Genomic DNA, 72,089 nt, shown 5'->3' with positions numbered 1-72,089 from the left:
AAAGAAATCGGACAAGCAATAAGAAAGTTAGGAAAGAGTTCCATATGCACCCCCCACCAAAAATAACAAAAGATTGTTGAGACTTCCGGTTCGTTCACTTCAGATTTTTCTATCATTTTTTTTACTGTTGCTTACCTTAGTTGGGACTCGAACTCACCTCGTTTGATCTGCAGTCAAGAACTTTCCCGCTATGCTAGCGAGAAGCGCTGATACCGGAAAGGATATTTTTACGATTATCAGCCGATAGTTCGACTAGTCTTGACTCGCAGACCCTTTACTGACTAAATAAACCGATGTCTATGGACAATTACACGCACAAGATCTCGCTTGAAATTTGACGGAATAAAGCCATATTTTGGTATGTATTTCCACTTCCCCATCATATATGTTCGATATTAGGGCTAGATATATTATTCTGAACCTTCTCCATGTTTTTATTTTCAATTTTAGTGGGGGGTGCATATGGAACTCTTACCGAAAGTTATAGCTGCTTTAAAATTTAGATCACTAATACTATGTAGATTTCAAATTGGCAACTGGGTAAGTTAATTATGACAAGGGGCAAGGACAACTTTCCCATAGGCCATGTACTTTAATATCAGGGATTTGTGGTTTTCTCCTAAGTACCCATTCCCCCGGGGCAGTAATCTAAATATAATCCAGGTATTATATTGTTTTATGTCATCATGAAAGAAAAATATAATTTGAAATAAAACTTTTGGAAAAAATGACATTTTAGCCATAATATGTATTAGAGTACATAGAAGAGTAGTCCTTGCCTTACATCACTATGACATCCCATATGCGGCCAATTTGAAGTCTCCATGGGTATAGTGATTACCAATATTTACAACTTTTAAAAATTCATAACTTTCTTGTTGTTTGTCCAATATTGTTCAAACTTTCACCTATCAACTTGTCTGATTTTTCTTTTCCTTATAAAAACAAGTTTTTATTTGGGTTGGATTCCCCTTTAACTTTATAGGCTATACCGGTATAAAGTTTTAAAGCCTAATGTCATGAATGTCACTCACGTGCGAGGTTTATTATAGTTAGAAATCCACTGCCAAACACGTACGGTTGTTGGTGCGAGGTTTAGTAATGATGGTGGTCCCCAAGTCACCTTGGCCTCGCACCTAACGATTTGAGTTAAGATTTAACATGAATTTCTTTTTATTTCACAAAATCTTCAGTTAATAAAATGTTCCTTAATGAGTAGGTGTACCAAATATCTCATAAAAATTTGAAAGAAATATAGAATTTTCTTAGAAAAAACCTTGGGCAGTCATTATCAGATTGAAAAAAAATGGTACCCCATGTCTGCGCACCCATTCACTTTCCACATGATTCGGGTATTTTGATTAGAAAGGCTGCTTTTTGAGGCCGTCACATTAAATGCCCAAAATTCATTTTTTCCACCATTTTGAGTCGGATTTTTTAATGAATATCTGTCTATGTATTGCATGTGTAAAGTTTGTGTTCCTTGCATATCTTTTTTAATACTAGAATCGCGCAGATACGCGTGTGTGCAGACAAGGGGGACTGCGCAGACTTGGGGGAACTTGCCTTACTAATAAATGTTTCTAAATGTATTTGGGGGAAATGAGCCATTACCATGACAACAACAGGCCATTTGCAACATCAATATTTATGGTTAAATTCAAGCGTTATCAAGGCGATTCTTATCATTTGATTGGATCATACAGAACACATTAGTTGTGGGTCAAACATTACGCATGTAGATTAAGTGATTTTTATTTTATTTTCCACCAATATCTTTTTGCAACATGTTTTTTTTATCTAGTTATGGATTATTTGGTTGCCATGGTAATGGCCTAAAATGGTATTTATTATTTTTACATGGGTAACAACAGTCACATCCTTGATCAGCACCGATAAATGAGGGAAAGGGGGATTCAGATTCTACATTTTTGATCAAAATATTTATTTTTCTGGAGGAAAAGCCAATACTATGGCAACAGGAAGTATTATTAGGCGTATTTATTGCATTGGAAACTAAAAACTAAGATTGGGCATTTATATGATAAACAATATCTACATGTACCATTAATAAGTATAATTTATTTTTGAGAAATAATTTGTTCTCAAAGTCATCATTTATAGATTTTTTAACAAGCATAATTGTGTTCAGAACCCTCAAAATAGGGGGAATGGAACAAAAAAAAATCAAATTCTAAAGAATTTTTTGAAGACCAACTAGGAGCTGTGTACTAAAATGCGGCCTGGCAGGGCACAGTTGCCCTGTTTGGTAATGGCGGCCGGTTTACGTGCTCTAGCTTACGCTTTATCCAAATCTGTGTCAAACTGAAAGACAAAAACATAATCTTAAAAAAGTTGAAATTTCTAACAAATCTGAGAAGTACAATCAATGCTGCACTCAAAATCCTTGTCATTTTCACCAAAATTTGCAAGCTTGTCGAGGAAGGTGTACTTGCGCGGTGTAAACATTAAAATAGGGGTTCATGTGCTTGTTTAACTATCATTTTTCTAGGAGCAAGTGTGCTATTTAATACACAAAATTATGCTTTAGAAGTGGTGGGGGGATAAGTGAACATTTTATCAGGGAATGAATCAAAATAAAAAAATTTAGTCTAATATTTACCATAACAGGCTTTCATTATTATTTTTTCCTTCAGTAATTTTCCCTGCAAACCTTTCTCGGGAAGCCATGATGCCGTCATTGTCAACCCGAGCCATACCTTTTGTGTCTACATCAAATCACTGGAAAGGCATGTTGTTGGTAGGAAGCAAACAATCTATTCAGCTCCAGAAGAATTCCTCAATCCAGATGCCAAGATCATTCTCTCAACAGTCTTATAGGTCAAGGTTTACATCTAGCAGTCCTCGAAAGGGTTACCAAATCATATTATCTTTGGGGCTAATTGCTGGAGGAACCGTGACAGCTTACCACTACTTCACATCAGACAGAGTTAGGAATTCAAGGAAAGTCAAAGAGTCATTTGAAGTGAAAGGTCCGGTAGCATTGTGTCAAGAAGGAACCAGGAAAGTTGAAAGGGATGACAGCATTTTGGTGTCTTCAAGAAAGTTTGATGCAGCAATAAAGAGATCCAGGGATCTGCTGCAAAGAGCAAAGGTATTTCTGAAATGTATATTATGTAACATATTTTGATAGAGACTGTATGATGATTATATGAACATCAAAGACCACTTTATTTACCAGAATGAGGTACAGAGCAAGTAGAAATTGTAACTGAAGTAAAAGTGCACGTGGGTCATTCAGCTTCCTTAATAACATGCAAAGTAAATTCCAATTTGTATCTGTTTAGTTACTCAACTTCTAAAGATAGTGTAAGTCGCTTCTTGAAATTATCATATCATGTACATGTAGCATGTGTGACCCATTTCACAAACGTATGAGAAGTCAAGATTTTAGATAAAGTATAGATTAGTGCCCACCCCAACGCCCAACCTACTTTTCTGGCTCTGGTCAAGTGCATACATTGATTGAAAAAGAAGACATTAGAAATGAATGCATAATGTCAATAATCTTCACTGATGTATTTCATATGTCAATATTGGTTTATTTCATTGAAGGATGAAGTTGGTGCTCCAGGAATTGTAGCTGCAGTTTCTGTTGATGGCAAGCTGGTATGGAGTGAAGGTATGATACAGATAGAGCTTGGTGTTGTGAAAAAAAGAAAGCATAAGAAGAAATAAATAAAGCTCTACATGTTAATATCTCATTGTGAGCATGTATTTCAAACAATAAATGGGAACATCAAAGTGAATCCTAATTATGGGAAATATAAAATAATTTTGCATGTATTCTGATATCATTTATGTTTTGAAGATTACATAATGAGCTTTCAGTATGACTTTATCTTGCCTAGCTTATGTATATATTCATGCAAAATTCTTTAGAAATCGGAGCTACAGAATCTTCCTTATAATAGCTTAAAAGAATTACCAGAATTTAATTTCTCCCAGATGCCTTGGGAATGGCCTCAAAATGCCCCTGCAGCCTGGGATATTGTTGTGCCCTTTTAGATCCCTCCTATTTTTGTCATAATATGTCACTATTATTATAAAAATATCAAGTTTTAGGCCCACAGCTCTTGATTAAAGATGCCTTCAGTATATTTTTTCATCAGTCGTGTATCATATTCGATTTTTACTCAAATAGGAAGTACAGTTGTAGAGCTGATGTAAAAAATTTGGAAAGAAAAAGTGATTAATTGATATAATTTTGTTTTTACCTAAAGGTTTTGGATATGCTGATGTAGAGAACCGGACTCCATGCAAACCCAACAGCGTTTTCCGTATAGCAAGTATAAGCAAGTCGTTGGCAATGACAGCAGTTGCTCGTCTCATGGAAGAAGGAAAACTAGATCTAGATAAGCCTGTCCAAGAATATGTGCCCTCATTTCCAGAGAAGGAATGGGAGGGGGAAAAGGTACTCATTTGTGTTAAGAGCCATTCTTCATGGAATGACAAAGCTCAGTTACATTTTCTTGTCAAAAGTATTATGAGATGTGAAGCTTTTGCCCCCCCCAAAAAAAAAAAAAAATTACTACTGACCCATTAAGTTTCTGTTGTTGCTAATAAGCAACAGATAAATTCTTTTTGATTGAGCAAAATGATTTATCTACTTTGCAAAAATTCTTGACATTCTTTTTAAGGATGAACTTCCAGTTGATGGACTATTGATTATATTATATTATCCACTTTGCAAAATTCTTGATATCTCTTTTTAACTCTTTGCCCGCCACGTACACTATCCCCCCTGCGCCACATTAATTTTGGGGTGCCACATTCAGAGGGGGTTTGCGTGCACTGTCTTATTCAACTCGCAATAACTTTTTACTGGTTTGTCGTATTGAAAAAATTGTGTAGCAAAGTTTTAGAGAAATGAATACTCTTGCCAATGGTATCATTTTTGCTATGTATAAAATCATAGATTTTGATAATTTTAACTTTACATTCTGTTTCCAATTTTTCGTTTAGGAGGGTATAATACTTCCTAATGAAGGTTAAATTTCTAAGTTGGTCCATTGAAAAGATGTGTTCTTTAGCTTTCATTACATACCAAATCCATGTCTTTATGGTCATTATGAGCTAAGCAGTTTAGGATTGAAATGGGGCATTCAAAAAGAGTAAACTGACAATGAACTAAACTCTTCTATTGAAATTGACCCTGGCTACTTCTCAATAGACTTCCCGTCTATTGATACTTTGATCCCCTTATTGTTATAGGGAGGTGGCAATTTGTATCATTCTTTTATTACAAGGAAAGCAGTGCAAGCTATTGAAAGCTCATCGAAATATATCCTAAAGCAGTTAAAAAAACTCAATTTTACGCGAAAAATCTCTATGTAAACAACGTCGGCGAAAGCTATAACACGAAAACTAGATTCGTAAACAATGCAATACACGCGTCGCTATTGTATGTGTGTGCACATAATTACAATTAAATGCGTTCCGTATGCATTGTGTGCGAACTGTGACTTGAGTCGTCGTTGGCAGTCCGCTGTATGTGCCGCGAGTCGTCCGTGGCGGGCAAAGAGTTAAGGATGAACTTCCAGTTGATGGACTATTGGTTATATCTGGAGGTGTTAGCCAGGTTGTCTTGTAGTCAGTAAAATAAGCTAGGGTCAATAACTTGAATTTTACCCTAGTAATTATCTAAAATTTCAGTCATGAATACAAAAGCCTAGTGGCTGTTGAATATTTTTCTTCACTGATTCTTTTTTTAAATTGTGACTTCTGATGTTGCCCCTGGAGCTATGAATACCTGTCATGTAATATCATACCTGACTGCAGAATTGTCAAACATAACAATCCAGAATTGGTTTCAACATTTTCTTCCAGGTTTCCCTGACCACAAGACATATTGTGTCTCACTTGGGAGGTATCCGTCATTATGATAAATCATACATGAAAAAGAAGAAGACAAAAGCAAATGAAAAGAGTGAGGCTGATCAAAAGAAGCAAAACAACAAGTCTGCTGACAAGGGAGAGAAGTCAAATGAACAGGGAACAAATAACAAGTCTGAGGACAAGAAAAATGATGAGATCAGTACCATGCAAACAGAGTCCAAGCTGGATGAGATGAGGTCCAAGAAGGAATTCAAGACTGTAACTAGTGCTCTGGATGTATTTAAAGATGACCCTCTAGTGCACAAACCAGGTAAGGATGTACACCTTTGCTAAATTGCAGACATGATGGTAGAAGAGAAAATTGTTAGGTTGAGTAATTTGTACAGGTGCCTGTTTCTTGCTATTAATTCAACTGCCATGGTAATAGTGCTCAGCAGCCAATCAAAAGGAAGTTTTCTTTCCATGGTAGATGCCATAATGCCAAAGTTAACATAATTGTAAACCTTATGTTGTGAAGCATGCCCCAGATTGAGAACTGAATATGATATTATATTTAGCAGATTGTGTACTATGATACTACTTGAGTCCATTCAATATAAATGCAAGAAAGTTTATAGAAGTACACTTTCTTAGTTCATGCACATATTTTACAACTGTATTTTACCAGTATGCTTACCAGACACAGAATATATATTTCATTTTTTCTTTAAAAGTGGATATTAAAAATCGCTTGAATTTACACAATCCAGGTTTTCCTGTGAGCAAATAACGATGATAATATGCAACACTTATATAGCACACAATACAAAAATTTCTAAGCACTGCATATTATTACCCAAGCGTCAACATAGCTGCAAATAAGGTGCCTTTTAGAATCTTTTGATGTTGATGTCTGTCATGTATCAAGCATAAATAGAAAATAATTATTTGACTGCATTTGTACAATGTTACAGGAACAAAGTATCTGTACACTACCCATGGCTTCACATTGGTTGGTGCAGTAGTAGAAGGAGCATCTGGACAAGACTTTGTGACATACATGAGAACAATGTTACGTGAAATGGGTCTTACTAACACTGTCCCTGACAAACATATACCGATCATTTATAACAGAGCAAGGTAAGATAAGATTGAGAGTTAGAGTATTATTTTATCCTCTAACTTTCAAAATTATACCATATACCGCAGATGCAAACATAAGTTCTTATGCAAAAGACAGTTCACAACAACATGTTTACTTCCGGGGGGGGGGGGGGGGGTGATTATATTATGAACTACATGTATTCAAATGATAACCTTACTCTTTGTAATAGATTGCTCAAATAATAAATTACTTCCAAGCTATTTTCAATAATTTGATGCTCTCTCAGCTGCATTTTTTATGTTCCCAAGGTCCATTATCAGTCAAATTATTTTAAAATATTGTTTGATATATACTACCTGCATGTGCAGTTTTCCAGTCATGTTTCCTTAGTTAAAAGATCTTTGTTTTCAAAAATGTAATGTGATTTGCTCATTCATTTTTTCCCTTGCAAGTGGAAAGATACCCTAAGATTTGAGCTTCAATATGCATTCTACATTGCATTGTTGTTTATTTCAGAGGTTACCTGTACAACAAGCATGGCAGGCTAGAGAATTGCCCCTATGTTGATTTATCCTACAAGTGGGCTGGAGGGGGCTTTCTCTCTACTGTTCAGGACCTTATCAAGTTTGGCAACATAATGCTGTACAGCTATCAACAGCCAGCAGGTGGTACAGGTAGAAAAATATATCAATATATTTTAACACACCCCCTACTGAGGGTTTTCAATTGTGCATGTTTGTTATAAATATTTGCAGTGACCAGTTAGATGTATGGTAGGCTTTATATCCCCGTAGTGATACCTCAGTCATATTTGCTCTACGGCGGCCGTACGGTGAGTCAAAAACAGCCGTTTTATTAATTTTTTAATTTTTAATTCAAAACACCTATTAATAGCTGCTACAAAAATGTTAAAACGGCTGTTTTCGACTTGCCATACGGCTGCTGTAGAGCAAATGTGACCGAGGTATAAAGAAGTTCAACTATTATTAACACGCTCGAAATAAGCCATTATAAGGTATATTAAAAGAGGAGATTGTAGTGGCACTAACAACCAGAACATAGGGAATGAACTGAAAGGTTTGTTATAGATTAATGGCACTATCAAAATACTGTTCATCATCATCATCATCAACAACTGAGTTTGGTAGTCAGCAAAACTGTGGTTTTTAAGTGACCAGTAGAGAATTTAGTAGAAAATCGAACCTTCCACTCCTGTTCAACAGTTCAGCTTTGCCCACTCTTAAAAGCATTATATTTCAGGTAGCCATTTCATCATTATTGTGATAGATTATGTTAAATAGCGTTGATCAGCTTCAGACTTCTCTCATTCACTACCTGGCTAATACAGACAACCCTAGGATGACCAATATATGACCGTTATCCCCTATGAAAATACCCCTTGGGCAACTTCCCCATAGGATTTTTACCCTTCAGGATGATTACACCTTCCTCCACTAATTACCCCCTAGGACAAGCACCCTTTAGAATGTGACATGCTTTATAATGCCTTTTATATATTCTGTTATTGCAGATCAGAGTAATCTTTCTGGTTTCTTGAAGAAAGACACAGTGGAAAAGATCTGGGAGCCTGTTCCCATAGCCAAACCCAAACCCAGCAATGAGTACTGCTACGCCATGGGTTGGAGTGTCTTAGAGAAAAAACAAAAGCATGGATGCTGTCGTCCAACCCGGCATTATGTCACTCACAGTGGTGGAGCTATGGGTTTCTCCAGCATGCTAGTTGTAGCCCCAACCCCTGTATGTTATATTGGAACTGACAGTGCTACAGAAAATCAAAGGAAAGATTTAGACGGTATGAAGAATAATGAGTGTTTATCACAAAATCATCATTCTCATATTCCGAAAGGGATTGTGGTAGCATTGTATGCAAATTTGCTTGATGGTGGGCTAACAAAACATGCAGAAGGTATTGTAGAAGCATTTCAACAATGCGATGACAAGACATGATCTTTGTGCAATATTGTGAATTGTCTTTATAATTTCATATGTAGTCGAGTCATTCAGGAAAAATGTCACATTTTATCATCTCAAGCATCTTAAAAAGCCTGGAGCCTCACAAACTGGCATGGTTTCTATGAAATTCTGTGATGGAAATCTCATAGAAGGATGGCCATTACACAGATCCAGGCTTGATGGCCAGTGATGTTTTAGTATGAATAGGCAAAAGAGTGTATTCACATCCATAACATTAACCTCCATTATGAAGTCGTTTGTAATCTGCATTTGTATTTGGATCACAGAGTTACTGACTGCATACCAGCAATGATACAATGTACAGCTCAGGGGCCGCGGAACCAGGGGGATGGGGGCTGGGGGGTCTTCAGCCCTCTACCTTTTTCCAAAACCGTGTTCAAAAACGTAAAAATTACCATATGATTGTGATTTTTAGCATGGTCAGCCCCCCCACTTTTGGCTCAGCCCCCCACTTTGAAAACCATTCCGCTGCCCCTGCAGCTTGTATTATCTGTGATGTTGTGGAGCAATAGATGGTTGCAACATGATTTTGATGAATTGTAATGTTTAATGGATGAACCAGTTGTGGCCTTTGATTGGAGACAATATTATATGAAAGTCAAAAAGGGGCCTAAGCTTTCGATCCTAGCAGAATCTTCGTCGGAGGCAAAATGACAAACATATAAAGTGGAACAACCATAATATAGACCACAAACAAGCTACAGCAACACTAGAAACAAGGGGACAAAAGGGGCATTAGTGAGTAGAGAAGACCAATCAGGTTAGTGAAGGGGATGAAAGAAAAGGAGTAGGCATATTATATGCACGGTCATCATCATTCAGTTTTTAGCACAGGTATATCTGCTGATATATCATACAAATAATCAGCCACCAACACAGTATTGTGTGTATCAAAACTTGAACAAAATAAAAGTATTGTGATAAAAATTTAAAGCTTTCTTTAGCAAACAGATAAGGATTATGAAATGTAATTGAGCAAATAGAAATGCTGTCATGTTGTGAGCATATTTGTGTTTAATACTGTTGTTTTTTATGATATTGTAGAATGAATTTTTACTTGCAAATTGTTCTTGTAAAAGTAATTGCTCAAGCTTACTAGTAAAAGCATTTGCTCACTCATTTTTATGCATACGGAATCAAGCAAATGCCCAGCAAAAGCAATTGCTAATTATGCATCTGACCCATTGTCAGTTTAATGAGTAGGCCTACTAAGGGAAAGAAAGGAGAAAGAAAGAATGGATGAATGGGTCATTGACCTGCTGTAAAAGGGAAATAAAGGAGAAAGAAAGAATGGATGAATAGGTCATTGACCTGCTGTAAAAGGGAAAGAAAGGAGAAAGAATGAATGGATGAATGGGTCATTGACCTGCTGTTACATAAATGATACACTGCTCAGATGACAAAATAATGGCTCATTTGTGTATCTGGTATAATGCTTGTTGTTTTTAAGCATCCAGGCACATCAGGACTGCTTCTCCCGTCTTGAAGCACCACACGAACAGGTATTAAAATGTAGCCAGCAGTCAAAATGAAAAGAATCACACGTTTTTTGTTTGTCTTTTTTTTAATTCTTTGCCAACATGCACCAGTAAAGGATGGGTTGTTAAAAGAGAGAAGTCAAAACCTAACTGCACTCTGAATTACTTGTGAATTATACAAATATTAATGTATTTAATCATTACGCTTCACACTTACAGTGCTCAGTAATATGCCTCAGTCTTTAGTGTAAAGGCTGTTGATTAAGCAAGGACTTCATGTTGAGCACACACAAGGCACAGCTTGAAAATATTGTGGAAACTATTGATGAAATGCTCCCCAGGGAGTGTAAAAGGTGCATGCTTTGTAAGCAAGAACCCAATGGCCAGGGTAATCATTACAGCATGCCATGTATGAGAAATCAATCACATACTCTGCAGTATCATCCTTGCTGCTGTTTTGAAGAATATAACCACATCACTTCCTCTCATACACAACTATTGTACTAGTACATTTGTATAATCCTTTTTATGGGGTGGATGGTGATATTTTGTACATTGTCAAATACATTGTCAAAGGATATTTGCTGTTACCCTCATATATAATTTCCCATGGAAAGAGATTAGAGAAAATTCTGCCCCCTTCTATTTACCTGTGTGTAATACCCATTCTGAAATATATGCTTTCATAATAAGTTCTGCTAGTCAATCAATATTTAATGAAATTTCAATTGTATGATAAAAATATATGTTCATATGAATTAAGCAATATCAAAGTGGAATAGTAGTAGTATAACATTGTGCAAACGAAAATAAAAGTGAAAAAAACAATGAGGTTATGACTAGTTAAGAAATCCAGTGTGAAAAGCTCATACCTTGTGTTTTGTGTAGATTATTGTTGTATCATTTCCCAATTCCCATAGTACTTAACACGTTACCAGTTAGTGTTGGTTCTATATAAAGCTTGAAATAGAAAAAAAAGTGTGGAATTGATGTCTTTGGAATCAGTATAGTGAATTTGTATCTGCATGAAGTTCTTAATATTACTGATAAAATGAATACATGCACGTTATCTTGCAAAGTGTTGGACTTGATTTTTAAGAAATTTGAGGTATTTCAAATGCAAACAATAATGCAATTATGAAGAGATTTAATCTTTCTGATTTTTGTTTTTACTCTATTTTTGTCTCCTATATTGGTATATTTAGTGCTATTACAAAATAAATACAGGATTGTAATCGAGCGTTAAAATCTTATTCTTTCGAGTAAAGAGTTAAGTTCTCAAGTATTGATGCATTTTTTTTAAGTGTACACAATTTAAAGATAAAATATTTGTTCCATTATTGAAATACATTCATATATTAGTTTGTGTGTTTCTAACATTTTAACATAAAGTGGGTTTTTGTCTCACCTGCATAGCAGAGTAAGACTATAGGCGCCGCTTTTCCGACGGCGGCGTCAACACCAAATCTTAACCGAAGGTTAAGTTTTTTAAATGACAGCATAACTTAGAAAGTATATGGACCTAGTTCATGAAACTTGGCCATAAGGTTAATCAAGTATTACTGAATATCCTGCCTGAGTTTCATGTCACATGACTAAGGTCAAAGGTCATTTAGGGTCAATGAACTTAGACCATGTCGGGGGAATCAACATCAAAATCTTAACCTAAGGTTAAGTTTTTGAAATGTCATCATAACTTAGAAAATATATGGACCTAGTTCATGAAACTTGGACATAAGATTAATCAAGCATCACTGAACATCCTGCATGAGTTTCACGTCACATGACCAAGGTCAAAGGTCATTTAGGGTCAATGAACTTTGGCCGAATTGGGGGTATCTGTTTAATTACCATCATAACTTCGAAAGTTTATGGATCTGATTCATGAAACTTGGACATAATAGTAATCAAGTATCACTGAACATCCTGTGCAAGTTTCAGGTCACATGATTAAGGTCAAAGGTCATTTAGGGTCATTGAACTTTGGCAAAATTTGGGGTATTTGTTGAATTACCATCATAACTTTGAAAGTATATTGGTCTAGTTCATAAAACTTGGACATAAGAGTAATCAAGTATCACTGAACATCCTGTGCGCATTTCAGGTCACATGACCAAGGTCAAAGGTCAATGAACTTTGGCCATAATGGGTGTATCTGTTGAATTACCATCATAACTTTGAAAGTTTATGGATCTGACTCATGAAACTTGGACATAAGAGTAATCAAGTATCACTGAACATCATGTGCGAGTTTTAGGTCACATGTTCAAGGTCAAAGGTCATGTAAGGTCAATGAACTTTGGCCATGTTGGGGGTATTTGTTGAATTACCATCATATCTCTGTAAGTGTATTGGTCTAGTTCATAAAACGTGGACATAAGAGTAACCAAGTATCACTGAACAACTTGTGCGAGTTATAGTAGTTTTCAAAGTCAGCACTGCCGCTATACTGCCAGAGGCATTCCACTTGTTTAAACATATATTTTAAGTTGCAATGGGGCCTTTTTTATATTACCTCGTGGAAATCTATGTCATCAGATGCTGCCAATTTATTGTGAAAATATGGTAAATATGAAGAAATATTGAATATTCAATAATAAATTTTGATATAAATCTGATTATTTGCTCCTCACACTCTTGTGTCAAATGCTTATGGAATTAATTATTTTTAGGTATCTGATGGATGGATGTATGGGTTTGACGATAAATCTACGGAAGTCAATGTAAAACCACCCCCTTTCTGTTTTCCTCAGCCTAACCATTGCTTTATGGGCACAGTAAACCTTTACGGTCCTGACCTTATTAATATTTTTCCATAGTAAATTAAGATATTTAAGGTGACTACAAATTTTGAATGGACCATTTTTAAGGAGAAAAAAACCCACTCGGATGCAGGTTTGTTTTGCATTCATAGACTTGCGAAATTGGAAATGCAAAATGTTGACTTTTACCTCCTGGTATATGATTAAATGCTGATCATTCATCTTTTCCCCAGGTTCAACTCACACTTTTCACATTTAAAAATTCAGTAAGTTCAATAAATTTATTGCAAAAATAAAATCTGACATTTTTACTGAAAAATCCAACTCTTCTAGCTTTTCAAATTCACATTTTCTGGTTCTACTTCCATTATTTTCCTGGATGCTGTAATGTATGTACTGTGCAATACAATAGAAAGATATGTTATTTAGATGCCAACAGGCACATATTCTTTTTTGGGGAGGGGGGGGGGTTGGTCACTTATTGGTGACAGAAGTTCCCTCTTACGGGAGTAAAGACTTTTATTCTTAACAAAAATAAAAAATTACCCTGATTACATATACCACACACCCTATATTAAAAAAATGAGGGCCCTGCTAATCATGCTGGGTTAAAGGGGGATATGAACTACATGACTGTTGTCTCTCATTGTGATATAAATGGCTGGTCTTAAAATATACCCATTGAGATAACTATTATAGAAGATAAATAATTAGGTTACCTGCAGCCCCCCCCCCCCTCTCTCCCGGTTCCATGGTCTTTATGTTGGAAGCATTATAGATAGTAGTAATGAGTTTTTTTTTTTAATCTTTCAGGTAATTATCAAGTATTCATGTATTGAGCTTGTTAATGTGCATGGCGAAATTAATGGTGCAGTCACATTTCCCCTATGGCAGCCATACGGCGAGTCCAAACAGCCGTTTTACCATGTTTTGTACCAACTACAAATAAGCGGTTTGAATAAAAATCAATAAGGGCAGTTTCGACTTACCGTACGGCCACCATAGGGGAAATGTAACCATTGGTGGCAGAAGCTAAAAAATTTAGGGGGGGGGGTCCACCTGAAATTTTGGAATGGACACGGGTAAAAAATTTGACAAGCAAAAAAAAAAAGGTTATCACCCAAAATTTTAGGGGGGGACCACAAAAAAAATTTGACAAGCAAAAAAAAAGGGGGGTTATCAACAGAAATTTTAGGGGGACCGTCCCCTACCTCAAGTCCCCCCCCCCCCCCGCTTCCGCTGACTATGAATGTGACTGCAGCATAAAACGTTGAACTGGTACAAGAAAGGGTACAAGCCATAATTGAGCTAGGCGCCTGGATACCGGATAACGCTCGCTCATCAAAGGAGAAAGAAAAGTGGAATAGCGCCAGCTATAGTTAAAAGCAATATAATGTTTAATGAAAAATGATTTAGGATCTACAGTATCTGATATCATAATTTAATGTTATTCATCATCATTTGTGAGCATCTTCATCTTCTCCTCCTCCTTCTTCTTTTTATTCTTCTAGCTCCTTCTTCTTCTTCTTGGACTTTTGCTCCTCCTCTAGCCGGGCCTCTAGCTCATCTTCATCCCCCTTTTTATGACCTTAATTGTAACAGTTCTTATGTTTTTTTTTGTTTTATATATATTATATTTGCGATAGACTGAGTCATCTTCTTCTTCGAACTTCTCCTCCTGAGTCCTCCTTCATGTTTTTTTTTAATGACCTGCAGTTATTGTTTTAACATTTTCGTTCTTGCTCCCGGCTCATCCTCCTCCTCTTGTGATCTTGTATACAGTTATTATTTCACATATTCGTTCTTCTGTTGTTTTTTTTATGTTATATATATATATATATATATATATACATATCTTCTATTATATATAGAAGAAAAATTCTAACATATAGGCCTATTTCTTTTATATTTATTTTTACTGTTTTAAAATAAATTGTCTATCTTCTATTATTCATCTATCCCTATCCAAATTCTAATGCTCATCTTACGTACGTTAGACTATAGATCTTTAGACTGAGTAATCTTCCCGTGATTAAAAACAAGCATCACGTCATACCTTTTTTCAAAGCATGAAACAAAATGCAAACTCACACATAGTCTAATTCGAGGGCTCTATTTAAATTATGATCCCGTATATTTATACGAGCTATGTCTTGTGTGTACGTATTGGGAGCAACTGGGGTCTGAAATACAAGAATATCAAAATGGCGAATTATCTTGCTGTTCCTCCAAAAAATAGCTCCGAAGTGGAGCTGCAAAGACCTTTTCAGAACTTCATTAAGAATACTTATTCAGATGTGGAATTGGAGGACGTTAATTCCCAAATTAAAGAATTTTCAAAACAAAGGACCAACGCTGTGTGTAGGAAACTGGATAAACATGCAACTTCTCTGGATACGCTGGCAAAGTAAGACTCCTGAATTCAGTCCCACATGATTCAATTGATGTGGGCAAAACTAAACCGGACGTCAATCCCAGTGACTGAAGAAATACTTTTTTTTAGGGAGCCATCGTAAAAAAAAAATTCATTTACCAGAGCCATTTTCCGTTTTCCAGAATCATTTTTTTTAATGATTCGGCGCTTGGTTTCACATCATGCTGTTCACAATCATGACAATGTTTGTCCTGCTTGAAGTTGCTTTTAAATTGATTTAAATTTTAAATCAATTTTAATTGTTTATTTTAATTTTAATCTAATTTGCTATCCATTTTTTCTTCATTGACATTGTCATTTATTATTTAATGGGCCTTATCCTGAAATAAGTCACCTCTCTTCACGTGTGTGTGCGATCGTTGTGTACAAAGTCAGTGAGAGAGGAAAGAAGTCGCTGCCAATGACAAAATAAACGGCAGTGAATGGAGTGGTGACTTAACTATAATTCTGTTAGTTTAATGATTATTTAATTTATTGTTGTTCATTTGATGTTTATTGTTCGTGAATTACCTGGATGAGCTACTTCTAACTTAGAATTTTGTCCATCATATTGAATTTAGCATAATTAAGGAAGGATGAAGTTTAAATCAAATTTGAACAAAATTTGCTCTTACTAAGACTAAGAGTCTTAGACAGTAGAGGCGTACGGCTAGCCAGGCGTCTTCTAGAGAGTAAAAATCATTTACTAACGTAAGGTTACTCTCATACAAAGCCAGGGCTTCTACCTCATAGACCCACACAAAGGAAACCAAAACCTGTACTTCCCCAACGTTACGGACGCGAGCGTCGCGTAACGTTGGGGAAGTACAATAAGAAACAAGATGGCGGCGTAAACATCGGGCAAGTCCCTTCCATCTTTTCACAATATTTTTTCATTTTTTTGATGAATTCTTGTTTTAAAAATAACGAGAGCGTAGAAATATCGGAAATGAAGTTTTATCCCATGTACATGATTTAGAGCTAGATCTTTTAGAAGGAAAGTAGAAATCTCAGGGGTGAAAGTTTCAGGTTTTGGCTTCCTTTGTGTGGGTCTATGAGGTAGAAGCCCTGGCTTCGTATGAGAGTAACCTTACGTTAGTAAATGATTTTTACTCTCGAGAAGCCGCCTGGCTACGCACGGCCAATATGGGAGACTCTCTCCAATAGGGGAGACAATCTCCCACATTGGAGACTTGCTTTGCAAAAGGACAAAAGAAACAACACCAACAAAAACATGATTTTTTCCACCCAAAATTTTGTCTCGATGAGGTCAGAAGCCCATTTGTTTTGTGTGTGATTGACAACAAAAATCCTTATCAAAACAAAAGTAGACAATGAATGTTTAAAGTAGATCAGATGGTGAAAAGGGGTAATTTTTCATGAGGAATCTGCTTATCACATTTTTATTTGCCGCCAAGGTAATTCTTTTGCAGCAAATGTAAACAAAGGAAATTGATCTCCAAAACTGGAGACTGTCTCTGAAATTGGATACCCAAATTCTTTACAAAAGTCTCTGATATTGGAGATAATCTCCCACATTGGAGACAGTCTCAAATATTGGCCGTGCGCCTCTACTGTTAGACGAAACCTTTTCATAATTTTTAATTTCTTATTTGATAAATCAAAAACTCACTTTAAAATTATTTTATGAAATATTGAATGCACCCCAGCCTGAAACTTTAAAGCTAAAATTAATATTTCCACTTTTCATTATTTCACAAGCCACGCCAGCAGCCACTGAGTGCAACACAGTCAATCATCACTGCAACTGGCGCAACACACACCAAATACACCCAGGCACTCACTCACCACAATCTCTACTGAAAATCCTTATTTTACCCTTCAAATTGCGGGACCTGTATCATATTTCCAGAGCACTTTTGACTTCAGATTTAAGAAGCGGGGTCACCGAAAAATGCGCTAAATTGAAAAAAAATTGTGATTTTTTTAAGTTCGCGAACTTATTTTCTCGCAAATTCAGGATCGTATCTTTAGAATGAAAATAAAAAAACGAATTTTTCTGTATGTGCTGTGCAGCATTTTGATGAATAGTACCCCCTGGATATCAGAGTTTGAAAGTCCTCGATACACATTTTTCTGAAGTGCTGCGCCCGTGATTGAGTTTAAGTTCACTCAGTAACATGGCAGAAATCAACGATGCATGTGCCAGTAAAAACTGCAGCTGTGCTGGCCTGGCTGTCTGGCTACTATGAAGGCAGGGATGGGAGACTGGACGGGCGTGGATGAGAGCGATTTTCGTGTTGGGATTTACTCTGTACTTGGCAGTTTTAGGCAGTTGCGAGGGCGATCCCAAAGCAGATGAGAGCAAAATTGCTCACTGCTCCCATGTATTTTTAACACTGTAATGTGTAAAGTCAATGAGCTAAGTTCGTTGTCTAAATTCTTTGCACCCATTTTTCCTAAATTAAAGTGTCCGATAAACTTTTCCAAACTTATCCAAGCATACAAAAAAAGATAGTATCCTACTTTTTTAAAGGAAATTTCATGTTTCCATCAATTCTGAGACTAAAGATTTTAAAAAACTATGAAAAAGGCACTAACAATCAGAAGGGTGTCATGTTTCAAACTGTAATTTTGAGCATATTTTTGTAAGGCCCTCTTGATTTGAAGTCAAATTGTAGCACAGAAACTCTCTTTTCAAAGGGAAAGTCCACCCCAAACAAAAGTTGATTTGAATAAAAAGAGAAAAATCCAACAAGCATAACACTAAATTTTTTTATCAAAATCAGATATAAAATTAGAAAGTTACAAAATTTTAAAGTTTCACTTTACTTCACAAAACAGCTATAGGCCTATGCATATCCTGGTCAGTATGCAAATGAGGAGACTGATGATGTCATCCACTCACTATTTCTTTTGTATGAAATATGGAATGTTCTAATTTTCTCCTCATTGTCATCTGAAACAAAGATTAATTCCTCCCTGAAAATGTGGAATTAGCATTGTTTTAATACATGTATATGGTTCAGTCAGGTTGATCCTTATTGTCAAATCTGTAAAAATGAAATATTGTATCATTCAAACAAAAAACAAAAGAAATAGTGAGTGAGGGACATCATCAACTGTCTCATTAGTTGTGCATATTCTGTTTGGGAAAATAAGCAAAACTTTTAAATGACATAACTTTCTAATTTTACATCCAATTTCGATGAAATTTTCAGCGTTATGCTAGTTTGATTTTTCTCTATTCATCAAAACCAACATTTAGCTGGTGTGGACTTGACCTTTAATAAGAAAACAATGAAAAGAATTCAATGTATCTTTTGAACACAGTATACAAGTGATATAGTGGAAACTAAAAGTAAGGTGCTTAGGTCTCAGGCTATAACACTGCTCCTGCCTAATCTGAGCATGATTCATACCATCAAACTCCAATTATTAAACAATATACACTGTAATTATGAACAGTTGAATTAACTGTGACTGCAACTGATCTAATTAAAAACTGACACAGTACCTCTGATAAACTCTCACCCACAGAAGTGCACACTTGTGTATGCCTAGTATGGGAAGCCAAGAGGGCCATCGTCACTACAGCAGTTCTTAAAGCATGTGCGAACGGGCATGAGGCCGAGGCAGGTGACCACTGCTTCAACTATCTTGCATGTGAATGGATTTTGTTGACAGGGGTCTTTGTAAAAGTTTTTTTTTGCAGACTGCAAGTGTGTCAAAGTTATATTAACCTGACTAAACATTGATTACTTAAATAAATTTCTTTTTGAACCATTGGCATGAATAGTTTCTTTTGTAATATACCGAATTTATTCTGTTTACATCTTCTATGCAGGTATTATGACCAGCTTTGTGCAATCGATGCAAAACTTCCTATCATGCAAGGCCAGGTAAAGTTTAACAATTTTCAAAGGATGTCATTCTGTGTACTTATAAACAGAAATGTAGAGGTTTAGATTTCAATTAAGAGCGTATGTAGAAATCATGAAGTTCTCATTAAAAAAAAATGGAATATAAAACATCAAGACATATCATGTTGAAAATTTTCAAATATCTCATTTTCCAAATTTTAGTGGCTGAAGAATTAATGTTGTAGGCTATTTGTAAAATGCTTGTGTAAATTCATATCTCTCTATTTAATAGAAAGTAATCAGATAACTTAAAAATAAGCAAAATGAATCAAATTGTTCAACGTTTACAAAGTTGTTCATGATTTGTGTATAGACCAGTTTGTAGTTACTTCATGGACAATTTGGTCAAATGACCTTTCATTTCTTTCATTGTGATAGGCAGATTTCAAAGCAAGATATTACGTAAGCTTGCCTTACATAGCAGGATGAAGAAATTTAATAGACCAGGTGACTAGAATAGCACACCAATGAACTTTTTATGAAGTTATTTGTTGCATTCCTACTTTGAATGCATATCATAATGTTGCACAATGTACTTGGCAAACTGTGAAATACTAGTCGTTCGTGGACGCATTGTTGTTTTTTGTGAAAAATGAAAACCACAATTCAAAAGAATATATGAATAATCAAGACATCAAAGTTGGTGCTTATCTCATTAGATTTTAAACCACCATGTCACTTTAGTACAAATGACCTTCCTCTGATCATGCGTAGAATCTTTTGATCACGCGCAGAAAGGAACTACGAACTGGCTTATTTAATATATTTTTGTCCCTATCAAAGAAATACATGTACATGAAGTGAAAAAAAATGGGAGTATGCTACTTGTGTAATGCGGCCTTTACTTCTTAATATTGTCAAATGTAAAAATCTCTTTATACTGTCATCATTTTTAATAGGTTACTGTGAAATTTAGCTGGCAGGATGCCTTTGACAAAGGATCTATCTTGAGTGGAGCTAGGAAACAATGTAAGAATTTTTACTTTTTAGCCATTATTTTTGTATTTAATCTAGTTTCAAATTTTAGTACTATGGAATTGAGATGAGAAGTGATTGCTGAATGCACAATGGATTCAATGCAGTTCCATTTCCTAAAATAGTGAAAATAATCTCTCATTAGAGCAAAGGTCAAATGGAGTCATTGATGGCTGAATAACCATTTGAAGTTTTTACTACATTGGAGTTTTGGACCTAATCCATCTAGGACGATTCTTGTTATGTCAGCTGAAGTTTGGCTATAGCATAGTCTACTGATATTGTACTCTAACAATGACTGAGATGGCTTTGAAGTAGTATGAGAGTGAATGAAGAAACGTATTTTATTCTGAAATCACTTCATTGAAACAGTGTTTTGATGTAATATTTATTGACTACAGTATTACAATTGTTTTGATTACTTTTCTTGCTGTTCTAGCTGCACATACTGCTGCCTTTGAGAAGATGTGTGTTCTCTTCAATATTGCGGCAATGAACAGCCAGGTCGGAGCTTTGCAGAGTGTAGATGATGATGATAGTATAAAAAAGGCTGCAAAGCATTTCTCGGTATGTATGCTGAGTTTGCTTATTGCTTTATATCAAAAAGTATAACAACAAAGGAATGACTAACAGTTTGGCTTTCACTTTTCCACCCATTTGAAAGGATTTGCTAAACTTGCACTGCAGATTGGAGTGATAAAGAATTTAAAGATTACGTGAGACTGAGACATAAGTGCTAACTCCTCTGATTTTTCTTTAATACTGGTACCCAGGGATGCCAGTTTTGAAGACTTAAGTCTCAAAAGCATCAGATTAAATGACTTTTACCAATAAAACTTCAGCAAAAATTATCACTTATTTAGCTGAAACCACAATTTTGTATTGACATTATACATGGAATCACAAAATTGAAGTCTAAATAAATTTGGGTCTGACATGCACTTTAATAATGTTGTGTATATTTCATACCCTGGCTTTGTAAATATAGTTCAAAAGTTGCTCAAGACTAGAAGACTAGAAAGAAAATAGCCATGAAACGATGTAGCATGATCCTCGAACTATAAATATTTATTGGAAACAATAATTGAGGGGGCAATTTGCCACCCCTTCCCCCACCCCTCTCCCCCAGGACTATTAGGGTTAATCTTTGCGACTCAATTAAGTCTGATATTTCAATTATATTCTTCATATATGATTTTATTGCCAGAGTGCAGCTGGTATTTTCCAATACATCAAGAATTCTGTGTACTCTGCTGTTCAGACGGTTGATACCTATGACATGCAAAGTGAATGTCTTGGTGCCCTTATCTCTCTCATGCTTGCTCAGGCTCAGGAGTGCTTTCTGAGGAAGGCTAGAAATGGTAAATATATTTTATAAACTGTACAATGAATGTGGTGCATTATGTTTGATGTCATCATCATTGATATTATTATTCCTTTTATCATTATTTTTTTAATTAGTTTTATCATTATCATCATCATCATCATTCATCATCATCATCCTCATCATTAGGCCTGGGACGAATGTCAATTTTACCATTCAATTATTTCCTGAAAAAAACAATCGAATCATTTGATTGTTTGTCGGGAAGATCGTCTCCTAAGCAAATAGTTGACCTAGTTATGAATACCTCCCAAACAGGGTTTCAATAACATCTAGGGTGGAGTATTATATGTTCTTTATAAATGAAAGTAAGCCCCTTCGCTTTGATTTCTATTTCAAAAGAAACTATATGAAATGAGATTTAAACTTTCACTTAATTGTTCCAATGAAAAATCTTTCCTAAATCAATGCTTGTATTATGCATCCCTCCAAGTGCAACACCCCTGCATATGAATGAATCAGCCTACAGTCTTAGGTCCAATTTACATCTCTGTAAGCAACTCATTCATGAAGTATTCTTTGAGACAGACACACATGTGGTACCTTTTACCTATTGAAAGATTTCATCCATTGCCCACACCATGCCCCAATCCGCACCTGTGGCACTGCCTACGATGTTAAACATATTTTGCAAAATATTTTTCATTTGAAGTACCTCATTTGAACCTTTAACTGGGTCTATTTTGGGAGACTAGCGACATCTATAATTAGGTGATGACGCGTTTTGGAATGTTGTTTTGATTGTGTGAGTGGGGGAGGGGCCGGGGCAAAAAGAGATTGCATTGTTTTGAAACATGACAAGAATTCTTGCTTCCACCGCTATCTCTCTCTCTCACACACACACACCCACAAACAGAGATGGGGAGGGGTCAATTTGTTTCTGAAATCACAACCTTACGTGGCTTCTTCTTTGTCTCCCAAAAGTTTCATTGGCCATCGAATGTCCTATCACATATTGGCTCAATTCAGCTTCATGCAGTTGTTTGTGTGTGTACTTTCTGTTTTAAGCACACAGACATGCAACCATAGTTATATACACCTATGCATACAACATACATTGTGTATTGAGGGCATGCAAGGCCAGGTGGGATTTAAATTTTCTGACCTCTTTCAGGTTGGTGTTTAACAGTGAATGTGATACAACCATTGTTCATTTTGGACAAATTACATCGGTAACATCATTTTTAAACCTGTATCAAGTAGTTAAAAGCAATTGTTGTCACTTTTATCTTGTCATTTTGTTACTATTACTTGAGTATTTGAGTTATCCCAAGTGTCTAATCGGGGTCTGCCGAACATTCGAACAGTGGAAATTTTGCTAATCGATTAGCGATCGGCTGCAAGCCATTTGAACCATTCGATCAATCGATGTTTACTTCCAGGCCTGCTTATCATCATCATTGATTTGATTTGATTTATTTATTTCCACATTCAAATAACAAAAGTATATACAACTTACAAGTGTAATCATTTTTTCTCAGCAAAACATTACAATAAGCAAATGACATAATGAATTACATATGCATACATACATTCTAATATTCTAATTGAAATATAATTATACCTGATAAATTATTTTTTTTTTAATTATTAAAACAAATAGCAGAAAAAAAATATATATACAGTGGGGGCGTCATGGTCGAGTGGTTATGACTCTCGTCTTTCAATCAGAGGGACGTGGGTTCGATTCCTAGCCATGGCGTGTTTTACTTCAGCAAGAAATTCACCCACACTGTTGCACTCAACCCAGGTGAGGTGAATGGGTACCTGGCAGGATTTATTCCTTGAAGGCATCAAGCACCTTTAGCAGCTGGAGCTAAAGCCAGGGTAATATTTATTGCGCCATTGAATAGGCAACTAGATAATCGGCGCCTCATGAATGCTATACATTATATCAACATAATACATTTTAAGATGTGGGAGACCTCCATCTTCAGCATCACCATCCTCCTCCTCATCATCATCTTACTAATATTTTGTTTTCGCCATTGATCCAAAGATAAGATGAAGGACATGACAGTTTCTAAGATTGCACTGTCTGCTAGTGAGCTGTATCAGGAGGCAGCCAAAAACCTTAGCGTGTCATCAAATAGGGGTATCTTACCCAAGGAATGGATCCCCACCGCACTTGCTAAACAATACTACACGCATGCCATCTCAGAGTACCATCAGGCCCTGGTTTCACGAACTTCCAAGTCTTTTGGTCAAGAAGTTGCACGGCTGATGGTGAGTGGAAGTACCAGCAGTTTAAGTGAGCCATGATTTTTAGAGAAATCTTTTTTTTTTTTTAATTAAAGGGTGAAATGTTATCATGTCATCTTAGCAAGTTCAGGGGCTTGTTTCACTGTTGTAACTTTGCCATTATTGTATCATCCATGGAAACCTTGATTTGTGATTGGCTGCTGAGCCCTGTTTTATGGTAGTTGCCATAATGGCAAATGAAAACCAAGTAATGCTTTATAATTTTGAAAATTGCTTACACAAATAAGCACAAGTTAATAATGTTAAAAAAGAAAATAATATATCCAAAGATATTCTACCCTGTGGAATGGTTCCTTCATTTGGAATCTATGGATGTGCCTTTCCTTGAGATGAAGTGAAAATTTGTCGTCATGTTTGTTTGTGGTTGAAAGAATGAATGAGAATCCAGTCTTCATACATTTGTATTAATTATTTCTACAACTGGTGGTAGGTGGATTTTTTTTGCTTCATTGAAAATTGTTGTTTGAATCACAAAGCTTTGCTTTAGAAATGAATATGATGAATTGATTGATTGATTGATTGATTGATATGTTAGAAACGCTGAACATAGCAGCCAACAGAAGGAAATCTTTCTTGATTGCATGGTATTCTGATACTGAATTACAGACTTTAGTTAGCAGGGGTTATTGTTAATCATTTTATTTGTTTATTATTTCTAGCATGCAAGTGATCTGTTGGCAGAAGTTGAAAGAAAAGGGGGACAGTCCATTGACACGAAGGACTTCGCTGCCAGAGTCAACCAAGAACTTAAAGCTGTCAAGAAGGACAATGATTTCATCTATCACGATGTCGTACCCTCTGTAGCTCAACTCAGTAAACCAGGCACAGCTCAGATTGCCAAACCCACTGAATTCTCCGCACCATTATCTCCAGAATCAACTGGTGAGATATTAGTAGTAGAATAGTACAGAAGACAGATATGTTTTGTTCATCCTTCATTTGCATTTTATCTGTGTGAATAGCACACCCTTAAGTCCCAGTGACATCACAAATTCAGCCATTTGCCTCTTGAATTCTTCAAACCTTCATTACTTTCTGATTTATTTATTTATCTGCCAATATAGATCATGAAGAAGTTTCCACTTGTATGCACACTGTCCTTCAAGCATGTCTGAAATTTGGTAGATATAAAAAATGCCTTTGATTTGGCTGGCTTGTACAGTTATACAAGACTTAGTTGATTGTACAGTAATGTTCCCTCATTGGTTGCTTTTCTTAGACCTGTTTACATCACTGGTTCCATTAAGTGTCCACAATGCAACCATTGCCTATGAGAACCGTAAGGCAGAGGTTGTCAACAGAGAAATTGGGAAGCTACGAGAGGCCACTCAACTCATGAATGGGTAAGCAAAGCAAAGCCAATCTCAAAATTTCAGTGATATTCAATAAACTGTGAGATTGAAATGTTATTAGGTATTTGTCAACTTGAATGTGCAGGGTATACTACCAACATTGGCAATTCAGAAATAGTTCAGTTAGATGTAATGTATTTATGTTATGACGTAGGTGTATGGCATTTATGCAAATGTTTAGTAATAGAAAAAGGCAGTCATTGCTATTGCTGGATGATTTGTATTGCCATACCTCACTAAGGGGGTGTTACAGGAAATGTAATTTGCAATCAGTTGTATAGATTAAATGGTTCTTACTCATAGCAAATTATATATACTATGTTGTGAGAAGCTGGTCAGCAATCCATTGCAAAATTTAAGATTGGTTTGAGGCCTCTAGTCAACTGGCAATTCCATGTTTCTTGCCCCCCCCCCTCCTTAGAGTGTCATGTAATTTACCAATAAACTCCAACTATACTTCTCTTAACAGTGTCCTATCATCCCTCAACCTACCTGCATCCATAGAGGATCTTAAAGGAGACTCGGTTCCCAGGTCAGTCTTAGAGAAGTCTCAAGCCATCAAAGAGAAAGGAGGAATACAGTACATAGACAAATTGTTCAATGAACTACCGGATCTCCTTCAGAGGAATAGAGAGATTTTGGATGAGGTAAATACCGGATATCAGATATTTCGTTGCTGGGTTGATAAAAACCTTGTATCTCAAAATTCATACATTTCAATCTGCTGCTTATAAGGTTGATATTATCACTTTGTTACGTACGAAGGACAAGCATGTTAACTATACTTGGTATAGACAGTGAAGTAGAATTCCCAGACAAGGAATTAGATATTCATGCCATGTTTTGATATGGACTTTTTCTTTATGATAACTATAATACACAATGATTTTTTCTGCCATGTGGCTGTAAGTATGACATAATATGATTGTATAATACTTTTTTAAAAGCAGTTTCTTTGAATTGCCACAGGTTTTAGAAAATTAATCACAAATAAGACAACCTGCTCAGTACTTTTCAATACATCTTGAAAAACCGGTACATGTGTATTCTACAGTTGAAGAAATTTATTGATGTGTAATTATCATCTGATGGCAGTATGGCATGTAAAAACAAAATAATGATATAAGAAAGAAAAGAAATTGAACAAATTGTAGTAATTTAAATAATTTAAAATGCTGGTTAATAATCAAATTTATGTACTTGAATGATTGTAAATACAGGCCATCCGTCAACTGGATGATGAGGAACAAAGTGATAGGCAGATGAAGGAACGTTTCAAGGATAAATGGACCCGTGTTCCATCTCCACAGCTAACAACAGCCCTGAGGGAAGAATCTAAGAAGTATAGAACCATTCTGGATAATGCCGTGCAGGCCGATTCTGTTGTCAAGGGAAAGTATAACGAGAACAGACAGTTTATTGTTATACTAACAAAGAGTGAGGTAAGGGAATGTTGGTATAAATTCTGACCCATTACAAACAAAACTGATCATTTATCAACATATTTATTATTCTTATAATAGATTATTGTATTGCTTGTCATATCAACAGAGAAATTTTTAGTATCATTATATAAAAGACTTCCCTCTTTTCCGTCTTTTTTAAACCTGTTTTAATTAAGTATTGATAAGCATGGCTCAGCATTAATAGCAGGTGCTCTGGATACATTTTTCGCCCAAATCGAACAAGTTTTAGTACAGAGGTCGATTTGGGATTCCTAACCAAAGAAGAGTGGAACCCTTTGATTAGGATCATGTTCTCATTTGTTAATTTTTTTTTTTTTTTTTGGGGGGGGGGCACTTTAGTGTTAGAGTTGGATAAGAAGTACAAACCCTTTCTGAATCAAGTTTTGATTATGCTAATTTGTTACATATCAATATTGATGCTTGTCCTAATCCTTAATTTAGGGCAATATTTCTGTAGGTCAAATTATCAATATTAATCAAGTGATATAAGAAAATGTATTGATTTCATATTTTCAGTTTGTGAAGTTGTTATGTAACAATTACGAGATCTGTACAGGCTTTAAAGCATTTAAGAACATGATTAAATTTAGTGATGAGAAATTGTTGATCCTATCAGCCATTGATGCTAATATTGAAGGCAATTCAATACTTGATATATGTGACCTATATTATTTATTCCTCAGGCTGATATAGCAGCTTCACTTCCATCAGCCAGTGGAGCTGTTGCAGCCCAGGGGTCTCCTGCAGTACAGGAACTGAGACAGCTCATGACAGCAGTGGATGAAATCAAGACTGTTAGAGAAGTCTTGGAGAATGAGATTAAGAGTGCTACTGTAGATATGCGTAAGTTCTCTTTGTAGTCAAACAGCCTTTTGCAGCCTGTCCACAAAGACCACCTGTCCTGTTCCAATGTCATTCTCTCCAGTGACAATTGCTCGGATGGAAACTCTGCACGTTATTAAGCCAAACATAAAACCTAACCTCCATAACTAAATGAACCCTAATCCTTGTATTTACATCATTCAGAACCAAATACTCTATTACAACCCTAACTCTAACCCTATGCCCTCTGAGATGATAAGACCGGAGCAAATGTCGCAGGAGCAAATGTTTTTTCACTAGCTGTCCAAATGCCTCTATTTTCTCTTGTAAATTTACAAGATTAGGAAGACAAATTTCTAGCTTGCAAATGCAAGTACCGGTAAATCCAGTTGAATGTACACCCTATACATGTAATTGCTATTGCTGTCTTAATTATGTTTCAATGGAATTTTTCTGTGGTAAATGGACATGTTTATCTTTTTATCTGTCCCTCTAGAATCCAAGTTCCTGCAGGCGCTAGCCTCAGATGGTGTAATCAATGAAGATGCAATGTCCAATGCTACTATTGATCAGATATATAGCGGCCTCATTCAACAGGTTCAGGAGAGTGTTCACAAACAAGAGACTGTTCTCAACAATATTCAGGTTCTCATTCATTTATTTTCATTCCTATCCTTTAAAAAAAAGAGGAAATATCTGCAGAGAGAGAGAGAGAGAGATAAAAGGGGGTGTATATTACACAACATCTGAATTTTCATGATGTACTTTTACTTAACAATTAGGTTATATTTTGCAAAATTCAACAAAATCATTGATGAGCATGGTGATGATAATTTCACCAGCAAGCAGTCGAAATTCATCTGCGTGTATGTTTAGTAATATTGTTACTGAGTTTCTCTTGATTTTAGATAGTTTTTGAAGGAGGGGGAAAAGCGAAATTCTATTCAATAAATACTTTCTTACTTTGATACCTTTTTTTCCAACTATTCTATGCATTAGGATGCTAACACAAGGTTTTGTTCAGCCAAGGATAGCAATACAGGCGCCCAGGAAAGGGAAGGGATGATGAAAAAGCTTGCTGTTGCTTATGACAGCTACATGGAGCTTACATCAAATCTTATAGAAGGGACCAAGGTGAGATATAGAAAATTGATGTCAATGACAAGTCGTAGAAGGTTGTGAGTTTGTATACAAATGATGCACATCAGCAGGGGCATTAGTAAGAATTTCATGCACAATTGTTCAACTGTTTAAAATGAAATGAGTGTGGGTAATTATATCAATGCCTGAGCAAGATGATGTGTATTATTTGTTTTATTCCATTATTTGAATAATTGTCCTCATCTCCAATCCATGTCCAGTCATTACTATTTACTTGTGAATGCACATAACTGGTCATTGAAAGTAAACTCACACACTAGGCAAAGTAAATGCCTGGTCATGTGCGTGCATTCAGCCATTTATTATCTCACCTGCATAGCAGAGTGAGACTGTAGGCGCCGCTTTTCCGACGGCGGCAGCGGCGGCGTCGTCAACACCAAATCTTAACCGAAGGTTAAGTTTTTGAAATGACAGCATAACTTAGAAAGTATATGGACCTTGATCACGAAACTTGGCCATAAGGTTAATCAAGTATTACTGAGTTTCATGTCACATGATTAAGGTCAAAGGTCATTTAGGGTCAATGAACTTTGACCATGTTGGGGGAATCAACATCAAAATCTTAACCTAAGGTTAAGTTTTTGAAATGTCATCATAACTTCCAAAATATATGGACCTAGTTCATGAAACTTGGACATAATAGTAATCAAGTATCACTGAACATCGTGTGCAAGTTTCAGGTCACATGATTAAGGTCAAAGGTCATTTAGGGTCAATGAACTTTGGCCAAATTGGGGGTATTTGTTGATTTACCATCATAACTTTGAGAGTATATTGGTCTAGTTCATAAAACTTGGACATGAGAGTAATCAAGTATCACTGAACATCCTGTGCGCATTTCAGGTCACATGACCAATGTCAAAGGTCAATGAACTTTGGCCATAATGGGGGAATCTGTTGAATTACAATCATAACTTTGAAAGTTTATGGATCTGACTCATGAAACTTGGACATAAGAGTAATCAAGTATCACTGAACATCCTGTGCGAGTTTCAGGTCACATGATCAAGGTCAAAGGTCATGTAAGGTCAATGAACTTTGGCCATGTTTTTTTTTTTTTTGTTGAATTACCATCATATCTCTGTAAGTGTATTGGTCTAGATCATAAAACATGGACATAATAGTAACCAAGTATCACTGAACATCTTGTGCGAGTTTCAGGTCACTTGACCAAGGTCAATGGATATTGGCCATGTTGGGGGTATTTGTTTAATTACCATCATAACTCTGTAAGTATATTGGTCTAGTTCATAAAACTTGGACATAAGAGCCGTCAAGTATCACTGAACATCTCATGCGAGTTTCAGGTCACATGACCAAAGTTAAAGGTCATTGAACTTTGGCCATTTTAGAGGTAATTATTAGATTGCTGTCATAACTTTAAAAGTTTATAGATATAGTGTATAAAATGTGGATATAGGGGTAATCAAGTATCACTGACAAGTTTTAGGTCACATTATCAAGGTCAAATGTCAATAAACGTAGTATTGTATCATATGAATGGTGTTTTTTGTGAATGATTATTAAAGGTTGTTTTTCAAAGTCAGCACTGCTGCTATATTGAATCGCATGATGCAGGTGAGACCGCCAGAGGCATTCCACTTGTTTAATTAGGATCCACTTTATAGTCATCGTTATAATGTTGAATTAGTATGGCCTTGAAGCGACATCACATTTGAAAAATCACTTCGATTACCATATATCCAGTTAAAACCTTATCTTAATTGGATTAGCTCATTTGAAAAAGTAATTAATTCTCTACCAACTATCAAAATATTAATTTGTTAACCCTATCTAGGCTGGGATATTTTGGGAGTTCATTGACATGCAGGTTGTCTGGGATATGATCTACAAAATTGTATAGTGATTTATTTCATGCAACCCCCTTGAGATCTCAGCTGTTGATCGCGCGATCGCGCCGAAAATTAATACGCAGGTTGTCTGGGACATCATCTACAAAATTGTATAGTGAGTTATTTCATGCAAATCTCTATCAAGTGATTATGCTAATATATGCGTAATTAGTATGCGAAATCATACTTTTTCCTCTAACTCCCTAGATAAAGCTCTAAATGTTCTTATTTTTTGGTAGAGAAACTCTTTACAGTGTTCTTAGCAAGGTACATGAAAAAAATTGCGATATCAGATCAATTTCTAATGTATTATATTGTTTTTTGCAATTTCTTATGTATTTCTTTGTTTTTGGACCTTTTGTTTTTCATAGTTTTTTTTAATGAACTTTGTCGGGGACTCTTTTGAGATGGTAAACAGCATAATACAAATCCATTTAGACCAGCAAAACTTAAAATAATCATACATTTATGATTTTTGGTTGAAAACACAATTTGCATTAACTTTGTACACGATATCACGTTTTTGAGCAATTTTTGGTCTGACATGCACATACAAAATGTTGTGTGATTTTGGAACCTCGTACCCGGGCATTGCAAAATTGGACTCAAAAGTTGCGCAAAAAAAAATTTGTGCGGCGAAAATATTGCGCGAATCATTGAGGGAGGGGCCTCAAACCCAACCAAACACAAGATGCAAGAATTTAGTAAAGACCCATGTTTTGTTAAATCCTTGCACAGTATGTACATCACATGTTTGAGTGAACCTCAATCTTTCAGCCTTGACTTCTCCCGATTCTTTGAACCTCTCCCTGAAATTTTTTCTACATTCCATCAAGTTGTTAAATTTGTTTTAGTTGGTCATTTTTGTCCAGGTTTTAAGTCATTTTAAATTATAGAAAGTGATTTGTCAAACTGGAGATGGGCAGTCATTTGTCATGTGACTCACTTTCTCCTTTCTTTCTTCCCTTAGTTCTACAATGACCTGACCCAAATCCTGGTCAAATTCCAGAGCAAGGTTAGTGATCTGTGCTTTGCTCGCAAGACAGAAAAGGAGGAGTTATTGAAGGATCTTACCCAATCTATCGCCAACCAATCTGCTACTTCTCCACCATCAGCTCCAACACATCACAACACAGGTAATACTTCTCTCCCTCTCCCCTTTCCTGTCCTCTTTCCTCTCTTCTCCTCTCTTTCCTCCCCTCTTATCCTACTTCTCCTAAATCCCTTCTCTTCCTCTCCTTCCCCTCTCCCCCCCCCCTCTTCTCCCATTTCCTCCCTTTCTCTCCATCCCTCACTCACCTCCTTTCCTTAACTCTTTATGAAATAGGTTCATGCTGCATAATACTATCGCTGTCTTTTTTTTTTATGTGTGCTTTTGTAGCTCATTCATTATGAAAATATATTATGTTTTTACTGAAATACCTAAGGATGTTTTATCTGTATTCACAATTTCCATTTTCAGGGATCTTCAATAATAGTTGCAATGTGTAGTTGTTTTGTTTCATTAATATTAGAATTATATGATTGCAGTCTTTCAACACATTATCTATTTCCTCCCTGAATAATTTTTTTTAAGCTAGGATAGATTTAATTACATTTAGTGGTGTAAATTGGTTAAATGATGACAATTGATTATAATCAAATTAACCCCAAACTTTGTTATTTCACTAACAAACTCTCAACGTATTGTTTCAGCTCATTTTGATAAAATGCAGTATATTTTTTTTAAGAAGTGCAAAGATCACAAACAAAATCTTGCCCATTGATAAAGTTTGAGGATGCTACTTTGTTTAGTTATGTTACCATGGATTGATTCATAAAAACATTGTTTTCACAGTGAATAGAGTTTGTGTCAAGGATATCTCATCTGAATCTATTTAAAAATTTAGATTGCAAGCTTATGAAGCACTCCTTTGAATATGATAGGAACAGACCAAGACATTTGTGTATTGAACCATGTTTATGCATGCTTTTTTTTAAAGCTATTGATCTATGTACCTTCAAAATAAAAAAAATCAGATATTTCTTGTCAAAACAAACCACATTCTCATGTTATTCTTCATTTAGGTAATCGACACTGAAATGAAGTAATGATAATATAAGGTAGTTATTCCTCTGTGGCATTGTCTTTCTGTCGAGTTCGCAAAGCACTACACCACCTGACTATGATACAGTATTTAAAGTACATGTATTCAGAAGATCATGCATGCAGTTAGATGCTGAACTGAAGTATAGAAAGTATAAGATCCGCGGTTCGAAATATGCACAATTTTGAAGTGATCGATGAAATCGCATTACATATTACATACTATTTGATGTTGATTTGTGCATAACAAATTTCTCTTGTGTATATTACCTTTAAGATTATTATCATCAAAGGAGGCTGCTTTGAGCTCTTATTCTTTTCTACATCTAATTGTTGTGCTTTAAATATTGGATTGCAGGAGGGTAGTGTGGTGTAGGAAGGGCTTAACATATTCTACCTGCTGAAATCTTTTCTTCTGTTTCTCTGTAAATAGGTCTGCAAAATAATTTTAATGACAGATCTACAGCACTAATGACTATGTCACTGTCATTCATCTTAATGGCTTCTGTGGTTTTATTTAGTTTGGAATATAGATCTCCTTTTGGTTTTTGCATGAATATTTTTTATTCTTTGTAAAATATATTTCTCTCACTTTGTCAGTCTTGATACCTGGAATCCAAGCTGCTAGCAGTCAATTCCAATTGGGCACTGATGTCTTATCATGTTGAGACTGTTAGTTCTGTGTATCTTGATTTATATCTAAATTTCTCCTTTCCACCTCTCCAAATATTCATGTTTTAGTGTTTTATTTAGATTCAAACATAGTCTGAAGTAAAAGTGATTTGGGAGTCAATAATAGAACACTGTACCTTCATGGGTTATTTATTTGAATGAATATTGCTTTATTACATTTTTCTAGTGAGACTGTAATAATAATCCTGATTTTTTATCATATTTATTGTGCCTATTGCGCTCACCTCCATGTACATGTATGTAATTAACTTATCTTCCCTCAGATAAGTTAAACAATTTCTGCACTGTAGCATTAATCAAGCTTGTGTATGTTGGTCAAAATGATGTACATGCACCACACTCACACGATTGTGTACAGTTTCCATACAAAAATAGACACAATACAGAGAGATCAGTTGGAAAGTATTCAGCAGAGAGAACAGCAAATTTTGTTTTATCTCCATGTTTTTTTATTTTACAATGTAGTCAGCACTAATACTGGGTACATTTACACGTATTATATTACCATCTTCAATTAACAGTTTTTGTTATAGTTTAGACCTCATTATCTTTTCATAAATAAGATTTACTTCATCAATGTTTTAAAAGTAATTATCTATTTTCATTTATGACAGGTTTTTTTTTTTCAAAATGATAATAACTTTAACCAACAAGCAATGAGATAATATCGTGGATGTTTTGCATACTTGCAAAGTTGCGATGTACAAAGAAAATGATAAATTCCTTTAGAGTTTGAGATAAAGTGGTGGTCCTGGATTTGAAAACATTTCATTATGCTCATGTCCTACAGTAAAGCCTATTTCATTGGTTGTATGACCTCATGCAACTTTCATGTTACATGACTTGCTGCAACAAACTTCAATCCCCAGGTTGTAGCAAGTCTGGCCTCAATAGATTGCAAGAACGATCTCTAGCGGCTGCTTGCATGCTGAAAGACCTGACAATACTCAGTCAGACGGCAGGTCCCAAGAAAGTGGCTTCTTTCATCCAAGTGATATTCATGACGTGAGATGTTTTGCATATTTAATGAGCTTGATGCGGACCAAAACACCTCTTTTCATTCGGTCATTGCTGCTCTAATTGTGCATCGAATTTCATGAATTTGGTATCATTGTAAAGAAGAAGAATCATTCTTTCAGGTCATGTGTTTGAATTTATTCAAAAATTTTGTAATATAGGTAAAAATTCTGATCTAAAATATGCTATAAGATAATCATTTTCACCTGACAAAAGCTGCTATTTTCACACTTTATTTTTGTTTGAGCCCGAATGATTTTTAGATCATGATAAAGCTGAATATGTATGCTTTAAAATGATATAGGTTTCAAAATAAGAATTGGTTTAATCGGGTCAAGATCACACTTTTCATTTGCCAAGTACATAAAGCAGCTTGAAAACAAGAATACTGCACTCTGATTGGTCAAAGAGACCACACACTGGGAAATTCCAATGGTTCCAGTGCCTGAGTTCATGGGAAGGTCACACTTCCCATGTGGTAATCTCCTCAAATACCCCGCGCCTGTTGTTCTGTGAACCTTATCCAGCCAATCAGAACTCTGGATTTCATGCAAGTACAACATTTAAAAAATCTCGTCTTGTACCTTGGTGGGAAAAGTGTGATCTTGACCCGATTAAAAGGTGCTGCATATCAAGAGTGGCATTGTGAGAAAGTACAGAAGTTCAGCTTTATGGTGATATAGATATCGTTGAGGCTCAAAATAAAAAGTTTTGCACAATTTGCAAAAGAAAGCAGAGGAAGAAAATTCAGTTTTGAGGCACATTCTCAGGCCAGAAATTTACTTATTTAACAAAATATTGTATACAAAATAAATGACCAATATGAAAGAGTAACATTTACTCTATCTGATGGTGCAATAATATTTCATTTAACTTGAGGTTAAAACAGGTACATTCTTAGAGAAAGAAAATCTCACGAATCACGAGATTTTGCAAGGAGTAGGATTCAGCCACGAGATGATTTGGATGAATCTGGCCTTTTTGCTCATTAGCATAGGGACCTCAGTCTGACTGTACTATTCAGCCATTTGCATCGAAATTAATCATCCAATATGGCAATGTTATGCATCACTGGTATAATAATCACACAACTGGTTGTACTTCCTAATTCAAGTGAATATATTGCAAATGATTGCATCTGGATTTTGAACATGTCCAAATTTCAGATGCAACTTGTCATGAGACTCACAATTACCTTGGGTTTGTATTTATGGTTTTTCAACACCCTCAAAAAAAAAAATGTTGTTTGAAGCCATGGCACAACCACCTATTTTTAAGGTATTAGTCCCTAGTAGAGCTATAACCATGTTCTTTGGAGAGAAGCTAAAGAGTTTGTCATTTTCTGTACAAGCATGCACAATTTTTTTTTTCAGTGAGAATATCAAAAATTTTCTGCATTTTTTATTAAACACAATTGAACATGATTGGTTAATAAACATTCATCATTTTCTTTTACTCATCATTATGATTTCACTGTGACCACTCCTTGATCATACAAGCGGAACAAGTTGGGACACTTACGTATTGATATTATCTTCATTGGTACACATATGCATGAATAGATAATTCACAACTATGTACAGTATGTTGAAATAAAGAAGACACTGATAATTATGTTTATTGTTCCATGTGCAGTGTGTATTTGTTTTACTCTGTGGCCATGACAGCAGCCTGTCATGTATTTGTGTTTGCTTGCATGCATGTGATGCTACTGCTAACAGTGCTACTGAGCTTTACTGATTTCTCAGATTATAGATGCAAATCATGCAATTCAAGGTGATATTTAACATTCAAGAAATGGGATTGCATTAGTGATTGGTAGCTTTTCAAGTAATTGGTATAATGCTTTGCCAACTTCAGTGAATTATAGCCAAAGTACAATTGAATGGAGCAATATAATTTTCTTTAATGTTTTTTCCTGGTGAAAACTAGGAAAGGATATATTGCTCACTTGATAGCTGTTGAATGATCACCATATTGCTTTTAGAAAAGCAAAAATGGAAAAAAAATGTAAAAATAAACAAATTCTACATCACCTATTATAAAGTCATTAAGTGAAATTTTGAAGATACCATTCCCTTTAGTGCATTTATGTATCCCATATTTGTCACTTTACATTCAGCTCTTCAGTGTTTTAATTTTCATCAATCTTGTGAATTTTTATTTTTTTTCTCAAACGAAGATTGTATTTTGTATTTGTTTTTATTTCTTTCGGGCATTCATTTCATTGTACAATGTACCCTTATTGTGTTCTGTGTATTTTTAAGACTATTTTGTCTTTGTGTCACCCCCAATCTTAACAGGTCAAAGAGTACCACCTGAGAGACCACCCCCTCCAAATGTGAGCCGTGCACCTCCATCTCAGGCCCCAGCCCAGCAAGCAGCACCACCACCTCAACAACCACCACCAATGGCAGCAGCAGCATCTGCACCTCCACCCCAAGCGGTACCCGGTGGTTATCCCCAGCAGCCTGGCTCAGCACCCCAGTACCAACCCATGCCGTCTTATGCACCCTATGGCGGTGCCCCCATGCCCATGCCCACCCCGATGCCAGCCTATAATCCAAGCACCTACCCCCAGCAAGGTTACCCTCAGCAGGGGTACGGGCAGCAGCAGCCCCCTTATGGTGGGTACCAGCAGCCGCCTGCATCAGGTTATCCTGGACAGGCACCACCTCAGCAAGGCTATCCAACACAGACACAAGGTTATCCACAGCAGCCACCGCAGCAGTATGGATACAACCCCTACGGACAACAACCACCACGATAAGTTTGGACCTTCTAAATGTCAAAAGAATATTTCCAACCACTTTTCTTTGTTTGACATCAAATTGCAATAGCATTTACATATTTAACGAAAATATCTAAATATACCTTTTATTTGGAGTGATGCCTCTTATATTTTTTATATGTACTTTGATGCTCAAATGAAGCATCAAGTTGTAAGGCCCTACAACATGCCCCACCCCCTTATGAAACTCTTAGATGCTTGCTTGATATGTTAAATATACTAGTACATTTATTTAAAAATTACACTTGGATGTAGCTGTATGTAGTCTTTCCAATGTTGTGTTTGTATACAAGTCATTTGAGAAAGTCAACTAATATACTACTTTCATACATTAATGCCAAAAAGAATTCTAATAGGATAGTACTAAATATTGAACGTCAAATATATCAGATAAGCTTTTGTGTATTTTCTACTGAGGGTTGTTAAGACTATCAAAACACATACGTATAAAGATTATTGTGTGTACTGTTATTCTTTATCTACTTGCCAATGAGGTGGTTCGTAATTTACAAATTTTTGTCTGGGCATAAATCACAAATATTCTATTGTGTGCAGCTTGGTGAAAAAAACTATTTCAACAAGCTTGAAAATTAATATTAAAAAAAGTAGGAGAAAATAGAAAAAGGTTTAGTCTGAATGCATACTTTGATGTGATGTACAATATTGTGATTTTACATGTCATTTATCTGAAAAATTTTGATCAATAATAATAGTTAGACCTGGGAAATAATGTATTGGAACATTTAGGTAGATATATGTGTATAACAAACATCTTAGAGCAAATTTGATAAAAACTACAAGAATAAGGTCATGAATGCCATTTGCTTTAAATGTAGAGACTATTTGTCGGCTTTGTTTGTAAGATATTAAAATCATTGCTGACTTATTATAAGCCTGTGTGTGCCTACTTCAATTTAAGAGATTACAGGTATGATAATTGAGGGAACGCTTATTCATTGATAATCACCATTTAATTTTAACTTACCTTTCTGAAAATGCATTTATCTTTGTAGCACCCACACTGCCCATGTGAAGCCACCATGCACTATCTAGCCTAATAAAATGTGCATTGAATTATAATATATTTTGATAGATAAATGAAATAACCATATACGTTATCTTTTTTAGTATTTTATGTATTTACTTATAAATACTAAGCATTATGCAATGTAGGGGATTTAAAAGATTTTAGGACAATTGGGAGTCTATTTTATTTATTTTCTGTCACACATCACATTTTTCTTGTGTTGCTTTTCTTTTCCATTTTTGGTTGTATGGTTTGAAGAAGGAATTAAATCAAGGAAAACTTCATTCCTAATAACATTTTCAGAAGAATTACATGAAGTAATTGTATTAAATCCAGCTTTTGAAATGATATTGATAAATATCCTCCAAAATTCTGATTATGATGTAAATGTAGTGTACTACTGATGCTCTTTGCAATTGAGTTTTATCACATATGTCACGATATCACCAACACCACCACCAATGAACTACCTTTAAGTTCTTTTTGAATTATACATCCATGTTTATGAGATCACATAATCTCTTAGTTTTCTTTAATCCTTCCATTTTTTTAAAAGTATTTTTCATTCAATTTTGAGACACCCTTGTTAGGTAAACCAGAAAAGTTTGTTGTGCATATTCTATCATTTGTATTGAGTGAGGACGGAGGAGACTGTGTGACATTTGATTTCAGTGTAATGTGAGTTGGGATAGAGATGAGGTGATTATATTAAATAAAGAATGTTTTATATTAAGAATAGTTTCTCAAGTCATATTTTTAAAAGAAAAGTTAGCATTTTTTAGATATGACATAGTTAATTGGTAGTTAATCACTGGAAATGACAAGTTCTTACAATATATGATCATTCCATGGTTTTGTTATTATTGGTAGCATTATGAAGTGAATATATGCAGTGTATATCTTGCATTATCCCTGAATCCTTATCCAGAATCTTATATCACAAGGGAAGTGGAAATAACTGCTTGAGTATGAGTCCAAGGATTTTTATAAAAGTCTGTTTTATTTTGTTAGGGTTGATAAGACTGTGTCAAAGCAAAGGCCTGTTTGTCAGGAAAAAGTGCAAACTTTTGATTATTATTGTACTCCTAAATCATTTAAACATATGAAGACATTATACATTCTCTGTTATACATGTAGTAGACTGAAAATGATTAAAATACTCTATTATGTAGATGTATAACCAGTGAATATCTATTGAAACTTAGTATGTAGACATTTAATGTCTCAATTAAATTTCTTTGCATTTTTTTTTTCTCATGAACAATTTTAGATTAAGTAGATAGGCAGGATATGTGTGAGATATTTAATATCTTTCATGATGATTCATGGGATGAATATAGAAATAATGTTTGTATCTTCAGGTTTGGCTTGGTTCATGTCACATTCTGGTATGCAGTAAAGTAAATGGAACATCATTTTATGCTACAGTTCCACTAATGAAACCAACCCAAAGGTAACAAATTTGGATGGTATCAAGAATTTTCACTGTGTGACTGTGACACTTTGTGCATGATCATTCTCTAATTTGACTTGATCAAGAAACATACTTGCCCATACTTCTTATCGTTCACACCCCAAATCTATGATATTTCAACATATTTGAATTTGAAGATTCTCTATCCTCTCGCGTCTCATGCTTGAGTTACAAGAGAAAATGTGATAAACATACGTAGATTAGATTATTGGTAAATCATGTTTCGGTTTTCTTGCTCCAAGTTACTGTTTCAGAACCAGACAGCATTAAGTTATATGAGGCTCTCGTACAGTGCATTCCAGGAAAAAAAGGAAACCAAGAATTATCGATGTGTCATCATACAAATGTAATAAAAAAATGTCACACCATGGTAAGCGTAGACTCCCTTTGTTCATTTGGGGCAACTTATGGGTCATTTAATTCATGCATGAGTTGAAAAAAAAACTTTGTTGAGTAAAGAATAAAAAAGTTCATATGTAATATTTGAAATGAAACCTTAGTATGTGAAAATGACCTTAGATTATCGAAGTTCTATATCTTAATGCTTTTATTTGCTCACCAGTGCATTTTGTCAACCATCAGCCATGTTCACTATGCGATTGCTTTAGAAGCAACTAGTGAAAACAAAGTCACAGACTGAGGTATATAAAAAAGCAGATGTTAAATTTTATGTGTCTTTCTCTTTGCAATTCAGATACAAATGACATTTTGGTCTTCTTTCTTCATTTGTTTTTATTCATTCATGCATTACATGGGCATCATATGAATTGCGTCAGATGAAAGTAGAGACTCTGCGCTTCCACCAATGAATGTGTCATTCATTTGTTATATTTGTGGTTAAAAGAAGATAATGCTCAGGGGGTGAGGGTTGCTTCTTTTTTTTTACTGGAACACTCTGTATTGTCACATGGAAGCATTTTTTTTTTTTGAGATGGAACTTTTTGCTTTGAATAAAATAATCATGAATATCTTTCCTTCTTTATGTTGTTAATGCCAGTGGTAGAATACTCCTTTTCTATCAATTTTGTGTGACGCTGCTACAATGTATCATGTCCAGTTCTTGTCTATGATATCATATGTGATGACAGATATTAGATCAGATATATTTTGATACTTTTGATTTAAATAATTATGGTAGCTTGTATGTATGCATATGAATGCTATTCCATGTTAATTAATGTCTATTGTAGAATGATTATTCTATCTTATAAAAATCATTAAAATAGTCTTTATGTTCAAAACTCTTTGAAATTAATTACAATCTTCTATTATGTTTCCTTCATCAATGCCTTCTTGAGCTATTGATCACATTTTGTTACAGACAGGAATGTTAATATAATATCATATATGTTTCTGATTACTTTTATAGTATTGTTATTCAAGTCATTCATTACAATACATTGTATTTTAACTAATATCCTCATGTTACAGTCATGGTCACCAAAATCATAATCACAGTCAATCTTTTATCACCATAAATCCACTATTATCATCATCGTCATCAACAACAACAACAACACTATCATCAATACACCAGGATATGAGAGTTTAGCCTTAAAGCTGTTATCACCTTTTTTGGACTGTTTTCATCTATTCAGATTTTGTGAATTTCCTCTGTACAGAAGTATAGAAGCTTTTTCAATGTTATTTTCCCCTATTTGTTTGTGGTCAGGAACAGCCCTTCATAAGGTCATCATAAGTCCATCAACATTATAGATCGATCTATCATCTTCATTAACATCATCACACCTACCACACCATTATCACCATGATGCCATACCACACGATCATCATCATTGGTCATCATCATAAATCTAATATAAAATCTTTCAAGATGACTACACACTTCGGCCCGAATTTTCAAAGGTTGGGTAACTTAGCCCGGGCTAAATTTAGCCCATGAACTAACTTTCTTCTTGGGACTAAGTTAGCCCATCTCCGAGAATTTGGGCCTATATGTGTATATATACATATATATCGAGAGCTGACTTTCCTTATTGTATTGAGTCCAGTGATGTAATGAGCCAAAAAATTTATGGGGGCTCGATATGCAATAGCGTGTAAAATTGATTTAAAAAGTTGGGAGCAAAGCGAGTGTGCAAGAAATTTCAACATTTTTAATACAAAAATCCAAGTTTATGATAGATTTTGACATAGTATTCAGAAAATAATATATTTCACCATTATCCCTTTCCATTTCTTTTTTTTTTTTGTGGGAGGGGAATTTTTATTACAAAAATCCTAGCTTGTGATAGATTTTGACGTATTCAGAAAATAGTATATTTCACCCGTATCCCTTTCCTTTTCTTCCTTATCTTTTTTTTTTTGGGGGGGGGGCAAGAGTAGCCCCCTCCCCATCTGTTTGCCAGTAATTATGTCAATATTCAAAAGTTCTAATGTGCACCATTTTTATGAAAAGATTTTTAAAATGATATTTGCCTTGATTATTATGAATGACCAAGGCCCCCGTTGCCTATAAAACTTTAATACATTTGCCGTAAAAAAAAAAACTGGCAAAGGTTTTCTGCATCTGGATCATGGTATTTTAACTGTTCAGTACTGTATTATAAATCCCTAAGGGCTACAGGTTCATGGGATATTCCTTCCTGGTGTTCCAGACAAAAGAAACAAAACACAAATTCATTTTTTATATTGTATATTTCTGTGAAATCACAGTAACATTGCATTATTTCATATTTATATACATTTATACATACAATTGCAGCTTCTATATGACAAATAAGACATATTCTTGGGGAAATCATTTTAATTCATGAAGGACATCCTCAAACACGTCAAAGTTTACATAAAGGACAAATATTGGGAGTTTCCTGTATGAATGTAATCGCTGTTGGGGGGAGAAAAAATCCCCTATATTAAAAAAAATGTCTCATCCAGTTCAATCCAGGAATATGAAGAGCACCAGTATCTTGTTGCTAAGAGCAAACGAGACTTCAGAAATGTCCACACACTGCATGCAATATGATTACACTCCCTGCTATGTGTAGTGGTTTGATGGTTGTTTATTTGTTTGTGTTTTTTTTTTTTTTTTTTGGGGGGGGGGGGGGGTAAGAGAGCTAAGTGAGATGTGCACATGTCATCACTCATCCCCCCCCCCCAACAAAAAAAAAAGATTTTCTAAAAATGAGAAGTATGAGTTCTTGTTGCCCCAATTGTGAAATCCATTAGTAGTTTCCAAATATTGTTGTAGGCCTACATGAATATCATGTATGTACCGAACAAAAAAAAATCTTTAAATGTGCTACTTTGATTCCCGTCCCACATGCAATTATTGCAAAGCTAGTATGTCAAAGCGTCATTGCAACTTCATTGATATTGCTAATTCTTTTCTTTACTTTGAAAAACACATATATTTATCCTCTCTTGTGTTTTTAGCCAATATCCCAGTTTCCAAAGAGTTAAAACACATGGAGAACTCTCCGGAGGCTCATAGGCCTAATACTATTACATGAGCAGTAAAATCTTAGGGATTCGCTGTAACCATATAGTGACCAATAGATCATTTTCCGTAACTTTTGTTCCACGAAGCTTAACACATCAACTCAAAGTATTCAGCATTGTCACTTTTTTCATCAGATGCGCTAATTGGACATATTAAAAGACCAATACACATTTATCTCACCTCTTTTAAAATCATATTGCAATAAATATCGATCGGAGTTCTTGTAGACCAATTCAGTATGTCCGTTAGGAGTTGAATCATATATCTCTTTATTTTTAATATATTCAAAATCCTCTAAGTTCACCGTTCCTGGGAGTTATAATCCGTGTTGTCGTCCATATACTGTTGCCATGTATATCCATTGTTGTATGCAGCCGGCCAACCTGTTAGAAAAGATAGAAAACACATATGAAAATAGGATTTGAGTGAAAAATGGGATAACTGGGAGGCAGAACATGGAACATAATAATAATTTATTTAAAAAAAAATATTGTTCAACATAAGCACAAGTGTAATCCAAATAATATTGACGGTTGGTAAGACCTTACCCGGCTTTCTGAAGGGTAGGGTGGCCCAAGGATATATTAGAAGTGTCAAAGGGAGTGGGCAAAGACAACTTAATAAGTGTTGACGTATGTCTTGCTCTTTTCTTAATTGAATACCTTTCGTTTTAATCTTCTTCTTTCTTTGTCTTCATCTCTTTCTATTTTCTCTCTTTTTTGTTTACCAACTTAAAATTTGCAGGGCGGTCGCTCCTGCCCCCATGACGGCGTACTTGTTTAAAGGTTATTTGAGCTGTGTCACAGATTAAACATGTTAAACGAGAATATAACAATATGGCATGTACTTCGCAAAGCATATAAACTTATTTTTAATTGCTGAGAAGTTACTAATTCATGATTTATTCTCGCATGTGTACCGAAATAACACAGTGGATTGGGGAAACGGACTCAATTTCTGTCTTTCCAAGCTCTCTCTCGTTTCAACTATCCATAACACTTGTTGGCCGTGCAGTTATGTTCCATATAACTCCACTGCCTGTAAGCAGCACACGTTTAATTTTGCAGCCATTAAAGTTAATATTTATGAATTAAAATGTTGATGAAGATTTGATCATGTGAATCGCCGTATAAGATTTCAACAATAAAAAGTAAATAAATTTCCACTTTGTAATCGAAAAAATGGAATTTATAATGAAACCATCTACTCCCTCGTCATTATCAGAGAAAAATAGCAAACGAACTGAAAACCTATTTTAAGAAACGCAATTTGAATTGCAGACAGATAAGCTCGATTTAGATACAATTTTATCAAAGGAAATCTACAGATTTGTCAACAAAATTACATTTTTCCTCGATGCCAAGAACACTTATTCTTGAAAATAAGCCAAAGAAGATTACGAAGCAGAATGAACTTAATGTAATCTCGGCCAAGGTAAAAGTTGGATGGTTTTTATATGTTTCCGATTGATCCATTTTGTAAAAATGTTAAAAATTCAATAAAAAAAAATGAACATACAAAAGTAATGGTATGAAACTTTGTGAACTTGAAAATATATTGGGTCATTTTTCATTTTGATTTTTTAAATACTTTTTTGTTATTATTATTCATGGGGGTCATAGTAGCGAAGGTAGTAGAAGAAGAAGAACAAGTAGTAGTAGTATAGTAGGAGGAAGAGGAGTACAGAAGAAGAAAAGAGAAAGAAGAAGAATGCTCTACTTGTGCTATTTTCTGGTCATATTTACCATGGTCTTTTTATACATGTATGTGTATATGTTATGCAATTTGTTTCATAACTTGTAAACATGTGAATATTGTTGGTAAATAAATCAAATCAGGAAGAAGAAAAAGAAGGGGAGGAGGAGGAGGAGAAGAAGAAGAGGAAGAAGAAGGAGAATAAGAAGAAGGGGAATGAGGAGGAGGGGAAGAAGACGAGTAAGAAAATAAGAAGAAGGAGGAGGAGAAGAAGAACAAGAAGTAGAAGTAGAACAACAAAAAGAATATATTTTTGTTCACAAAATCATGTATATATACAGTATATACACGCTACAACCCTTCATGAGGAACGTTTATAATAGCCGTAGAATAATTCATAAATCATTTTAAAATTCTCAATGAAGGTTTATTCCTTCGACTAACATCGATATTGATCGTCTTAAGACGAAAAGGAAGTCATGTTTTCTCCAATTTCTTAATCTTCAATTTTGTCTGCAAATATCTCATGCGGCACATTGCCAGCAGACTGTAGCCCACACAGCATCCTCCCTGTAATACCGCACAGACAAAAATTATTTTCAAATTTTGACCAAAAGCAGGTACCGATTCAAGTTGTTTCACTGAAATGTACATGTATTTGTACACAGAGACTTTTCTTGTCATTCTGAGAATATGAAACACATTTTAACTAGTAGGTCAACTGAAAGCAAAAATCACATCGGCAAACGTTACTATTTTAATGATTTTACACAATGCCGTGATCCAAAGTGCTATTTCAGACAATATCTCCAAGATACACACTGAAATCACCACGGATTCTCGGACGTTTTAAGTAATAATGCTTCTAATGTGATTTATAATTATATTATTATAATTTATAATGATTTGATACACCTTTTCTTGATTTGCTTTAGTGAGGTTGCCCTTTCCTCAACTTATTTCTTAGTAACGGAATATTGTTGGATTTATGAGATTATTTTTTTATATACAATATTTGTGGGGATCATTGTCCTTTAGGGAAATGATTACTGGACGTAATCAACAAAATAAGACACTCCATAATTTAAATAGCATTATTATTATGCGTTTATGTTGGGTAGATGTTATTTTGGTTTACAAGTTGAAGCACATATTCTGAATCCGTTTCATGAAAGTTTCAGTGAAGTCTTTGATTTTTTAAGAGAAGCACTAGTTTCATCATGTTGCTATGTTAATTATCAGAGAATGACAACTTGTCATTGATGACATACCTCATGAAAAGATGGGAGGTTAATATCCTCGCATCTCTCCTTAACCTCTTACCTTAATTCCCCTTTCCCTCTGTGCCTCATCAACCTTCCTCACTTATCTTTTAAAGAACATCTCCTGTCTATATGGTCTATATTATCCCTCTTCTTCATTCTTCCCGACCTTGACCTTAATCTTTTGAAAATCCCTAATCATCACGAATGATTATGATTCAAGCTCTTTATGTCTTACCTTGTTGTGGTCCAAGCAATGTTCCTTCAGCTATTGCTTTCTCCCTTTCTCGTTGAAACAAGGGGTTTATTTGCCCCTCTTGCACATTGCCGTATGGGTATGGGTTATTCTTATTCTGCTGGTGCAGTTGCTGATAGTATTGTTGTTGCTGCTGTTGATATTGCTGCTTCCGTTGCTGTTCGTATTGTAGTTGCTCATATTGAACTTGCTGATTATATTGTTGCTGCTGTTGCTGGTATAACTGTTGTTGTTGTCTGTACTCCTGCTGTTCTTGTGTAAGTGGTAATGGTTGTTCTGGTTTGCGTTTGGCCGCCTGTTGTCGACGTCGAGATATTTTCTTTTGTTTTATTTGTGTCACCTCATCTGAAGAAAACCCGGCGGCTTCAGCTGCAACTTTAAACCGTTGTGCTCTCCACCTGTTACGCACTCTGTTCCGATTTCTTGGTCTGTTATAATTTCTCTGAGGAGCTTCAAAATAAAATATAATGTGAATATGTCTATTTGTATTTGATAATAAATAGAAAGTTATCAATCTTGGATATTCTGCAATAGAACAGAAATATGAACATGATGAAAGTGAGAAGGGCATTACTGAATTGTAATTATTGCATTTGATAGTTGTTGCTGACATAATTATTATTGTTTCGATCCCTTCCTATTTCTTGCCACAGCATTTTTGGCAGGTGGTGTTGACTCATAGTGTTAGGTTTGGCGACGGAAGTGGTGATTGTCGTAGTGATGCAAGTCTGGTAGTAGACCTACTGGTTGAGGTGATTGTGGTGGAAATGACTTTATAAATATCAGTGGGGGAAAAATGATTACTTACCCAGCGGATACATTGGTACTAATTCAAATGCTTCATTTGACTCTGAATCATCTGGCACAAATCTTGGTATATAAGGAAGACCCGTTGTCGGACGCACTGTCGGAGGCAACGTAGCGTACATCGTTGACCCAACTGCCAACGCCTCGTTCAATTTTAACGTTGTCAATGGCGCAAGTGTCGGCGGAAGCGTCGCTGGAGTGCGCTTCGGTTCCTTGGTCTTCTTCAACTTTGGTCTTCGTGTTGTCCGTCTTGGTGGTAGGGTTGGTGGGAAAGTAGGCGGCAGTGTAGGAGGACGTGTAGGAGGACGTGTAGGAGGACGTGTAGGAGGAAGAGTTGGTGCACGAGTCCATCGAGGCCATGCTGTTGTCCATCGAGGCCATGTCGTTGGAATCGTCGTGGGAGTTGTTGTCGTTAGGAGAGTGGTTGTCGGCCTAGCTGTCGTTGGTACCGATTTCGGTTTTACAACTATGAAGATGTAAATTAAAAGGGACATTCATCCTAAGCATTTACGAGATTTTGATAGAAATGCACATTTTCATTTTAAAAAAGGCAAATCATGCAGGAGAGTGTGTGTGAGAGAGAGAGAGAGAGGGGGGGGGGGGGAGTATCATAATACACGCTGATTAATGTAACCATACACAAAACCCTAATTATTGCAAATGGAAAATTCGATTCCCCTTGTTCTGAAAAGACAAAATGATGGTCACGATTTCAAGGGTGAGATAATTAGATATTAATTCTTTCTTTTCAATTTCAAGATGATGGAGATTTTTTCTCTTTTACAAAATTGTAAATCAGATCGCTGTGATCAGATCAACTCGGGGTCTGTATGTCTTTTTGAAAATGAATGCGAATTCTTAAAAGCTGGAAGGAAAGTGGTTCTATCAAAAATCAACCTCCTTTAAAGTAGTACGTCGACGCTGTCGGGGAGAGGAAATTGAATGCTACCGTTTAAGGGAACCCGACTACAGAGACTGAAAGCAGAAAACACGGTTTCAATTTAAGGAAAACATGTAATATTTCACAATGCATCATTCTGAAAATAAACTCAGGACAGTGGACAAATTAATATGCCGCTTGTTAAAAGCCGGAAGGGCCTAAATGCTTCAAAGTCGGAATAAAAGAATATTCAATTATCGGTAGTTCGAAGCTAAAGAAGTTCGCTGCGTCACTCGTATTTAGAGCTAGATGCCCTTTTCTATGTTTCGTCAGGGGGCATTGCGCAGGAAGCAGCGCTTAATAGGAGCAGCTGCATGACCTCCTAACCATATCGAGGGGTCTAGTATTTAAGTTAGAATATTGTAAAGTGATTTTAAACTTTCTTGATAGGGTGTGGCTTGAGCCAAGGTCCAAATTGAATGCCAAGCTACAAAGGTTGTATGAGCATTCAAATCCTAACAATTGAAGTCATTTCAACATGTAGGAAGGATGTTTCTCGAAACTAAAAGCAAACGAGTATGAGCAAGATGAACGTAAAGCAGCCAGTGGAGTCGTCGTTATAAAGAAATAATTATTTTAGAGAATATTATTGCTTGCAAAAGAATCATAGAAAAGCGTGTTATCCGCTTTTATACAAAAGATTTAGTCAATTCACGTAAGCATGATACCTTTATACCGAGTGTCCTAGAACAAAATAATTGTGGATGTTAAGTAATCTACATTTAGAATGAATTGATTTCTTTTTACTACCACTATCTTAAAGATCATCCGTCGAACTGAGTTAATACGATTTTTAAAATCCCGCCAATGTAAATGATTTGCAAGCTTTCTTCTTCTTTTTTTTTTTTTACGAAATTCGTTCTTAAAAAGCATTTGATGTTGGTGTTGGGGAGTAAATTTTCAAGCGATCTTTATTTTTGTAATTTTTTTTTTTGAGGGGGCGGCAATCATTTTTTTTTAGCTAGCTCTCTCTACATATAGCTAGAATACTTAAATTTCAAGCAATGTTGTTTTTCTATTCGCACAGAATGATACAAGGGTAAAGGGCAAGCAAATGGAAGTGCTTGTATTTATGCTTACGGATTTGGTTTGGCTCTACATTTTACGCGATAAGTAAATGTTTTTACTTGAAGATATTACTTATCAAGTATATGCTTTTATACATTTGGCCCATGTCTTAATCGAATTTCTACGACCATCATATCTTATGTCGTATTTCAAAGCTTGCTAATTTCAAGTTTCATTTATTTCTCCTCAAGAGATCAAGATAAAAATACATTAAAAAATAGACAATGTAAATACAATGATCATCAAATTTAAAGAAAGTGAGGAAAGTAATGGCCAAAAAGGAAGAAATCTTGTGTGAGGCCAACCCATAACAAAAATTGTACTTAAAGAAATATTAAAAACACAATAATCACAAATTCAAGCAAACACCTATAACTGAACCTCAACCGAATGAGAATGTGGGGGGGGGGGGAACCAAAAATAAATCTAAGACTTAGACAATAAAAATGTTTTGTATTTCCTTTTTTTGTATTTCCTTTTTAATAAGCGGAATAACCTAATTGCATTGTGATATGGGCAGGTATGCAAAGGTGATCATGACTTTTGAAATAAAATGAGAATTAAAAGAGGAGACAACCCACCACGAGAAACATCTCATCACGACAATCCCTCATAACCATGGTAACGCCAAATTTCACCTTCTCCCTGTGATATTGGGTAATACATGCTAAACGGCAAATCGAAAGTCACCCTTAATACATATATATGAAGCTGCCTTGAGATAACTAACCTTGAACTAAGCGGAAGAAGTATATATCGTCAAACATGTCAGCACCCGGGGCAGTGACAGCGTGTCGTAAACGTCAACTTAAGTTTACCGCCCCCCCCCCCTCCCTTGCGCCACTCCTTCCCATTCCCTTGAGGAAATTTCATAGGCCTGATTTCCCTGAACTCTCTCCCACACTCTTCCATAATCATTGTTAATTAGATATGGGAATATAAATGGCTTACCACATACGTCATATTTTCTAATCAAGGAAAATTATGAAATGATTATTGGAATTAGCAATTTGGTAATTTATTATTCATGGTATAGGTTATCATTTTGGCAGGTTTTATTTTTAAAGGACAAGTCCACCCCGACAAAAAGTTGATTTGAATATAAAAAGAGAAAAATCCAACGAGCATAACGCTGAAAATTTCATCAAAATCGGATGTAAAATAAGAAAGTTATGACATTTTTAAGTTTCGCTTAATTTCACATAATAGTTGTATGCACATCCTGGTCGGTATGCAAATGAGGGAGCTGATGACATCACTCACTCACTTTTTCTTTGTATTTTATTATTTGAAATATGAAATATCCTAATTTTCTCCTCAATGTCCTGTGAAACAAAGTTTTATTTCTCACTGAACATGTGGAGTTACCATTGCTTAACATTATATGGTTCAGTCAAGTTGGTCCTTATTGTCAAATCTGTAAAAATTGAAATGTTGTATAATTCAAACAATAAAAAACAAAAGGAATAGTGAGTGAGGGACATCATCGATTCTCCCATATGCATGTGGGTCAATTGTGCATATAACTATTTTGTGAAAAATAAGCGAAATTTCTAAATGTCATAACTTTCTTATTTTACATCTGATTTTGATGAAATTTTCAGCATTATGCTTGTCTGATTTTTCTCTGTTGATTCAAAACAACTTTTTTTCTGAGGTGGACTTGACCTTTAATATCGATCAATCTTTCCTCTAGCTGAAAGCAACAATAATAATAAAGGTCAGCTTCTATCTCTTAATGCTTATAGGCATAATCATTTCTATCTAAAATGCGTTTGGTATTTAGACATCCCTTTCTATAGAACATACATGGCTTATCTGTTCCTTCAAAACGTCGATTTTTTTTTTGTGTGTGTTTAATTTATCTTGCAACAAGAAAGGGGGGAAATAACAGCACTGTTTTAAAAAAGAAATTTCATATAATCATGATGGTTCGACTTCTTTATCTTACTTTTACATCTTGGTGCAGGTGTACAACCCGTGAGGACATTGTCGTCTGGGTGTCCAGAGAAGAAGAAGGGCACGTAAGCTCTGTTGACGTGCCCTGGATTGATAGCCTGCTCGAAGCGGACGCATATGTACTGCATGTCGTCACAAGACATCCTACGAGCGTCAAGGGTGTACGGGATGTTCCTCAGCTTAGGGAACTTCTTGCCCTTACGGTGTCTCTGAGATCTTTGTTCAGCATTGAGGACGTTCTTGGCGACGCTATAGGCGAAGCCTTCCCCGTTGGGATTCCGGCTTGTCCAGATGGTCATGTTCCAGAGGTCCTCGCCCTGGACACCCGTCGTCAAGTCAGTCTCATGGAAGCTGATAGAGACATTCAGCAGCATCCGGTTTTTCTTGCCGGACATGAGCTTGGGAGTCGACGTGACCCTTGCAACGGGAGCAACGTCACTGACATTCACGACTGCAATGAGAATGGAAGGAACGAGGAAGGGCAAGAGGCGCATGGTGAAGAAAGATGGAAAGTGTGAGAGTGTGAAAAACAGAATTATTGCAGAATTTAAAGAGATGCAGAGAAACAGAAAGAGTTTTAAAGAGAAAGAAAAAGACAAAGAGAGGGAGAGAGGGGGATGGGGTAAAAAGAGAAAAAAATATAATGTTAGTCAACGGTTGAAATCGGCCAGTCATGCTCTTGGTTTGCGGGAAATAACGTCACTTTTATTCCATAAGATTTGCATCATAAGACATGGTATGAATTATAAAATGAAAGCCAAATAGGCCTATAGTAGATAGCAACGTCAAAAGAATACATCGTTTTTAATTTTTTTCTCCAAGCCCCCGAGTCAATACCAAGTACTAAGGAGAACGTGTCTTCACCAATCTCGCATCACATTTTTGGAACTCTCTACCTCCCCACCTACGTGTAGCAACCTCAATAGACAATTTCAAGAAATCTGTCAAGACTTATCTATTCTCACTGTTGTAGTTTTCATTGTTGTAACTGATGTACTAGTAGTTTAATAATGTAGTGTAGTTTAATTCAATAGTATAATATACCTTGTAATGATAATTTATGTCATGTAATGTATATCTAATGTTAGCAAAATAATGTAAAATAATTGTAATTCAAGAAATATTTTAGTGGACTCCCCTCATTTCCATTTATGCTCAATATTATACTGTTTATTATACTGTAAGAATGTTTGTCTGTAAAATTGTATTTGGTTTGTATTACCTGATATTACTTTGTATTATGTTTTGAATGGAAATGGAATAAAGAATTGAATTGAAAAAGAATTGATATAAAGCGGTCTATAAATGCAATATTATTATTATTATGTGACAACAGTGTGGCCCAAGAAGTCAAGTGGAAACATTACCTGTCTTCTGTCTCACTATACTTTTTGTTTTCCAATTCCATGAATTGTTTGTATTTGCTATTATGGATATGGTATACCGTGTAGGTGTATATCCTTCAAATTATTCGTTTGGTTTTATGTTTATGGTATCTATTTACTTTGGTGGGGTATATATCTTGTCATTTCCACGAATTTCATATCTACTTGATTGCGTTCAAATAGATATCAATAAAAAAATCTTTTTTAACCTGTCAGGAAATTTTGTACTTCTGTGTTTATTTTCGTTGAACGTGCCTGTATTTCATTTCATTAATTTTATTCGAAATTCTGGACGTATATATACTAAATTGATTAAGCTGTCATACTGACCGCATCTAATCAACTCCAAACGCTCCTTAAAATCAGAATGGTTGTATGACAACGACATCTTCCAAATCGACAAGAGGTTTACCTAAGGGATTTCTCGTAAGATCTTTAATATTGCATCCCACGTAATATCAAAGAAATAATGCTAATATATACGGTTGATTAGAATCAGCTCTATTTCCTTCTTTTTTCTAATACTGAAGATTTTGAAATGGTTTTGAAATATCACTGCCGACTTAAAACGTTTCTATGATTCATAATTATACATTGCAAAGTTTTTTGCAATCCTATTTTTAATCATTTAACCAAGCAACGCTTTGGAGATTAGGTTGGCTCAGTAAACCTGTCACGATGTTAATATCAACCTATATTTCACAACGTTTATTCTTCTAAGAATTTGATGTTTACCAGCAGATGCAGAGTAAACAGAATTAATAAAGTGAAGTGATAGATTAATTTTTACCAGCTCTGCATGCTGGTATGATTTAGTTATTAAAGACAAAGACAACAAATATTGCAATATTCTTCATGTTCTCTCAGTTCAATTGAAATAATTGTCCATCATTTCCACGACGTCATCACGATGATAACTTTATAATGTTGGTGAATTCATGTACCAATTAATGATAATAATCATGTCATAATCAATTTCGATTTGATATTTTCTTTTTGATGTATACAATCTGACGAATAATATTCTACATCATACAAGAAGTGTGCTCTCTAAATCCATACATTTCGAGTATGCCACATATTCTTGACGATAGCCCCAATTGTTTTTTTTTTGTGTGTTTTCAATTATTGTTCCCTTTTATAATCGCACCATTCCCATTATTGATTTTTTTTACCAAACTCATAATGAATTTAAATAAATTTGTATAATTACTTCTTTTTTCTGGTACTAGTGTTTGTTATTAGTATTGCCAGAGGGGAATCCTCCCCTATTTCTCATCCTTTTCTCTTTCCCTTTTCTAACTTCTTCATAATGTCACGTATATCATGTACATCAAGTATAATTACGTAGCAGCGAATGAACAACCTCTGGGGGCATTTTCTTAAATTTTAAATCGGGGACATCCCTTGTTCACATAACCATACCAATCAATTCATTATCTCATTTCGAACCATTTCATATAATCATCGACCACTGTATCAAATTACATATGCGTCTTCACCATTACATGTATTGCTGAAAATGGAAATAAACAAAATCAATCGTGGAAGTGGTTTATGGTACACCATGCATGGGCAAAGTCTTGGAAGGAAAAGTGGAAGTGAAATGGAAACGTAAGAAAGTCGAGGTTGAGTCAGTAGAGTATCATTCGGAACGAGTGTAGTCCTTAAAAGCACAGTAAACCAGAAGAATGGAAAGCTGTGACTAAGCTTGACTATATCCACTTTTTTAATCTTTCCAAGAATTTCACACATGTCGTACCGTTCATACCACCATGCAAACCTTCAAACATCATCTAAAAGAAAATCTATTTGAGACTAAATAAGAAATAAAGTAACAAAGGTAATAATTAATCTATCATAGGTAAAACACTGTTGTCACGAACCCACAAACATATCAGGAAATAATCGAACCGCTTAAGCTATAAGAATGATCAGTGAAAATGTTAAGAAATTAGCTTCTTTCGTGAAGTAAAGTCCGAGTACCTTATGTTTATGGTAACTCCCGTAGGAACTACTTTTGCTGGTAAACGCCAAGCTGGTATATAACCAATTATCTGGAAAACATTAAACGTCTAGGTTAATCAGTCATAGTGGCTGACGGTATATATAGGCGACAGATATTACTCATGGGTCTTTTTATCAAAGTGGAGACAATGGCAGAGAGGGAATTCGAACTCAGAACCTTGCGATTATGATTCCAATGCTCTAACGTTTATCAAATCATCACTTCAAATAATATCTACATGATAAAAGGACCTTACTCATGCATCGATATGTCTACATTTAGCAACATGATTTTTATCTAAAATCGACAACAAAACTAGTCATTTATTTAGACAATTATTTTTGGGCTCGTTTGCTCATTTCAAAATTAGTCAATTTTGATAAGAACCTAACATCCTCAAAGTTTTGCCAATTCATCCGATAGAAACACAAAATACGTCACAACAAGAGACATTATAATGACATCCATGTTATCCAAACATGTGCCATCCCCAATTCACTCGAGTATACGGTGATTAAAATAGCCATCTCTTAATTGTCCTTGTCACATAATGTCTCCAGGTAAACGCGATGTGAGTAATTTTGTGTCGAGCTAATGGGATTACCTGGAGAAGCCAATTAGACTATTTTATAACTATCATTGATCCATTCCAAGCTATACATCTATCCAAACATTTATGATTTGTAGAAAGTTGTAGCTGATTCAATCCAGCATGATAATCCTCTGTAAATGTATATAATATATCTGTCTGTCCGTCGGTCTAATTATTTATCTATCTTTTATTCTTCTATCTATCTATAATCTATTTATCTATCTACACTGTAAAAAATGAAGTGCTAATTTAGCACCTACAGTGCTTGTATAGTGACTGCATTACGAGTGCTGATTTTCTAGTTCAAATTTAAACTAAAAAATCAGCACTCGTAGTGCAGTCACTATACAAGCCTTGTAAGTGCTAAATTAGCGCTTCATTTTTTACAGTGTACCTATCTATCTATCCATTTATCTGAAAGACCATAAAATATTTCGAGCTGTGCACATTTTCTCTGTATGTTCACACACTTTAAAAGAAATACATTTCGTTTAATTTACAAATGAAACAATACTTCATTTCATAATGCCTAACATACTTTGCTCAATATTACAGGTTAATAAGTTCCAGAAAGACGGGACGAACGCCAAGCATATTGATGCCTTTATATTGCAACACACAGTATCTGGCTAGAACGGAGCTGATTTAGGTATTGCCTTCATTAGTTTACCAAAAAAAATTTTTGTAAATGTGTACAATGATGGAGCCAAAGTGCTTTAACTGGAAATGGTTAAATTCACCTTGAAGAATCATATTTGTTGGATTATATTTGTAATCTATAGGAGATAACATATGTCACATCGTTTTGGGGATTCCAGCTGATTTTGTTTGAGATCTCGAGACAGTCAGGAAATTCAAAGGGAAATATGATTCATCTCTTCTTTTAAAGTTTAACCATTCTTTCGTACCTTTTGCCAGAAACTTTGTTATGTTGCTGGCTGATTCTCTTGGCTATTTGGCAATCGCTCGTTACTGCCAAAATGTCAGCAAATTATCTGATTTTTATCTCAGATTGGACGTTTCCGTTAACATGTCAAGAAGGATGGAGGTAGTTCCTCGCCATCTACCACACCAAACCTGTCTTCGTCATGTTCGTGCTGAACAGATAGGGGTGTTTCAAACGAAAGTTTAAAAATAATGTGGTATACCATGTATTGTGCTTATTCTATAATGAGGATGGATATTTACATGAATATAACTAACTGTCCGGTGGTTTTATTATATTAAAATGATTAAAAATGAACAAAAAATCGGTAATTGAATGCGTGATATGATCAAAATTAGTATACTTATACCATGGAGATACCAACAGTAGGGCCTAAGACGTACACATATCTGAGCAAAGACCTGCAAATATCCATGCATGATAACCTCATGTTGTTGTTTTTTTTTTAATACTTATTCTTTATGCAGACTGAGATTCTCGAGTCGCTATGCAGTTACAATGAGGCAGAGGAATTCCTTTTAATACAGTACCTTTAGAGCAACTCATCAATGTTTAATCTTGTCTTTAATAAGATTTCAAAAAGGACGTTCAAAGGTTATGACGAGTTGTTGTATAACCATGGGATAATTTGCATACAACTTGATTCATTGGAATTACACATATGCGAATCGTTGTTATCATGCTCCATTAATGCTTTGTTCGCAACGAGGCAATACTGTATGAGGATGTCGAGGCCAAAATATGTTTAAATTATTAAGCGAGAGAGTGGAGCGAGCAACCGAGCGAAAGATTTTGCAAACTTTGGCCAACGATAAAAGCACGTTAACAGCGACATCTAAAAATTAATTCACACGGATTTTTCATTTCAGAAGTTTATACAATGCAACTAGATTTCTATTTCATGAGAGAGAGAGGGAGAGAGAGATGGATGCAGGGGACTATGCCACTGCTAAGAAAGGCGAACTTGAATAGTGTAATTAAAATATTACTATCCAAAAATACGTCAAGGGAAATTATCCCTGAACGCGTCCAACATCAAAGGAAGTATATACATGTACATTTTACAAAATAATTCTGCCCCGCATTTAAGAAGACACTGAGTGTTGGAGGCGTCTTCAAATAAATTACTAAAGAAGCAACAAAAATAGGCGTTTCTCTCTTCATGCTCTTAGACAGACAACTTTATTGAATGACAATGATAGCTATCTTGGAATGTGACCAAGGTCAAATTACAGGGTTTGTTTACTTTGCAGTAAGAAATTGAAATGATTTCAGACAAACTGTAAAGGATTAGCTAGCGATAGGCATATATCTTGTTGGGCTGAACATGTAGGTCTCTCGTATCTATTATCGTGTATAAATTATGTTGAGCGGCTAAAAGAAATAAACCTCATTTTCCAATATAATATTTATTAATTTAAGATATTGCAATCAAGGTTTCAACAGTGACTATGATGACACTGATTCAAGAGTTCGTCTTCGCGTCGATATAATGCGCTCGTCAGATTGTATTTCATTTTATATAGGTCAATATCGCTTTTATCAGTTTTATAGGCCAATATCATTTCCTATTTACAACGCTTGGAGGGGTGGCCCCTCGTTGGAAGGGTTGAGTGTGATATAGATTTTTTTTTCAGTATTCGAAAGATCATGCTTCTCATATCAGTCACTCATGAACATGCGAGAAATTGGGTGGGGAAAATAAAATTGAGGAGTAAGAGGTGGTATCTGAGGGGGAGGTGCAGGGTGACCAGACGTCCCGGATTTCAAGGGACAGACTCGCATTTCAGCAATTTGTCCCGCGTCCCGTACGACCCTTCCGGAACGTCGTTTTGTCCCGTATGATTCGAACACATTTATGTGAGAATATTCAAGCATTACAAGGAAAATGGGAAAAGGGTGAAATATGACGTCGTTTTTTAACAGTATGTCAAAATCTACCACAAACATGACAAAAATTTTGCTCGCTCGCTTACAAAAAATAATATTGTACCCTCTTCGTCATGTTAAACCTTCTGAAAATGTTTCAGAAAATCCAAGTAATTTCGCACAAAGGGTGGGATTTTCGTGTAGCTCCTTCTATATTTTGAAAGGTCGGGGGCCCCTGGCCATTATAAATACACAACTATAGGTACATTTACCTCATTCCTATGCACGCAAAAGTCATGGTTTTCTTATTCATTTTATACTGCAGGGTAGGGTTGTTCAGTCTGTAAACCACTTTGCATCGTTTTACGTCAGTGTATGAGGGCGCGTCGTGGTCTAGTGGTTCTGACTCTCGCCATTCAAACAGAGGGTCGTAGGTTTGAATCCTAGCTTCCTTCAGCAAGAAATTGATCAACGCTGTGCTGCATTCGACCCAGGTGAGGTGAATTGGTACCCGGTAGGATTAATTTCTTGAATGCACGAGCGCTGAAAGGCAGCTCGAGCTAAAGCCGGGGTAATAATAACAATAACAACAATGCGCCTCGGAATAGATTGTTTCTAGGTAGATGGAAAATTGGGCGGTTTTTGTCTCACCTGCATAGCAGAGTGAGACTATAGGCGCCGCTTTTCTGACGGCGGCGGCGGCGGCGTCAACACCAAATCTTAACCGAAGGTTAAGTTTTTGAAATGACAACATAACTTAGAAAGTATATAGACCTAGTTCATGAAACTTAGCCATAAGGTTAATCAAGTATTATTGAACATCCTGCCTGAGTTTCGTGTCACATGACCAAGGTCAAAGGTCATTTAGGGTCAATAAACTTAGACCATGTTGGGGGAATCAACATAAAAATCTTAACCTAAGGTTAAGTTTTTGAAATGTCATCATAACTTAAAAATATATATAGACCTAGTTCATGAAACTTGGACATAATAGTAATTAAGTATAACTGAACATCATTTCAGGTCACATGATTAAGGTCACAGGTCATTTAGGGTCAATGAACTTTGGCCAAATTGGGGGTATTTGTTGAATTACCGTCATAACTTTGAAAGTATATTGGTCTAGTTCATAAAACTTGGACATAAGGGTAATCAAGTATCACTGAACATCCTGTGCGCATTTCAGGTCACATGACCAAGATCAAAGGTCAATGAACTTTGGCCATAATGGGGGTACCTGTTCAATTACCATCACAACTTTGAAAGTTTGTGGATCTGACTCATGAAACTTGGACATAAGAGTAATCAAGTATCACTAAACATCCTGTGCGAGTTTTAGGTCACATGTTCAAGGTCAAAGGTCATGTAAGGTCAATGAACTTTGGCCATGTTGGGGGTATTTGTTGAATTCCCATCATATCTCTGTAAGTGTATTGGTCTAGTCTAGTTCATAAAACGTGTACATAAGAGTAGCCAAGTATCACTGAACATCTTGTGCAAGTTATAGTAGTTTTCAAAGTCAGCACTGCTGCTATATTGAATCGCGTGATGCAGGTGAGACCGCCAGAGGCATTCCACTTGTTTTTAATAATCATCAGGTTCATTATCATTATCATTTATCAAAAAAATCATCATCATCACTCTTATTATTACTAACCAGACATGATTGCTTAATGGTAGATTGCCCGCCTCATGGACGCGAGGTCGTGGGTTCGATCCCGGTCGAGTTATAACAAAGACTTATAAATAGGACCTTACACCTTCTTGTTAGGCGCTCAGCACTTGGATTGCAAAAGGGTAATAGTAACATAGAGCCCGCTAGTTGGGCAGTTTCCCAACTGAAGTACTACCCTGGGTAAAAAAAATAATAAAATACGTTATTATTTATGTTACTATTATGAATCATCATTATAATAATTATCATATCGAAAGTTATCAACATCTCATGCGATACCAGGCCTATATCCTTGTCACTTTTCAAACTGGTTTGTGCTGTTATTGGTGGTGGCGTTGATGTTAATATTTTTGTTTTTGTTGGTTTTTTTTTTTCAAACTTACTGTTGGGACACATTGCGCAACATTCGCCGGGCGGATGTATCGCATTGTCACAGTTAGTGGGTTGGCAGCCAAGGATCACACATTCTATGGTGGAGTTTGCACAGGTACAGGTGCTACAATCGTTCACCGTCCAACTCTCTCCATGGGAATAGGGGACTCCCCGGTAGACACACGGTAGAAGGTACACGTTCTCGGAACTGATGAAACTTACACTGGAGTATTCCACTAGATATAAGAAAAGCGGATGAAATGGATGTTTGCAAGGGCAGAGAAAGGAAAGTGAATAAAATAATTCAAGGAGGAAATGAAGGGAGAAATGACGGAGAAGAAGAAGATGATGAAGTGAGAGTTAAATAAGTAAAAGAAAGTAAGTCAGAGAACAACGACAATAATAAAAGAAAGAAGAAATAGAAGAAGAATATAATTTACAATATGAAGGAGAAATTGGAATCAGAAAAAATAAGGAAAAAAGCAGAAATAAGGGAAGAAACACAAGAAGAAGGAGAAGGAAAAAAGAAAAAGATGATGATGACGAAGAAGGAGGAGGAGGAGGAGAAGAAGAAGAAGAAGGAGGAGGCGAGGAGGAGGAGGAGAAGAAGAGGAGGAAGAAGAAGACGATAAGATGATGATGACGAAGGAAAAGGAGGTATAGGGAGGATGATATTACAAGATGAAGATTTGAAAAAGAAGAAAAATTGGAACATGTAGGGATTATTAAGATGTAAGAAGGAAGGGATGTTAACATAAACACGAAAAGAACAAGATGAAAAATAAGAAACGGATTGATGAAATAGGGAAGAATCAAGAAATGGAAAACGATTAAGAGATACGATTTGTTAAGAGAAGTTGAAGAGAGGGGTTGGGAGAGCCCAAACAAGAAACAAGGGATAGAAAATGTTGAAAATATAACACAATGGAGAATATTAGAGGTGTAGGTATAAAATTTCGGAAATGAAAGTTGATTGGAAGAAAATGAATATGGTATGACGCAATGGGATGCGAAAGAGACAAAATGAAATAAAAATATCATTAATTTTTGCCATGAACAATGAAGATTAATATTATTTACTAGCAATGCAGTTATTACAGTTGCGAGAAATGATCATTTCCAGAGCATGGGATCTTTGATGAATCTTTAGGGAGCAAAGGAAATAGTAGCGAATGGAGAATAAAAATAAGGTAATGATTATTAAGTTGATAACGATGACGTCATGAAGCTATATATGCATTAATGTTAAAGATGATGCTTGCACCAAACACTGTGTTACTGTAACTCGCTTGAACAATGATAATTCCACGATGGCAATTATTTTACTTCAGACAATATAACATGACAGGTATAAACATAATTTTGTATTCAAACATTGTGTTATCCATGGAGTTAGAATGGAAACCGATAATGTGTTAGTTGCGTTTCATCCCCTATAGATAAATGAATCACGTATTTAGAATGTCGAATCTGCTCTCAGTATAGTTTTACTTGAAAAGATGCAAGGCCAAGGTTATAACAGTTTGCTCTTCTCTGTTGTGTTACCGTGTTCCTCTTAAATCGGATAGTGTATCATTTCGATAAGATAATACGTATTTCACCTATATCTGGAAATTATCGAAAATGAAAACTAGGGTTATTCTTTGGCAGTCATATGTCTCCATGGATGTTGCCAGAAAATCGTTTCATCGATGGTTCACATATTTAATCAATTTTTTATTGGGAGTATTCCAAAATACCGACCATGCAGCTGAAATTAACAAGAAATGGTAATTAAAACCTCATTCATCAGGATAAATATGACAGATATTAAAGACAACAATAACTTCTCAGATTAGATAAAACAGGGGGATTTGATGGCATGATTTAATAGTTCTTACATTCTGGAAACAGTTTGATAAACGATAATCACTTTATTTTAAATATATGAGATATAACATTAATCTATAATGATACCATACAAATGTAAATCAAAGATTGTCAGTACTGAAGATTGCTATATTCAGGACATGATAATAATTCATAATATTTAATCAATAATAATTTGTCAAGTCGTAGGAACCATTATCAATAATGGGTAGGCATGGTACTTATGACATATAACAAATATTAATGTACCACCCTCTTTACATTAAAGATGTAGAAGTGAAGGATTGATCGAATACAATTTCTGAACAATAAGATAAGTATTAAAATTCTACAACAATTTTTCACTTGGCCCATTGAACTGGAGGATGTGAGTATAATAACGTGGCTGGTAAGTTGTCTCCATATAGACCGAGATAACAAGTTTAACGCGAAACAGAGCCAGGGTTAAGATAATATATTCCAGATCTCGAACACACGAGGGGATACCTTTCAGATATTGTGGGGATCAATATGTTTTAAACCCTTATTGTTTTTATATATATATACATATATATATTAACTGAAAATGTGAACATAGGCATAGATAACCGAAAGAAAACATCTGAATGACATCTCATCTCACGATGGTAATCATCTAGTACATTGATCCCTAATAATAACATTATGATAGTTTGTCATTAATTCAATAAAAAGCGAGATATTGACCAGTGGCGTTTATCATGTTTATGAGCTATAACATTTGAGGGGGGATATGGCTTTATATAGGGCAATACAATCATCTAGACAAAGAATCAACAACAACAACAATAAAACCTTTCCAGGTCTTGCACATGGTCTATGAGACCGTCTACTGGACGACAAAGGTTCTAAAAAGTTGCGTTATCGAAACAAGCGAGAGAATATGTTGACTTATTTCAAAATGAAAATGTATTTTTTTATGTATTTTGACATTATGTCACATTTCAACCTTATTCCTTACTTTTTTACCCCCCAGTCCCCCATTTATGCACCCACCAAATTCATTCTGCAAAGTTTCTTGTCTTGCAATGTCATTGCTGTTTCCTTTCTGACAGCGTACTTCATATCTTGACATGATACGCGACTATCTTTGAAATAACTAGACCAATTTAAGCATCATTTTCAAGAGATAAATATAGTTCCAATTTTCATTGCCATGGTTACCTGGGACTGGAGACTTCATTCGAGTTCACTCTTTACAATCTGCTTGGGTATAATATCCCCTATGGGAGTTTACTCACTTTGGAGTATCATTTTTATAATGTTCGGACTCTCCCCCTCCCCCCCCCCCCCCTCTCTCTCTCTCTCTCTCTCAATCTACAATAGTATACTAATCAAAGAAGACATATTGTAGTCTGAACATGGAAGCACGTTTTCATAACTACTTTTTATGATCTATTTCGTAAAGGAAGATGATTTGCATTGTACAAGTTTGGGTATAATAATATTTTCTATCGTAGTCTTGTGTTGTAAAGTTGGTTAATGTGAACAATATGACAAATACTGCATCATTACAAGAACATAACAATTAACCAACGAAATACAAAAATAACAGTGCACGTGTCATAAATTATATGACGAATATATATACAACAATACTACTCTTTGATGGGGACAATTCGTTTTCTGTGTTGTTGGGAAAACAGCGTTTGACTTTTAAACACCCTCAGTCCTCACACTGCGTTCATAATTGATTACAAATAAGTTTTTTCGCATTTTTGAAAAATCATATACTATAAATTATCTACTTCCTACACTGCCTTGAGACTTCGGGCAAAATCAACGCCATCTAAACTAATTCCTCCTACAGGTAGAGCTATCGATACGAGATATCTAATTTCTGAGTAAAGAATCTGTGTCGAAATTCAGACAACCACACCCCAAAGAATATTTAGACGATAATGAAAGATATATTTTGTGTATTTTCTTCACAGTGTGCCAATCAACTCATTTTCATATACAGTCATATCAACCAAGAAATGTTCTTGATTGCTCAAGGGTATGTTTGTACTGGTATAACAACACTCTTAAAAATGTTGGGCAACATACGGTCCACACAACAATTGGTTAAAACTTTATCCAATTCTGGGTAGTTTTACACCAATACTGTGTAGTTTTCACCCAAAGCACACATTATTGGTGTAAAACTACCCAGAATTGGATAAAGTTTTAACCAATTGTTGTGTGGACCGTATGTTGCCCAACATTTTTAAGAGTGAATGTTAATGTGCCAAACGAATTTAAAAAATACATTACTCCGATTTAATATATTGTCCATTTGTTATTGTTAGTATCTATATTGCACGATGAACAAATGAAGCCAATGGTTTTCACACAAAAAAAATGTTTCTGAAAGTTTAAAGTTTCTCGGGTGAGAAGAGTGGGGTGAAATTAAATTTTGAAGAAAAATACTCAACCCCCCCCCCCTTCCTTAACACTTAATTCTCTTTCATTTTCCTTACCTATTTCCACCTTTCCATATACATGTATTTCTTTCGTTCTCTCCTTTGATTATACCAGATTTAGTCATGGTGTGTTTTCAACGACATCTACCCACCATTTTCCTGAAGCAATATAGATAAATGCCTATAATTTCTAAGCGGCCATGACAACGGTTGAAGCATAACAGTCACGATGAGAGTTTTCTTGTGTGTTTTTTCTTTATATTACAATGCAAAACTCCGGTGTTGATTTACCACCAGACCGGAATCGTTCTAATGTCCACACTAGAGAAGTGTTAAACAATACCAGTTTGGTTTTGGTGTAACTCCAAATAGGTGTTTATACAACACCAATTAGTATTAAAACAGTATCGGTTTGATTCCAAACTAGTGTTGTTTCAATCTGGTGTGGACATAATACAGATTATGGGCTGGTGTTATATTGGAACCGGCGTTTTTGCAGTGTAAACAAGGCCATGTATCGAAATAATTTGTTATGTTTTATGTTGTTACGCTTTTTAAAGGAAGATAAATCAGTAAATTTCATGCAGTACCAGAACAGTATGATTTAGTGTTCAGTATATTAAAATAATAGACGTATCAATAATGGCTTCTTATCAGAAATGGCACTCACATAAAATTATCAAAGACTCCATAGTCATCAGAAGTAATTAGCTCTTAAGAAAAGAACAATTATAATGCTGATTTAGCGGTTATCCTCAGTCACCTATTAGTCAGTCATCAAGTATGAATTGACACGCCCAAACGAAATAAAAATACAAAACAAATACAATTTTATGTTTTACTCTTCCAGAAGTTTCAATCATCATGCAAAGAATATATTGCAAAGAATATTCTGCAAAGTTTCTTGTCTTGCAATGTCATTGCTGTTTCCTTTCTGACAGCGTACTTCATATCTTGACATGATACGCGACTATCTTTGAAATAACTAGACCAATTTAAGCATCATTTTCAAGAGATAAATATAGTTCCAATTTTCATTGCCATGGTTACCTGGGACTGGAGACTTCATTCGAGTTCACTCTTTACAATCTGCTTGGGTATAATATCCCCTATGGGAGTTTACTCACTTTGGAGTATCATTTTTATAATGTTCGGACTCTCCCCCTCCCCCCCCCCCCTCTCTCTCTCTCTCTCTCTCAATCTACAATAGTATACTAATCAAAGAAGACATATTGTAGTCTGAAAATGGAAGCACGTTTTCATAACTACTTTTTATGATCTATTTCGTAAAGGAAGATGATTTGCATTGTACAAGTTTGGGTATAATAATATTTTCTATCGTAGTCTTGTGTTGTAAAGTTGGTTAATGTGAACAATATGACAAATACTGCATCATTACAAGAACATAACAATTAACCAACGAAATACAAAAATAACAGTGCACGTGTCATAAATTATATGACGAATATATATACAACAATACTACTCTTTGATGGGGACAATTCGTTTTCTGTGTTGTTGGGAAAACAGCGTTTGACTTTTAAACACCCTCAGTCCTCACACTGCGTTCATAATTGATTACAAATAAGTTTTTTCGCATTTTTGAAAAATCATATACTATAAATTATCTACTTCCTACACTGCCTTGAGACTTCGGGCAAAATCAACGCCATCTAAACTAATTCCTCCTACAGGTAGAGCTATCGATACGAGATATCTAATTTCTGAGTAAAGAATCTGTGTCGAAATTCAGACAACCACACCCCAAAGAATATTTAGACGATAATGAAAGATATATTTTGTGTATTTTCTTCACAGTGTGCCAATCAACTCATTTTCATATACAGTCATATCAACCAAGAAATGTTCTTGATTGCTCAAGGGTATGTTTGTACTGGTATAACAATGTTAATGTGCCAAACGAATTTAAAAAATACATTACTCCGATTTAATATATTGTCCATTTGTTATTGTTAGTATCTATATTGCACGATGAACAAATGAAGCCAATGGTTTTCACACAAAAAAAATGTTTCTGAAAGTTTAAAGTTTCTCGGGTGAGAAGAGTGGGGTGAAATTAAATTTTGAAGAAAAATACTCAACCCCCCCCCCTTCCTTAACACTTAATTCTCTTTCATTTTCCTTACCTATTTCCACCTTTCCATATACATGTATTTCTTTCGTTCTCTCCTTTGATTATACCAGATTTAGTCATGGTGTGTTTTCAACGACATCTACCCACCATTTTCCTGAAGCAATATAGATAAATGCCTATAATTTCTAAGCGGCCATGACAACGGTTGAAGCATAACAGTCACGATGAGAGTTTTCTTGTGTGTTTTTTCTTTATATTACAATGCAAAACTCCGGTGTTGATTTACCACCAGACCGGAATCGTTCTAATGTCCACACTAGAGAAGTGTTAAACAATACCAGTTTGGTTTTGGTGTAACTCCAAATAGGTGTTTATACAACACCAATTAGTATTAAAACAGTATCGGTTTGATTCCAAACTAGTGTTGTTTCAATCTGGTGTGGACATAATACAGATTATGGGCTGGTGTTATATTGGAACCGGCGTTTTATGTTTTATGTTGTTACGCTTTTTAAAGGAAGATAAATCAGTAAATTTCATGCAGTACCAGAACAGTATGATTTAGTGTTCAGTATATTAAAATAATAGACGTATCAATAATGGCTTCTTATCAGAAATGGCACTCACATAAAATTATCAAAGACTCCATAGTCATCAGAAGTAATTAGCTCTTAAGAAAAGAACAATTATAATGCTGATTTAGCGGTTATCCTCAGTCACCTATTAGTCAGTCATCAAGTATGAATTGACACGCCCAAACGAAATAAAAATACAAAACAAATACAATTTTATGTTTTACTCTTCCAGAAGTTTCAATCATCATGCAAAGAATATATTGCAAAGAATATAGTTTTTAAGGTTGGAAAATTAAAGACAACTAAAAAAGAGAAGAATTTAACTGTACCTACCTTCTTGAGCAGAGGAAAGGGTGGCGAAGAAAACTCCGGTCATCGCTAGGACCAGCAAATACATATGTTGGTTTCCGTTACCATGGAAACCCCTCTTTCTTTTATCTTCCTCCTTCATGCTGGAAGTTTGACGACAAATTTTAGTTCGAAAAGAGGTGATCTAAAGTCAGCCTGATCTTCAACTTTCTGAATAAAATAACTTCTTGAGGGTTCTCGTTTTTCGTCTGCACAGTTTGAGCAAACGCCTCTATTATGAGCATCATCATCTCATGTGGTTTTTGATCTTTGAAGAACTTCCTCTCCCTTTCGCAAGATTGTTATTAAAGAGGAGCGCTTCCTGGCATCTTTCCAGGATCCTCCTCATACGAATCAAAATCTTGTCGTACAGGAGATCAGTGTCCAAGAGGTACAGACATCAAACATGAAGAAGAAAATTTCTTAAGGAGGGGTTGGTACACGTGTTGCTTTTATTTTGCGGGGGGTAAATATTAAGTTTACTAAACCCATCAACCAATCTTAAGCAAAACTTAATACCATCATATGTTTTTCTTAAGTTACATCTACAATCCACATCTTTTATTATTTTGGTTTTTTTTTGGGGGGGTAGATATTACGTTTACTAAAACTATAAACCCATCCCAAGAAAAAAAATATATCATCATTTTTTTTCTCAATATATCAGACATTGAAGTTTCATCTACAATCCACATTTTTTTCTTTTTTTTTGGGGGGGGGGGGTAAATATCAAAATTATTTAACCCATAAACACATCCCAGGCAAAAGTTAACACCATCATATGTTTTTCTTAATAATTCGAAGACAATGAAGTTTCATCTACAGTTCACATCTCTTGAGAAAAAATCATAATCCAAGATTCGTTTTGATATTCAGAACTTTATTTTTAGGACATTCCGCACCTTCTTTCAGGGGCCGCTGAACGGTTTTGGAGGGGGAGCGGAAAGTGGGGGGGGGGGCTGACCATGCAAAAAATTACAATCAGATGGTCATTTTTACGTTTTTGTACACGATTTTTGAAAAAAGGGCCCTGTCTCTTGATATTGATTTATTGTTTATTCCATTTTTTTAAACATTTATGTTACATTTTTTAACAAACTGTTAATTGATAATGATTCAAGATACGGGACAAAAACCATAGTGTGTGAAATCAATGTCTTTCCCGTGTTCACATTGTCAATATTCATGTTATGGTATTTAGGCCCTACACGTGAATATTTATGTTGTGCATATTATGATCACTGCTTTTTATATTATTATTAAGCAACGCTTTGAAATGCAATAATTTTAAAAAGTATGTGCTTGTTTTAATTTTATATATTCATTGATATCAGCTTGCCGTTGAGGTGTATTTTAGGGAAGCTTTTTGTGCAGAGGCGTCGATCCTGGGGGGGGGGGGCAGGGGGGCGATCGCCCCACCAATGAAAATATTGGGTGGGCAAACATATCGTTTTGCCCCCCCCCCCCAATAATTCCCGATGTGCAAAAAAAAAAGATTGTAATGTTTACACAGTAATCGGAAAGCGAGATGGAGATACACAACTCGCTCTTTATTCAAAATCGTGCTCTAAATGTCCGCTTTTCAGATTGCAATATAACAATTTTCAGCTCGCGCTTTGCGCTCGCATCATTTCTTTAGCAAAACCCATACTTTTCACGATTAAATAGGTGAACAGAATGTCTCGTTTTCAATTCTTCAAAAGAATTACCGCTTCGATTAGCAATAATCGTTTATTGGATATATATCTTGTTCTTAATAAAAAACGTCCATTAAACTGCCAATTCTTTCAGATCGAAATTTCAGCTCGCGCGCTTCGCGCTCGCATCTGTTGTTTGTTTAGATACCCATCTTAATCATTGAAAAATGCTTAGAATATCAAGCTTTTAGGTCAGAATAGAAAGAAATTTCAGCTTACTATCGGCACTCGCATTATCTGTGTAGTGAGATATGTATCCTCCTCATAAGTCACTACAACCAGTCCTAAACGGGGCCCTTTTTCCTGTTGTCAGTACTCGCTCGCATTAATTTCTTTCTCATGAGTCATATATATATATATATATATATATATATATATATATATATATATATATATATATATATATATATATATATATATATATAGGCCTATGTGTGTGTGTGTGTGTGTGTGTGTGGGTGGGTGCATGTTTGGTTTGTGTGGTCGAGCGCCTTTGGAACGTTGATTCATGATTCTTTTCACCCCCCCCCCTCAATCTGAAAAATGGATCGACGCCCCTGTTTTTGTGTTATGTATACCGAAGGAATGAGATCTGTAGGCCTATATTATACACGGGCAAATTGAAGGACAAATAAATTATTAATGCGAAAGTAAAATCTATCAAGAAAGGAGATTTAGGTTAGTATATCATCGGATTAATGAAGGAGCTACTATATACATCCTACATAAGGAAGAAACAATAAGTTGACTTTTTAAATAAGCAGTAAATACTCCACGTTTCCATGGTTATTCAACCACTGTCTTGATTTGAATTTCAAATTAATCTTACCGGGTTTAGAATCATAATTTTGGAACACAAACTCTTTTCTATATCTTGAGAGGATTCAGTTTAACGATGTCCAAACCTACGCCCAAGTATTGCATTTATAAAAGACGTGTGGTTGTCCGTGACACTCAAAGTATATCGAAATAAATTCTATTGAGTAATATGTTTCTAAAGACAAAAAAAATAGTAATCCGTTCGTAAGGCCAAGCTGTCTTCGTCAACACCACTATACCTCCCATGTTCGCTCGCTCTCACCATGCTCACACCCCACCCCTCTCGCTCCCCCCTCTCTCTCTCTCTCTCTCCCCCCCCCCCCCTCCTCCCTCCCCCTAGCTGTTCCTCTCTTGTTCTTCCCCTCTCCCTTTCTCTCCTTGCGTCTCTCTATGTGCTTGTGTTGGGCAGGGTTTTGTCTGATTATTTTAAGATTCACCCATGTACCCAACGAATATGTCTGTGGGGGGGGGGGGGTATCTAATGCTGTGTAATTTTTACGCAATTTGTGTGAAAAATTTCCCAAGAATCACGCCATTTATCCACATAGAATTTATTGCAATAAACTGTACAATCTTTTTTTACCCAATATTAGGTATTTTTTTCGACTAACTCCTTTTTAGGGTGTAGCAGTTTTTCGAATTTCATACTTTCCCCACTTGTCTTTCCTTCACGTGTAACTAGATACTAAATCATGTTATTTTACAGAAAGATAACAATTTACCTGTTCCCTAATCAATCTTTTCATCTTAGTTGACATGCAACCATTTGCATGTTCTTTCTTTGTTGATTTATCCTGGTTATCAAACAATCAGTCAATTAATGACAAAATCCTTTATTCATTCCTCTCAAACTAGAGGCTTACATATTCTTTATAATCTAATTTTGTGAAAATATACAATAATTGAGTTAACTGCTCTGAAATTCATCTCTGTAATGGATTTTATTTTAGAAAAAAAATCTTCCGAAATGAGTTAAGAGTGAATCTTAATCATAATAGAGCGGAGAAATGGTATATTAACAGTACCGACAGTATGACGTGTTGTGCATGGGCGTAACTTAGATTTCCCTATTTTTTAAAAGGTCAAAATCTTAAATTTCGTCATTCACATTCACGTCATTTACATCCGAAATGATAGGCAGAATTGACATTTTCGCTAATTTCGCATTAGAATATTAAAAAAGGGGGAATTCACGTAAAGATTATCAAGCAGTTATTTCATCCACTCCACTCCAACACGAGTAACAACTACATCAAATTCAATTAAATTCTCTATTATTTCGCCGAATGTGTGATAAATACATGCAAACATAAGAACTATAAATGATTCAGTACCAGTTCAACTGTTTTTTTATAAGTTGTGGTCGAAATTCAAAAGGGATAGTCTTGAGAAAAAAAATGTTCAATTTCTTTAACCTGTTTTTTTTTCGCAACATGCCTTTTGTCACATTAATCGTACCTGTAAACTATACGTCTCTTTTTCTTCATCCTATTAGGTAAAAAGGATCGATGTCATGATGTCATTCTAGAAATCTATTACGTTTCACACGGTAATGGGCATACACGTTTCAAGTTTAAAAGTCAACACAAGAGAATTGCATGGCTTGCTTTGTGGTCTTGTTGAAGTATCTTTGTTTGTGCGTAAAAGGGTTTATTTCCAATTCGTCTAATGCCAATTCATCCAATTGTCAACTCGTCTACTATCATTTGGTCTATAATCAGTTCGTCCACTATCCACATGGTCTAATTGCAAATTCGTCCACTCACCATTTCGTCTAATAACCAGCTGGTCCAATAGCCATTTAGTCCATATACCATTTGGTCTAACTGGACTAAGTGTTAATTGTGCGAAATGAATGAAAATGAAATGGATATAAGATCAACTGGTTATGAGACGAAATTGTCATAGACAAAATTATGATTAGACGAAGTGATGATTGGACCAAATGGTCATTGGACCAAATGGTTGTTAGACGAAATGTCGATGGACGCGACGGCATCAGACTAAATTAAAGTAGACCATGTGGTGAGTGGACGAGTTGGCAGTAGACAAATTGGTAATTAACTCGTAAAAACCCATAACATGACTGCATTTTGGGAAAAATCATGTTGTATAGTGACCCCGTTAT

At 35.4% G+C, this 72,089-nt stretch overlaps 3 protein-coding genes across 6 annotated transcripts in view; 2 read left to right on the top strand and 1 right to left on the bottom strand.

The window, feature by feature from the left end:
• The window catches only part of LOC129257652 (serine beta-lactamase-like protein LACTB, mitochondrial), a 14,168-nt gene extending 1,134 nt beyond the window's left edge, over positions 1-13,034 (top strand). Inside the window, exons 2-8 of the mRNA XM_064096613.1 lie at positions 2,658-3,115; positions 3,577-3,643; positions 4,245-4,435; positions 5,851-6,169; positions 6,813-6,978; positions 7,460-7,617; positions 8,475-13,034. Of these exons, the coding sequence (XP_063952683.1) occupies positions 2,690-3,115; positions 3,577-3,643; positions 4,245-4,435; positions 5,851-6,169; positions 6,813-6,978; positions 7,460-7,617; positions 8,475-8,911 (1,764 nt within the window). The 5' untranslated portion in view covers positions 2,658-2,689 and the 3' untranslated portion in view covers positions 8,912-13,034. The remainder of the gene's footprint in view (positions 1-2,657; positions 3,116-3,576; positions 3,644-4,244; positions 4,436-5,850; positions 6,170-6,812; positions 6,979-7,459; positions 7,618-8,474) is intronic.
• A 2,237-nt stretch (positions 13,035-15,271) lies between these two features.
• LOC129257653 (programmed cell death 6-interacting protein-like) lies at positions 15,272-41,093 on the top strand. 2 transcript variants are annotated; one of them, XM_064096610.1, is made up of 16 exons: positions 15,333-15,585; positions 19,400-19,454; positions 20,375-20,444; positions 20,890-21,017; positions 21,658-21,811; positions 23,834-24,060; positions 24,756-24,978; positions 25,316-25,439; positions 25,918-26,095; positions 26,669-26,890; positions 27,598-27,757; positions 28,233-28,381; positions 28,736-28,870; positions 31,721-31,886; positions 32,818-32,853; positions 36,850-41,093. In XM_064096610.1, the coding sequence occupies exons 1-15, from the start codon at positions 15,383-15,385 to the stop codon at positions 32,829-32,831; spliced, it is 2,208 nt and encodes a 735-aa protein (XP_063952680.1). In that variant the 5' UTR covers positions 15,333-15,382; the 3' UTR covers positions 32,832-32,853; positions 36,850-41,093. The 2 variants fall into 2 exon arrangements, with proteins under 2 accessions (XP_054752000.2, XP_063952680.1); XM_054896025.2 differs by lacking the exon at positions 32,818-32,853 and having other exon boundaries at positions 15,272-15,585.
• Positions 41,094-42,487: 1,394 nt separating this feature from the next.
• On the bottom strand, positions 42,488-67,684 carry LOC129255797 (mediator of RNA polymerase II transcription subunit 12-like). Of its 3 annotated transcripts, XM_064096611.1 has the most exons (6): positions 67,431-67,684; positions 60,147-60,371; positions 51,281-51,739; positions 47,323-47,787; positions 46,497-46,964; positions 42,488-43,684 (listed from the first exon to the last, which is right to left on the bottom strand). In XM_064096611.1, the coding sequence occupies exons 1-6, from the start codon at positions 67,546-67,548 to the stop codon at positions 43,602-43,604; spliced, it is 1,818 nt and encodes a 605-aa protein (XP_063952681.1). In that variant the 5' UTR covers positions 67,549-67,684; the 3' UTR covers positions 42,488-43,601. The 3 variants fall into 3 exon arrangements, with proteins under 3 accessions (XP_063952681.1, XP_063952682.1, XP_054750099.2); XM_064096612.1 differs by lacking the exons at positions 60,147-60,371; positions 67,431-67,684 and adding an exon at positions 56,750-56,771; XM_054894124.2 differs by lacking the exons at positions 60,147-60,371; positions 67,431-67,684 and adding an exon at positions 56,569-56,698.
• Positions 67,685-72,089: the final 4,405 nt, after the last annotated feature.

The sequence above is a fragment of the Lytechinus pictus genome, chromosome 3 (assembly GCF_037042905.1).
Source record: "Lytechinus pictus isolate F3 Inbred chromosome 3, Lp3.0, whole genome shotgun sequence".
NCBI lineage: Eukaryota > Metazoa > Echinodermata > Echinoidea > Temnopleuroida > Toxopneustidae > Lytechinus > Lytechinus pictus.
Note: the sequence above shows the minus strand (reverse complement) of the source record. Positions and strands in the feature narration are given on the sequence as shown.

What these genes read in the sequence shown, in the direction of transcription:
- LOC129257653 (XM_054896025.2), top strand. Translation starts at nt 15,302, where the DNA reads ATGATCCCGTATATTTATACGAGCTATGTCTTGTGTGTACGTATTGGG. An exon ending in TCTCTGGATACGCTGGCAAA is followed by an intron (nt 15,586 to 19,399) that starts GTAAGACTCCTG and finishes TCTTCTATGCAG; the next exon opens with GTATTATGACCAGCTTTGTG. An exon ending in ATCTTATAGAAGGGACCAAG is followed by an intron (nt 28,871 to 31,720) that starts GTGAGATATAGA and finishes TTCTTCCCTTAG; the next exon opens with TTCTACAATGACCTGACCCA.
- LOC129255797 (XM_064096611.1), bottom strand. Translation starts at nt 67,548, where the DNA reads ATGAAGGAGGAAGATAAAAGAAAGAGGGGTTTCCATGGTAACGGAAAC. An exon ending in CCTTTCCTCTGCTCAAGAAG is followed by an intron (nt 60,372 to 67,430) that starts GTAGGTACAGTT and finishes TCTTATATCTAG; the next exon opens with TGGAATACTCCAGTGTAAGT. An exon ending in AGTACCAATGTATCCGCTGG is followed by an intron (nt 46,965 to 47,322) that starts GTAAGTAATCAT and finishes TTTATTTTGAAG; the next exon opens with CTCCTCAGAGAAATTATAAC.